The 72089-nt window shown below is 45.5% G+C and overlaps 3 protein-coding genes, 2 long non-coding RNA genes and 2 pseudogenes across 6 annotated transcripts; 2 read left to right on the forward strand and 5 right to left on the reverse strand.

The window, feature by feature from the left end:
* Positions 1-6574: 6574 nt before the first annotated feature.
* LOC136357158 (uncharacterized) lies at positions 6575-13723 on the reverse strand. 2 transcript variants are annotated; one of them, XR_010742323.1, is made up of 3 exons: positions 12849-13723; positions 10110-12778; positions 6575-6804 (listed from the first exon to the last, which is right to left on the reverse strand). It is a non-coding gene; the product is annotated as an uncharacterized lncRNA (long non-coding RNA). The 2 variants fall into 2 exon arrangements; XR_010742322.1 differs by lacking the exon at positions 6575-6804 and adding an exon at positions 9609-10021.
* Positions 6903-9529, reverse strand: LOC136357157 (uncharacterized). Its single transcript, XM_066312098.1, has 5 exons — positions 9288-9529; positions 7834-9209; positions 7581-7751; positions 7222-7501; positions 6903-7137 (listed from the first exon to the last, which is right to left on the reverse strand). Exons 2-5 carry the CDS (start codon positions 8946-8948, stop codon positions 7021-7023), a joined length of 1683 nt encoding a protein of 560 aa, XP_066168195.1. The 5' UTR covers positions 8949-9209; positions 9288-9529; the 3' UTR covers positions 6903-7020.
* Positions 13724-22512: 8789 nt separating the features above from the next.
* On the forward strand, positions 22513-46909 carry LOC9269810 (uncharacterized; annotated as a pseudogene).
* LOC4344129 (uncharacterized) lies at positions 25486-29061 on the reverse strand. Its single transcript, XM_015790157.3, has 3 exons — positions 28775-29061; positions 26547-26879; positions 25486-26368 (listed from the first exon to the last, which is right to left on the reverse strand). Exons 2-3 carry the CDS (start codon positions 26874-26876, stop codon positions 25808-25810), a joined length of 891 nt encoding a protein of 296 aa, XP_015645643.1. The 5' UTR covers positions 26877-26879; positions 28775-29061; the 3' UTR covers positions 25486-25807.
* Positions 26953-28061, reverse strand: LOC107281524 (protein ALP1-like; annotated as a pseudogene).
* Positions 29099-30596, reverse strand: LOC136357201 (uncharacterized). The gene is made up of 3 exons (XR_010742385.1): positions 30077-30596; positions 29596-29679; positions 29099-29518 (listed from the first exon to the last, which is right to left on the reverse strand). It is a non-coding gene; the product is annotated as an uncharacterized lncRNA (long non-coding RNA).
* Positions 46910-51702: 4793 nt separating the features above from the next.
* Positions 51703-58605, forward strand: LOC107277106 (uncharacterized). The gene is made up of 3 exons (XM_015790590.3): positions 51703-51968; positions 55366-57589; positions 57934-58605. The coding sequence occupies exons 1-3, from the start codon at positions 51703-51705 to the stop codon at positions 58378-58380; spliced, it is 2937 nt and encodes a 978-aa protein (XP_015646076.1). The 3' UTR covers positions 58381-58605.
* Positions 58606-72089: the final 13484 nt, after the last annotated feature.

Genomic DNA, 72089 nt, shown 5'->3' on the forward strand with positions numbered 1-72089 from the left:
TGCATGAGCGGAAGCAATCCTCCTTGCTTTTGAAGCTCGACATTGCGCAGGCATTCGATTCCACCTCCTGGCAATTCATTTTAGAGGTTCTGGAGCACAAAGGGTTCGGTAGCCGTTGGTGTGCTTGGATTGCCATGCTTTTCCTAATAGCAAGTACGCGGGTCCTGATCAATGGCATACCGGGGAACCCTATCTTGCACCGGCGAGGGGTGTGCCAAGGGGATCCAATCTCTCCCATGCTGTTCATCCTCGCTATGGACTCATTAAGCTCTCTTTTCTCTAAAGCAGAGAATGAAGGGCTGTTACAGCCGCTGCACCTGCCCTACCGAACTTCCCTCTACGCGGACGACACGGTCGTTTTCATTCGGTCGGATCCTGAGGAAATCAGCACAGCAAAGGAAATTCTACACATCTTTGGGGAAGCCACAGGGCTTGGGATGAATTTCGCTAAGTGTGCAGCTCTCCCAATTCAGTGCAACGACAACAACATTGCACTGATCCAGGACGAACTACCATGTCAGGTCGCAACATTCCCTTGCACTTATTTAGGGCTGCCCGTTTCCATCTTCCGTCTTCGCAAAGAAGACCTGTAGCCGTTTGTGGACAAGATAGCCCGTCGGTTGCCGGTATGGAAGGCAGAGCAGATGGCGCTCATTGGTCGGGTCACTATGGTAAATGCGGTATTGAGCTCTATACCGATCTATTTGCTGATGGCCATCAATGTGCCAAAGTGGGTGATAAAGGGAATCGATAAGGTCCGTCGCGGCTTCCTCTAGGCCGGGAAAGCAAGTGCTAGCGGTGGAAGTTGCCGGGTCGCTTGGGCACGTGTTTGCGCACCCAAATCGTATGGTGGATTGGGTGTCCCTGATCTTGAGCGCATGGGACTTGCGCTCTGGTGCCGCTGGGCTTGGCAACTGAGGACATCGCCAGAAAAGCCATGGCATGGACTCAATGTTCCGATCTCGCAAAAGGAGAGGAACCTACTCCAAGTCTCTTTGACATGTCGAGTCGGCAATGGAATGAACGTGCTCTTCTGGGAAGACAACTAGATCCAGGGGTCGTCGATCCGCACCCTTGCGCCGGCTGTGCATGCCGCGGTTGCAGCAAGAACCCGGAATCGCAGGACGGTTCGCAAAGCACTCCAAGGTAGAACATGGATCCGGGATATATCTGGGGCTTTCGAAATCCAAGCAATCCTAGAGTACCTCAGCTTGTGGACATCTTTGCAATCCTTGGATGCCCTCACGGAAGAGCCAGATTCAATCATCTGGAGATGGGAGTCATCAGGAGAATACTCAGCTCACTCAGCTTATCAGTCCATGTTTGTGGGGAGGGTCCAATTCCAGGACAAGCCTATCTGGGGGTCGTTAGCACCGCCCCGATGCTGCTATTTCCTGTGGTTAGTGGCACTAAACAGATGTTGGACGGCCGATCGTTTGCGGAGACAGGGTTTACCACATCCTGATCGGTGCGTCCTATGCGATCAAGATGACGAGACGATTGATCATCTCCTAGTCGCATGCCCGGAGTCACGTCAACTGTGCTGGTTCGCACTCCGAGCAATTGGTTTGTCGGACATACTGCCATTCAATGAACCCTCCTTCCTCTCATGGCTTTGTGACAAGAGAATGAAGGTTGCCAAAGCTCAGCGACGAGGATTCGACACCGTTGCAGCCTTGATAGCTTGGACTATCTGGAAGGAGTGGAACAACAGGGTCTTCAACCAACAGCAAAAGACCTGGGTCGAAGTGGCAAAGTGATGGCGGCTGAGGCCGTGCTTTGGCGCTTAGCGAACGCGGCAATGCTGGAGTTACCTCTACTGACCACGGAGTGGCGGTCGCAAAATTTTGTACGAGATTAGGCCTTACATTTTGTTGTCCATCCGGTACCCTATCCCCTTCTTTATTTTCATTTTCAAATCTCTGTAAATAAACTTTATTTCTCTTAATACAAAGATGCGCTTCTTGCGTATTCCCAAAAAGAACTAAGGAGGCTCGTGGCAGAAATCCTCAGAAACCTTGCAATTGACAGAGACACAAGGCAGGAGATTGGACAAATGAAAATGCTCATTACCAGGCTGATGAAGGCATTCCTCGATTCTCATGGATCATTTTAGTTCAGATGTTGATTGCTTGCTGCCAAAGGTCGACGGGCAAGCACTGGTAATGCTGTCATCAGAAAACCCGCATAACTGCTTCATTATGATTCTAATCCATGATGATAAATACATATATGTGGCAGCGAGTCTGTTGCATAATATGTGCCTGCACGTTCAACATGAGCTGACAGAATCAGACCTAAAGGAACTATCTCACACCTTGCGAGAGGTAAGCCCTGCTAATACATACTACAAGTGCAATATAGAGGTGTATAGTATGCCGTATCATTTGTGCATTCACTGTCTATTATTTTTTGTCATTTTTGGTAAAAAGAAGGCACATTTATTTACCAATGAATTATATAACTATAGTTTGTACAACTATATTTATCATGCTACATGACATTGCTGGTTCCACTACAGGTGTTGGAAAGAATAATGGATGCTGAAGGGGCAGAACTAGAAATCCTCAATGGCCTTTCATAGATATGCAAACTCATTCCTGAAGAATTTTCCCAAGAGCTAGAGCACGGGTAGATCAAGCGGAGATTCATTAAGAGGCTAGTGGATGCACTGAATGCAAACATGAGCCTAAGTTCTCATTGCCCTGGGATCCGGAGGGTGATACTTGAGCAATGCATATACATGATGGAGTGCAATTCTCACTATGCCAATTGTTTCAAGAGAAAATCCCTTATATACCCCTGAAAATTTTCCTAATCCCTTCTATACCCCTGAATTTTGCTTACTTCCTTGTATACCCCAAAATTTGATTTTGATCCCTTGCATACCCCTCCCGTCAGTTGACTGTTAGTTGACCGTGTATTTTCTATAAAAATGACCATTTTACCCTTGGATGAACAAAGAAATTCATGAATTACATTATTAAAAATATAAAAGCTTCTCGCATGAGACTATTATAGTTATGAGTTTGTTGTGCGATGCATTATTTATCCCAAAAAAATATTTTTAGATAATGAAATAAAAAAATACGTATTTATTTTTTTTAAAAAAGGTCATAAAAATGAGGAGCATTCATATAAAGATAGGTATACCAATGTTCACAACATTTTTTTTATGAATGCTCCTGATAAAAAATCCATTGTCCTATTAAAATTTCAAATAAAAATTTTAATTTTTACATTTATTTTATTTTCAAAATTTATGTCAAAATTTTCTGCACTAATTATTTAGTCTCATTAGTTTTATAAAATGCACATGATGTGCACTCAAACAAAATTTTCAATTATTTTTGAAGCTTATATTTAAATCTAAAACATCAAGGGCAAAAAGGACATTTGCAACCAAACGAACAGTGAAATGATGGAAAATGTAACGGTAGGGGCATGGAAGGGATCAAATTGAAATTTCAGGGGTATAGAAGGGATCGGGTAAATTTTAGGGGTATGAAAGAGATTGAGTGAGTTTTCAGGGGTACACAGGGAATTTACTCTTGTTTCAATGAATTCCGAATGATGGATGCAGTGTCGATGATCGAAGAGACACCCTCAAGGGCTGAGAAGTACAAGTTTTTCTTCGGTGACGCAGGTTTCATGGAATGTAACACACCTCTCTCTGACCTAGTGGGGAGGGCAAAAGAACTGTTGAGTCGCCAGTGGTCGCATGGCATCAACAGTGCCACCTGAAAAAAACTGAAAGATGATTTCGTATTTACAGTCAAACGACCATGCATACTTTTTAGTATATGGTAAATAAGTGATTGTGCATATGACCTTTCTAGAAAGAACATAGATTTGCCTTTGAGATGAACAAAGGCTATTGTATATGTACCTAGGTTCACCAGTCGATGCTTGTGGATTTCAATGGACTGCCGCTGCTTCGCTTCCGCCATTTCATTTACTTTATTTGACATTTTGTAATATGCATGACCATGCTTGGTCTATTTGGGGTCCCAATTGGGTAACCCTTGTATTTTTTTTTTAGTTCAACCGGCGCGCTTTATTACATACTAGGATCAGTGAAATCACGATCCACAATAGTTTGAACAATGTCAGGGACAGGGTCAGTCCACACACTTGCTTGACCCGGTTCCCAGCACACACCCATTTGAGATAGCTTATGCGCAGCCACATTACATGATCACGGAGCATAATTAAACACAACACTAGAGAAATTTAAATGGACGAGGTCCTTGATCTCCCTTACGATAGAACTGCATGGAGACAGAGCATAATCATGAGAGTGGAAGGCTCTCTCTAGGATGGATGAATCAGTTTCCACCTGGACGGAGTTAATACCATGCGAAAAGGCAGCTTGCAGGCCAGCTAAACAAGCTTCAGCTTCAGCTGCAACAGCATCGTGCACATGTTCCAGGCATCCTGCACCCGCAAGAACAGCACATCCAAGATGATCACGAACCAGGAATCCATAACCACCGGACTTGTTTGCAGCTCAGAAGGCTCCATCAAAGTTGAGCTTCAATCTTCCATCTACAGGGGGAACCCATTTATTCCGTTGCACATTCACATGGGGACGTTTATCTTTACGCATTGAGGCATAATCATAGACCAGCAATTTCACCTTATGGACCACTTCTTCCACTCTGATTACCTCCTCACCCGACTTCACCTTATTGCGTGCATACCACCAAACCCACAAAAGAAAGAAGACCTCCATTCTTCGATCATCCTCCAGCTTCAAAATGGTCTGTACCACATCTCTAGCAGAAACAAGCTGAATCAAGCTTAAACGGATATCTTCAAGGCATAAAATTCTCCAACAGAGTTTCATGGGCTTGCATTTCAGGAAACAGTGTCCACCATTCTCATCAAACCGTTTGCAGACTGGGCATAGAGTTTTAGCGTCTGGTACTCTCCTTTTAATGTTGATTTTCAGGGGGAGGCTGTTATGGGCAAGCCGCCAGATAAACAGTTTGACTTTAGGAATGCATTGCAAACTCCAGATTTTATCCCACTCGAAATTCCGCTGGTGCACCGCTCCAGAAGAGGAATCGCCCACTTGCTTCTTCGCCGATCTCTCCCTTTGATCTTCCAGGACATGATACGCAGATTTAACCGAGTACATTCCTCTCGTATCAAAATGCCAGGCAACAAAATCATCTGTGTCTGATCTCACCGGAATCGCCAGAATGTTCCTGGCATCAGACTCCCAAAAAATCTCCTCCACTAGTGGTTTATCCCAGCAACCCGTAACTGGGTCAATAAGATCAGCTACCTTGTTCAGCACAGTGCCTCTTCGTGGAGTTATCAGTCTTCGGGTAACTCCGGCAGGGATCCAAGGATCCTCCCATATATCTATGCCGCTCACATTGCCAACCCTCCAAATCATCCTAGCCTTCAGGGCAGAAAGCCCTCGGATAATACTTCGTCAAGAGTATGAGATACCAGGACCTTCCTTGACATTCAACAAATTACCGTCAGGATAATACTTAGCCGTTAGAACTCTCGCGCACAAAGAGTCTGGCTGATCCAAGAGTCTCCAGCATTGGCGGCCTAACATAGCAAGGTTAAACAAATGCAAATCCCTGTAACCTAGCCCACCTTTCTCCTTCCGGCTGCAAAGTAACTCCCAAGAAAGCCAGTGGATTTTATATTCCTGTTCTTGCTGAGCCCAAAAATACCTGCAGATCATCTTGCTGATCTCATCACAAAGAGTGCGGGTCAGATCAAAACAAGACATAGCAAAGGTTGGGATAGCTTGAGCTACAGCCTTAATTAGAATATCCTTTCCAGCCTTAGACAACAGTTTTTCTTTAGTCACAGAAAATGATGTCAGCTTGTGATATTCGACTGTGCCAACTGTGTACCACCTATTGATCCAGGGAGTGGTACTGTATTATACATGGGGTTTCCGGTATATAAAACCGGGGGCCGACAAAAGTTCCGATTATAAACAAGTTTTAGATACATGAAAACTATAAATACGACTAGTTTATTTGAAAAAAAAAATCAAAATATGAAATAAATCTAACATTTTTGGAAGGAGTACATGATATAGAAATAAATGGCCCACTACACTGGCCAAGGTCACCTGTGACGGGCCCAAACCCTCATCTTTGACGGCTTCGCGCATGGTCAGTGATCAGTGGTCACTGGTGAGTCCAGTCACCTTTGACGGGTGGCCGGCCGTCACAGGTGACACCCACCTCTGACGGGCAAGTTACTAGAAGGCCGTCAGAGGTGTTGGTCTCCGCTAGCCTTGAGCGAGTTAGGACCCGTCACAGGTGACTCATCTCTGACGGCCCTTTAAATAAAGGCCGTCAGAGGTTGAGGTCTCCGTAGTTAGAAGCTGTCACAGGTGATCTACCTGTGACGGCCCCAAAAGTAAAGGCCCGTCACAGGTAGGTCACCTCTGACGGGCCTTTATTTGCTAGTCCGTCACAGGTTATGTTACCTTTGACGGATTTTTGTTCCGACCCGTCACTGATGAGTTAATTCCAGAAAAAAAATAAATGCTAAATATTGGCTAGCCTCAGGATTTGCTAGCCATGCCCTCTGAAAAATAGAAACATCACAGATATATTCCAGTCACAGATCCATCACAGATACATCACCCCCCCAATATAACATCACAGATCCCCAACAACACATATATGCAGTTCAAATGCCACAATTTTGCACAGCAAATTCACACCCCTTGAAAGCCACAATTTCGGTCGTTGCTCATAGAACCGCATATATACTTACCAAATGGATTAAAGCCATAATGTCATCGACCTGCACAACCTGTCAATAAGGAAAAAAAAAGGAGAAAACAGATGAATAGTACAACATAAATCGTAGTTGATCAAATGTGATGACAATTTAGTAAAGTACCATAAATATTGCACATATGAAAGTAAATTACATTGCACTCTATAAAAACATAATTTTTTACATCGCCAGAAATTATAAAAACATCTTTTTTACATCACAATAAATTATCTAGCCAAGTTCATGAGTCTATTTGGCATGAAAACGTCCTTTCTTGTTCATTATTTCTGCAAGAATAAAGGCGCACAATTCGCCTCTGATAGCGGGGGGGTTGATGGGTGAGATCTTGAAGCCAGCTCTAACTTTCTGTTTAATAAATAAGAGGTTAATTAGCACGTTTTGAATAGCAATGTAGATATTGAAATGAGCTTATTCGCCATTAGCAACAACCTTAGGGTCGAAATCTTTCACCTCTCTTAGAAGTGTTGACATGTTGTGGCACACGTGGAAACCACATTGGTCTCCGATCTGTTGTGCGCATGCAAACTTGGTGTCATGATAAAATTCATTCTTGCCCTCCTTGTGCCTACCACCCTTTTCCACATATGGGCCCCAAGCCATATTTAAGGCCTTGGTGATTTCACTGAAATCATAATCTTTGGACTTATTGGAGTTAAGGTAGGTAACCCTACTCCACTTAGGTACGATGACTAGGAGAATCCAATGTCGCCTGCGCAGTGGTTATGTAGCGTTAGTACTAAGAACCTTAACTTCAAAAACAATATACACGAAGGGTATTGTCCTCTTACTCTTGGTTGTGTGCGCACATGATGTACTCCTTGTCTTGATGGGCCCATAAACACCGGTTGACATAGTCAACCACCTTAGTGAAGCTCTGTCGTAAATTAACCTCATTCACCATGGATGGATCAAGGAACCCAACCTGATTACCATGGCGACGACTCTCGATCCAACACAACCTTAAAATATTTACGTATTAGAACTAATTTAATTAGGAGATATAGTCCAGTCATATCACAAGTATAGAAGGTATGCACTTACAAGGAGTAGCATTTTAGAAGACCAGTGTCCAACTTCCGGATCCTGAAAAGGTCGAAGAGGTCATCAAAGCCTATAGTTATATAGGCAGGCGACGATAGGAACGGCTGGTGGTCGTGATGTCCAACTATGGATGACTCCCTCATTTTCCGCTTGGCATTGCTTAGCTCCATGTATTGCTTATGTAGCTCTCGGCAAGCAATACCCATCACAGCTAACACATTGTCCTCCACCAATGGCATGCCTAGCTCAAATTGGGCTGGCGCCCTCACGACCTTCCCCGATTTGCTCACCGGCATCGACGTCGCAGCCTTGCCCCTTTTTGGCTCCGGCGCCAACTCCCCGACCTTCCCCTTGCCTCGTTCACGCTTCTGGCCCTTGACAAGTGGTGGGGAGCTATCGGCCTTTCTTGTGGTCTTTATTGGAGCCAAACTTTGAGCTATATCTGCCAAGTCCATATCAGCTCCACCGGGAGAATGAGGTACTGACAATGCCGGTCCACGGGGAGCCTCAATTGATAGCTTAGACTTGGGAGGTGTAAGCTCCGTCGGTCGACTTGGACGAGGAGTCATCTTCACAACTATGTCTTCTTTGGGCCATTGTATGAACGTCTTGCGCGCATCGCCCAAAGTCATGATTTCATCATTTGGGGGCACGGGCAGCGGATAGCCTGACCAGGTGTCCTTTACTGTATCGATGGACACCTTGGCATACCCAGCTAGCAGGTCTGCGCCGTGGACCTTGTCTGTAACCGAGGGCTTGAAAGCCATGCCCTCAGCGACTTCAGGAGCGAAAGTTGGGTGGACTCTCGCTAGTAGGACACACTGTGCTGCGCCCTGCATAAGGTGAAAGTTTGAATTTAATATTGGAATGTGTAAATGTCTTTTATTAGATATGGATCGGATAACAACAATCACCTCGATGTGGTCCACTGCAGCTAGTGGTGCGATCGGGAGACCAGGGGCCGGCACCTCTGTGGATGCACAACTACTCCTATGCTGTGACGGACTCGCGTCGTGTTGTACACGAGGAGTTGGTTGCACAGCAGGTGTTGTGACTCGGGGTATATTCATGTCGGCGAGCACCTTGTTAACCCTTTCTTCCACCCTTGCATTCATGCTAGCTTCTAGTTCTTGAATGACCTCAACCTTAAGTTCGGCCTTCAAACGAGCGTCCCTCTCTTCCTTGGAGACTTTCCGTTTCCTGTATTGGGAGCTGTACTGAGGGAGTCCATACTTCCAGGGCACATCGCTACCAATTCCCCGAGTTCGGCCAGGATGTTCTTTGGTTCCGAGCGCCTTTGTGAGGATGTCATCTTCGCGCCTCTTCGGCGCGGACTCAACCTCGCTTTGTGAAGCTTGTTCAGCAACCAAGCCCAACTAGAAAAGAAGATAGTCGTTTATACGAACTTGTACTTTATACGAACGGAAATTAGTTAGGTTAAGTAGTGAACTCACCAGTTCCTGATAGACGACGGCATCACTTTTGTTCTCAAATGTGACAGAGCCGTCCGGGTTGACCTTACCCCTTGCCCGCGCCCAGTTGCGAGCTCTTTGTTCAGGGATGTCTGAAAACGGGGCAGGGACATTCGCTGCTGCAGCGGCTGCATCTTCTTGGGCCCATATTGCCTCCTTGCCGATGTACCCTGCGGTGCCCAGCCGATGCGGGTGCTCATTCCGCTGTTGCAGTACGCGATGTGCCTCGCTTGATTCCCTAAACTGTTGGGTGGTCTTGAGAGAGCAGAATTCCTCCCACACCGCTTCGGTTATTTGAGGGTATTCATCGAACGGCGTATGATTGCCGGGCGGGTTGACAAACTCGGTGAAGAGCTTCGACTTCCAATTCTTCCAAGCTTTGCCCATCTTTTGGAATGCCTTCCGCTTGAGCCTATCCTTTGCTTCGGCTGGAAATGTGAACCATTTCTCCATTGTCGTCCAAGCTCGCTCTTTCTCGGCTTCTGTGACCTTGCCGATATCTTTATGGAGGATCCCGAAGTTCTCACGTGCCGCTATCCCGCAGCAGTTAGACCATCTTCCAATGACAGTCCTGGGCGCCGTGGGCCTACCACTAGCGTCAACCTCTCTTATAACTTGCACTGTGGTCGGCCATATATTTTGTGACCGCGGATTTCTACTAGACCTACTTGCACTTGTCCCGCCCGACATCGACGTATGTTGTTCCTGCGGCAATTCTGCAGCACAAACAGAAGGCAATATTTGCTAAGGGGTGCTAGCTAAAATTTATGTGGTCATGTGGTGAAAATTTATCCTATAAATTACCATGAATTTCGGGTTGTTGGACCGCCGTTGTCGCGGGATGACCTTCGGCAACTGCCTCTGTGGCTGGGTTTGCTTCTTCCTGGATCCTCGCAGGTGTTGGGGAGGGCGGGTTTGCGCCGGGCGTTGACATGGTTTAACTTTCGCGAAAAAGATTATAAATTTCCTACCATTAGACTAAATAGCATTAGATCCAATGTAATACGGGGTATACTATGAAAGATATGGCCTCAGTTTTGCTGAGAAATATGCATCAATTACAATCATTTGCATGAAGGGATAAAAAGAGGAAATCATAACATCAAAAGAGCAAGTGCAGAAAATCTGTTCTTATGCATAAAAAAAGAACAAGTGTAGAGGTATATAACCACTGAATCAATCATGCAAATTTAAAAAACAGCAGCAGCAAGGGTACAGAATTTGCATGATTGACATAAAACAGCAGCAGGAGGAGTATATATGCCACAGGGGTAGCAACAGCAGGGGCAAATTAACTAAAACAACATGTCTAGATATACTCCTCTTATCAATCCAGAAGAAAAGAGCAAGTGCAGAAAATCTGTTCTTATGCATAAAAAAAGAGCAAGTGCACAAAATCTGTTCTTATGCATAAAAAAAGAACAAGTGTAGAGGTATATAACCACTGAATCAATCATGCAAATTTAAAAAACAGCAGCAGCAAGGGTACAGAATTTGCATGATTGACATAAAACAGCAGCAGGAGGAGTATATATGCCACAGGGGTAGCAACAGCAGGGGCAAATTAACTAAAACAACATGTCTAGATATACTCCTCTTATCAATCCAGAAGAAAAGAGCAAGTGCAGAAAATCTGTTCTTATGCATAAAAAAAGAGCAAGTGCACAAAATCTGTTCTTATGCATAAAAAAAGAACAAGTGTAGAGGTATATAACCACTGAATCAATCATGCAAATTTAAAAAACAGCAGCAGCAAGGGTACAGAATTTGCATGATTGACATAAAACAGCAGCAGGAGGAGTATATATGCCACAGGGGTAGCAACAGCAGGGGTATATAAATGAACAAGTGTAGGGGCAAAAAAATGAACAAGTGTAGATAATCTGTTCTTATTGAGCAATTCATCACTGGCCATTTAATAAGGAACACATTGGGCAGCAGCAGCAAGGGTATATAAATCATCAAAGAATGACAGAAAACAAGTGTATATAGTCTCCTCTTATCAATCCAGAAAAAAGAGCAAGTGCAGAAAATCTGTTCTTATGCATAAAAAAAGAACAAGTGTAGATAATTTGTTCTTATTGAGCAATTCATCACTGGCCATTTAACAAGGAACACATTGGGCAGCAGCAACAGGGGCAAAGATACTCCACAGGGGCAGCAACAATAGGGGTGTATTAACATAAAACATCACTGGCCATTTATCTAGTTAAAATCATGCAAAATTCAACCAATGCAGCAAAATTAATCCTAAAATCATCTAATACAAAAAGACTAATTCATCTAATACTGCATATATTTCATCCACAAATAGTCCAAATTCATCACCTCATATAGCCCATATCTCAAATATGCATATATTTCATCAAAAAAAATGAGACAGTACTACTAACTTCATGTAAACAGCAATTCATCCATTCAATTCAATCAAGTGTAGATAATAAAACAGCCCACAATCATTTATGTGGCAGCAGCAGCAAGGGTATATAAATCATGTATATAAACAACAATTCATGCAATTCACCTATTCATAGACAAAAAGGGTATATAAATCCACAAGTTTAGATAATCTGCAAAGTTCCTTAATCATCAAAGAATGACAGAAAACAAAATGCATGGAGAATTTTGGTGTCTAGGTCGGTTCCGTCCATGGACTACACTGACCAATCCACCAAAATTCCCCATGCATTTTGTATTCTGTGATGGTTTGATAACCTCGGAACAACATTAAATCTGCGGCCAATCAATCAATTCTTCCATTTGAACTAAATTTCAAACCCTAAACCTAATAAAGTTCCTTAATTATCAAAGAATGACAGAAAACAAAATGCATGAAAAATTTTGGTGACTAGGTCGGTTCCGTCCATGGACTACACTAACCAATCCACCAAAACTCCCCATGCATTTTGTATTTTCCATTTGAACTAAATTTCAAACCCTGTATATGCTTTATTTATAGGAAAAGGGAACATAACCCCTAACTAGCTAGCTAGATAAACTATTTCTAGCTAGCTACCCTACCAAGCTAGAAACACTGTTGCCAATCTATCAATCCATCCTTTTTCAGCTAAATGTAAACATTATCCCCAAAATTCAATAGTTCTAGCAAAAGGGAACAAAACAACATATAAAGCAGTACACACTCCATGAATGGTTACATGTCAAAATGGCACTTAAATCCACATTCAAGTTTTAAATAACAGTTGCAACAATCTGAACGGAATGACAAAATTCATCGTTCATCCAAAGTTCATCATTCATCCAAAGTTCATCATTCATTCATCCATTCAATTGCATCATTTATTCATCCATCCACTGCACCATTCCATTCATGGGCATCAGAGAGAGAGGGGTACCTGGAGAGGAGACGACGAGCAGAGGAGGCGGCACACGGCGACGACGAGTCCCGGCAGGCGCACGGTGCACGGCTTCTCAGCACGGCGGCGCGGCGGCGGCTTCTTGGCACGGCGGCGCTGAGGAGGAGAAGAGGGGGTTAATCGGCGACCAATAGTAAACGAGGGGAGGCGGGGGGAGTGGGCTCACCGTGGAGGTCCCGGTCGAGAGGAGGAGGCGGCGGAGAGGAGATCCCGGTGGCGGCGACGACGGTCCTGGCGTGGCGACTGAGAGGAGGTCCCGGCGGCCGTCGAGAGAGTGAGTGAGGCGGCAGCGGTGGAGAGGTCGAGGCGGCGGTGGGGAGGGCGGCGTAGAGGGCGGAGATGGCGGTAGAGAGGGCGGCGGAGATGGCGGCGGAGAGGTCGATGGAGATGGACGGCGGCGGTCGAGAGAGTGAGTGAGGCGGCGGCGGTGGAGAGGGCGGCAGAGAGGTCGAGGCGGCGGTGGGGAGGGCGGCGTAGAGGGCGGCGGCAGAGATGGTGGCGGAGAGGTCGAGGTCGAGGCGGTGGAGAGGAGGGCGTAGAGGGTGGCGGAGAGGGCGGCGGATTTGGCGGCGGCGAGGACGGCGGTGGAGAGGTCGAGGCGGCGGTGGAGAGGAGGGCGTAGAGGGCGGCAGAGAGGTCGAGAGAGGCGAGGCGGCGGTCGAGAGAGTGAGTGAGTGAGAGTGGGCGCCGGATCTGGATCGATCTAGAAGATGTCCAACCCTAGGTCAACCCTAGTCAAACTCACCTGTGACGGGCTCCAACTATGTGGCCGTCAGAGGTGGCCTCACCTGTGACGGGCGCCAACCGTGGAGCCGTCACAGGTAAGACCACCTGTGACGGGCCCAACACTCTGGGCCGTCACAGGTGAGGTCACCTGTGACGGCCCTACAGATAGAGCCCGTCACAGGTGAGTTTGCCTAGAGCAATTTTATTTTATTTTATTTCACTTAGTTCTTTTATTTTCCTTAACATATTTTCACATACACTACATATTTTTTTATACTTAATTATTTTATTTCACTAACAGTAGTAATTGCACTTCATTATTATACTACTTTAATTATATTATTTCCAATGCTTATACTTGCTTAATTATTTTATTTCACTTCTAGTGGGTGCTTCACTTAATTATTTTATTTGACTATTTCATAAGCAATATACTATTGATCATTGCGAACATATTAGAGTCATACAGATAACAGACATGTAGACATAAACTACGTACATAAATTACAAAAATAATCCTTCCTCATGGTCGACACGTGCATATTGAACTTCATCTTCTTCCTCCTCCTCTTCTAGAGGTATTTCTTGACCTATGCCGTGGACGTGCTGGTTGTAATCATCCTCGTCTGCAATATTGTCCAATCCAACAATTCTCCTTTTCCCTTCACGAACAACATGTAGTTTCTTGTTACACGGGTCAACTATGTAGAACACTTGAACAACTTGTTTGGCGAGAACGAACGGTTCATCCTTGTACGCGTTGTTAGCCAAGTTGACAGTGGTGAAACCTTCATTGTCAACTTTTACATTGCGAAGATCGACCCATCGACAACGAAACAACGGGACTTTGAACTTCAAGTAATCTAGCTCCAATATTTGCTCAACTCTACCATAGTATTGATCACGACGACCACCGTCACTAGCAGCCTCGATGCGTAAACCACTGTTCTGCACTGTGCATTTGCTGTCTTGCTTGACCGTGTGAAAGGTGTATCCATTTATGTCATATCCTTGCCAGGTGGTGCCACTCCATTCAGGACCCTGTGACAACCACTGAAGTGTTTCACTAGGCAAGTTCTGCAACCTGGCAATTCGGTTCTTCAGCCACTCGTTGAAAGAAGACATGTGCTTATTCCTGACCCAACTCTCTGATCGGCCTGGGTTCTCTTGTCGGATAACTGCAAGGTGTTCGTCAACGTACGGCACCACCTCAGTCATATGCTGTAGTACCGTGAAATGAGCTTTATCGTACACCTTCCGATCCAACCTAATAGTCTTTCTTCCAACAGTACCAACACCGTCAAGCCTCCCTTCGTGATGAGATCGTGGTAATCCAATTGAAGATGTTTCTGACATGTAGTCCACACAAAATTCGATGGCCTCTTCGGTGGTGTAACTCTCGATGATACTCCCCTCGGGGTGTGAACGGTTCCGTACATAACCCTTAAGGATCCCCAGATACCTTTCGCAAAGATACATCTGCGTCATGAATGCTGGACCACAGCACTTTGTTTGCCTCACAAGGTGCACCGGAAGATGTTCCATTATGTCAAAGAAAGTTGGAGGAAAGTACATCTCAAGATGACATAGGGTTCTCACAAGTTCTGCCTGTAGTTCATCTAGTCCCTCGGGATCAATGATCTTCTGGCCGATTGCATGGAAGAAGGAACACAACCGCTGGATCGTGTGTCGCACCTTAGGAGGCAAAATATTCCTTATTGCAACGGGCAACAGCTGTGTGATAAGAACGTGGCAATCATGCGACTTCATTCCAACCAACTTAAGATCTTGCAGTGAAACGAGCCTACTGATTCTTGATGAGTAACCAGATGGAACCTTTATACCACTCAAACATGTTAGCAAATCAATCTTCTCTTCTTTCGAGAGAGTGTAGCAGGCTGGAGGAAGGTAAACCCTGCCGGATTCCGTGGTTATGGGATGTAGCTCCGACCGAACACCCATATCTTCCAGATCTCGTCGGGCGTTGAGACCATCCTTTGTAGCACCTGGGTTAAGCAGTAATCCCATTAAACTCTCGCATACATTCTTCTCGACATGCATCAAATCTATGCAGTGGCGAACTTCAAGATCCTTCCAGTATGGTAGTCTCCAGAATATTGACTTCTTTTTTCACATGCTCCTCTCTTTTGTCTTTTGTTTTTCCACATGCTCCTCTGTTTTTTCCTTCGATGTGCTCTTCTCTTTTCGCTTTCCAACTTTCCTCTTTTTTCCAAACTCGTTGGTTATTCCCATCACTAAGTTGTGCACCTCTGTCCCTGTTAGCTCTGTCGGGGGTCCGGCTGTATCTCTGTGTCCATTGAAATTCTTTCTCATATTCCTATACGGGTGATACCTTGGGAGAAATCTCCTGTGACCCATGTAGACCGTCTTGTGTGAATGCTTCAACCATTTGCTTCTTGTTTCCTCCATACACTCCGAACACGCCCATTTCCCTTTCACAGTTTGGCCAGAAAGGTTGCCAAGGGCCGGATAATCGTTGATGGTACAAAACAGCATCGCATGGAGGTTGAAATACTCTTGTGCATATGCGTCCCATGTTCGTGTGCCCTCATTCCATAGCCTTTCGAAGTCATCGATTATCGGTTCAAGGAACACATCGATATCGTTGCCAGGTTGTCTCGGTCCTTGAATGAGCATGGCAAGCATAATGTACTTTCTTTTGAAACACAACCAGGGAGGAAGGTTATAGTTAACAAGCAGAACTGGCCATGTACTGTGACGACTGCTCAAATCACCAAAAGGATTAATGCCGTCCGTACACATTGCGAAACGCATGTTTCTTGGGTCATTTGAGAATTCCTGGTAAATCCTATCGATTGTCCTCCACTGCACTGAATCTGCTGGGTGCCTCAGCATAGTATCGACTTTCCGTTCTTCGGCATGCCAGCGCACAAGCTTAGCTTGTTCCTTGTTCGCAAACATTCTCTTCATGCGCTCCGCAATTGGGAGATACCACACCACCTTTGCTGGGCCTCCCCTCTTTGACTTACTTCCTTCACCTTCACTCTTTGCTCGTTTGTATCTTGATCCCCCACAGATAGGGCAGACATCCAAGTCAGCGTATTCCTTGTAATACAAAATGCAGTCGTTCGGACATGCATGAATTCTTCTGACCTCCAGGCCCAACGGACATAATACTTGCTTCGCTTCATATGTCGTCTGAGGTAAATTGTTCCCCTCTGGCAACAGATCCTTTAACAGCTCAAGGAGTTCTGTAAAACTCTTGTCCGACCAGCCATTACTAGCCTTAAGCTTCATCATTTCCAACATGCATGACAACTTGCTGTGCTTCGACTTGCATCCATCATACAACGGCATCTGGCAATCTTCCACCAACTTACTAAACTTCTCATAATCTCTGTCGTTGTCCTTTGCGTCTTCAATGTCATGCAACATTGTAGATAGACATTGAGTGTCCAAATCTATGGTCTCTCCACCTAAAGGAGAAGGTACGAACATGCCTTCTCGAGCTGCGGCGGTGTTCTCTACATCCTGATCCAACACTTCTTCAGCTGCGACATCAGGCGCCTCTTGCTCTCCATGCTTGGTCCAGCAGGTATATTTCTTCATGAATCCATTCATTATCAAATGAGCATGCACTTCATCCTTGTCTTCGATCATCTGTTCATTCTTACAGTCCCTACATGGGCACAACATGTGCATGCTCATCCTACTTTTTCTGTCACTATCCGCAAATGTGACAAATTCAGTGACCCCCTCTCTATACTCGGTAGACGAACGATGCGCATAGTACATCCATCTACGATCCATCTGAAATCAACAACATACGAAGAAAAATAAATGATGATCGATATGTTGAGAATGAATGGAGAATAATGTGTTTTTTACCTTGAATTTTAGTAAAAAATCGCCCCCCTTGCCCTCCCAACCGATTTGTGAACAGTACAATGGTCGGGATGGAAAGCAGTTGGCAGTTTGGGGGTATTTATAGACCCAACACACCTCAAACGGGTTAGATAAAAAAAGCCCGTCAAAGGTATTGCTCATACCTTTGACGGGCTTCTATTCAACGGCCCGTCACTGGTATCCGCTCACCTGTGACGGGCCAGAAATGAAAGCCGTCACAGGTGGCGGCCCATCACATCTGACGGCTTCTAATGTATCGGCCCGTCACAGGTGAGGGGATACCAGTGACGGGTTGGAAGAAAAACTCGTCACTGGTATACCTCTGACGGGTTTTCCTTTCGGCCCGTCACAGGTGAGGGGATACCTGTGACGGGCCGCGGCCAGATGCCTCACCGGTGACGGCATCCCGTATAACCCGTCAAAGGTAATGGTCAATACTGACCAATTCATTTGCCCGTCACAGGTATCCCGTCAGAGGTGTGAGGATCCCATGGGAAGCTGACGCCAAGTAGGCAAGTACCCACTACGTACACACATCTTCCAATTGGGGTTTACGGAATGAGATAATCCAAAAAATAACATTGACAAGTATCCAAATCTAAGAAATGCCATCAACAAGTGTGGGTTCTAAGAAATGACATCGTACAAACGATTTTGTCTCAAAAATGCCATCGTCGTTAGGGTTCCGTCTATTCCGCGCCATTAAGTGCTATAGGATGAACAGTGTATTTAATGACACGGGATGGACGGAACCCTAACGGCGATGGTATTTTTGGGATAAAGTCGTTTATACGATGGTATTTTTTGGAACTCACTCTTGTCGATGACACTTCTTGGATTTGGACGCTTGTCAATTGCATTTCTTGGATTATCTCTTAGGGAATACGACCGATGTGATGACTAGTAGCTGGAAATTATTCGCATTTGTGTGTATTATATAGGTGTATATGTATATATCCGCTTCGTGGAGTCAGTCTTGCTGTTTCGATGCGGTAGAAATGCAAATTCTTCCTCCGTTCTTAAAAATAAAACAACCTAGTACCGGATATGACGCATCCTAGTACTATGAATCTGGACATACATATGTCCAGATTTATCGTAGTAGAATATGTCGCATCCAATATTAGATTCGCTTTTTATGGGATAAAGGGAGTAGACTTGAGTTTCTTGCTGGCCGCTTCATACTAGCTGGAGTAGACTGTATTAGAGCAAAAGTCATTGTTTAATCAATGTATTGTTAGTTAAACTATTACTCCCTCTGTCTTAATATGTAGCAATCTAGGATGGGTAATCCCATCCTAGGACTACGAATCTGGATATACCTTATGTCCAGATTCATAGTCGTAGTATGGAACCCATCCTAGGTTGCTACGTACTGGGACGGAGGGAGTAGTAGTATTTTCTTCCTTGTTCCGTACGCTCTCCTGACACAAGTGGCAGCGCATGGCAGTCAATTGGTTGAATTGCTCATGCCTGCTAGCGCTTAAGAGCAATGCTAATAGTATAGCTCGTTGCTGACTAATAGCCCATTACTAAAGTCAGCTACTATGTTGGCTGAAAACATCTCATAATCAAATAATTAATTATAACATGCACATATTAGTGTGTATGATCAAGAGTGAAGTGTATCCTTGTAGCCATTTGTACCAGGACTATATCAGAGACCGTATCAACCAAATTCTCTGTAGCACAAAAATTACAAGGCACTATCTATCTATTATATTATTAAAACAGTTTTGAAACGAGTCACCACGTTTGCTACGAAGGCTAGAAATTTCCACATTAATCGAAGAAAAAGATAAAATCTACACCGTTAGATCGTGATAGTCCTGAATTATAACGGTTAAGATTTAGTAAGGCTACAAATAAGTTTTGGGAACTAACTTAAATGCAATAGATAGGAAACTAAAAAGCTACATAGCACTCGGCCGATCAATGTTTGGCTCTGTCTAAGGAAACATAAATTAATTAGGAGTAGGATTCTGACGTAATCGGATTAGGACTCGGGCATACATATTTGAATGCATATGGCGCTAGGGCCTGTAATCTGTGACTAGAGTCATGCAAATTCACCATGACAATTGACAAATATATAATAAAACATAATTTGTTAAGCGTTTAAAGGTGATCTAAAGCAATATAAACTGAACTAATAAATGGCAGAGCATATATACATATATATATACGCGGATACGCCCATGCATTGCTAAGAGAATAGGAACAACTGAACAATACATACATATAGCACATACCATATGTTGTATGCACAAGCCTATAGAAGTAAAGGCCATAGTCATATGGCTGCACTGGCTTACGATTAATTAGGTAGTCTAAATGCAAAACGCCAGCGGCTAAAGGCATGCGCGTAATTCAAAATATACTTAATTAATTTCATAAAAGATGAGTCATCACGGGAAAAATAATTTTATGTCATAAGACCTTCACCTTCATGGCAGCTTCTGTTGGATAGTATAGGGATGAGAGAAATACTGCGTAACGTGGATTGATTGTATTGAGCCTCAGGGGAGGGCGATATATATAGAAGTACATAGGAAGGAGATAAGGAAGGATTACAGATATAGAAGGAGTCCTCACAAATCAATTCTATCCTAAAACATCTCTAACTACCATATTTCATCAGTCAGAAGTGCAATTTGATATATGTGTGCACTTTTGGGTAGAAGAAAAAAATAATTGTAATTCAAAAAAAGAATATTAAAAGAACGGTCTATCTAGAAAACGACACAAGATTAATTAAAATTCAAAAATAATAAAATAAATTTCAACATTAGAAAAAAGTAATAGTTTAAGTAGGATAAAAGCTAAAATTCATAATTAAAAATAAGAAATGTTGCAAGAAGAGACCATCTTAAAAGAAACATGAGATCGATTAATTAAAATTTCGAGTAAAAAATAAAATAAATTTAGAAATTATAAAATAAAATTGAGAGTTTAAGTAGGAATATAATTTCTAAATAACTGAACATTTAGAATGAAAATTCTCATATTAATATAAGAAAAAGAAGAGTTATGGTTCAAGTAGAAATACAATTTAGAAATAACTTAATCAGATAAAAATATATTTCGAAAGAATAGTCTATCTAGAACACCACAGAAGATTACTTAAAATTCCAAATCAAAAGTAAAGTAAATGTCGAAATCAGCAAAATAAAAATGAGAGTTCAAGTAGAAATATAATTTAGAAAAAATTACTGAAATTCTAAATAAAAATGAGGAATATTAAAAAAAAGAGACCATATAAAACATAGCTCGGGACTAATTAAAATTCAAAATAGCAAATAAAATAAATTATATAAAATTATTAAGAAGCCAAGCCAAGAAGGACAAAGGAGTAGAGAAATGATGGCTAGCGAAACTTAAAAACTATACAAAAGAGAAAACCAACAATGATCAGGTTTAATTTTTAAAATCCCAATGATAATAAAAAGGAGTAACAATGTTCTGACCGTAAAGGAGTAAGGTGGCGGCTATTGAACAGGCATTTAAAAAATATAAAATAGAACCCCAATGACAATTAGCTTTGATTTTTAAAATCTCAATAGCAATAAACAGGAGGGATGGCAGGTCAGGTAGTAAAGGAGTGGGGTGGCGACAGTTGATGGGGCATCTAGAAACTTAAAAAAGGAACCCCAACAATGATCAATTTCAATGTTTCAAATCCTAACGACAATAAAAAAAGAGTGGCAACGGATGGGTCGTAAAGGAGCAGTGTGGCGACGTTTTACGGAATTTCTAATAGCTATAAAAGAAAACCTGGCAAGCTATAAAAAATAAGGAATATTAAAAGAATAGTCCATATAGAACATAACTTGAGATTAACTAAAATTCAAAATAAAAAATAAAATAAATTTCAAAATTAGAAAAAGAAAAATAAGAGTTCAACTAGGAATACAATTTATAAATAACTAAAATTTGGATTAAAAATAAAGACTATTGGAAGGGACCACCTAGAACACATCACGAGATTAAGTAAAATTCAGAATAAAAAATAAAATAAATTTCAAAAATAGAAAAAAAATATAAGAGTTCAAATATGAATACAATTTACAAATAAAAAATATTGGAATGAAAAATATGGATTTTTCAAAGAAAAAGTTTATCTAGAACACAACGATAACAAATGACAATAAATAGAAGAGAGGCAACAGTACCGTAAATAATTGCCTAAAGAATTAGGGTGGTGGCATTTGATAGGACATATAAAAACTATAAACAAAGCCCAAATAAAATTGTAATAGCGATTAAAAGGTGGGACGACGGGCATGCCATTAAGCATGATGGTCACAGCGGTTGATGGGACTTCTAAAAAGTAAAATGTAAACCCCAATATTAATCATGTTCAATTTTGAAAATCCCAATGAAAATAAAAAGGGGAGGCAGTTGGCGGGCCGTAGAGGAGTATAGTGGCGAAGCCGCTGATGATTTCACGAAACTTATAAAAAGTAAAAAGTGAACCGCAACGATAATTATGTTTGATTTTTAAAATCCCAAAGACAATAAAGAGAGTAGGCAGCAGACAAGCCGTAGAGGAGTACAGTGGTAGCGTTTGACGGGACTTCTAACAATTATAAAAACAAAACCCAACATGACAATGAATTCTAAAAACTACAAGTTTGATTTTTTAAAGGCTCAAGGAGGATGAATAAAAACCATGGCAGATCGAGCAACAAAGGAATAAGGGGTAGTGATCAGTGTGATATTTTAAAACTATAGAAAAAAAACATAGATATTAAAGCTCAGTCTTTCAAAGTCCTAAGCCAACGAGATAGCTATTTAACAAATTTTAAGTAAAATCATACATAGATAAAAGATATTTTGTATGGGTGCTAGCCGCGCAATTGCACGGGCCACCTAGCCAGTTACTACATAACTCAAATACCACTGATCTAAAAAAAAACAACCCAAATACCACTGATCCTAAAAAAACTAGGTACTAAAACTTGTGGGCACATGTATCACAGTTTTTGAAACACAAATAATATTTATTATTATCGCGACGGTGGAGAAGCAAATCCAGCTGATGACGGTGGAGAAGCAAATCAAGCTGACGGTGGTGTGACGAACCAAGCCACCCACCGTTCAAAAAAAAAAACATACCTCCGCCGACGGGGTAGGAACTATTTTTTTTGAAACACACGGGGTAGGAACTAGGAACACCAGGAACTGTGGCACAATCTGTCTTCCTCCGGCGGGACATGGCTTTTGGTGGTGGGGAACTAGGGTTTTCAGTACAATTTTGTAGCGTGCGGGACTGCGGGCAGGAGAGATTAAGCAAGGTGGATGAGGGGAAGGCAGATAGTGAGGGTGGCAACCATCAATCTACCGGATTTTTGGGACCGGTAAAATAGGATTATTTTTCACGCTCGTGGAAAGCGGAGTGGAGGGAGATGGCGCACGGGAAAGAGGGCAGAAATCGCGCGCGGGAGGGGCAGGCGGAGATCCAGCGGGCGCGGTTGGGGTGGAGAGGGAAGAGATTGATCTTGCTCGGTGGGGAAGGGGATCCGTTGTGGTGTGCGGGGCCACCCACAAATGACGTTTTTAATCGCCGAGTTGGGCTGCAGTCGAGCGATAGCGCATTGCGAGGAGAGCAATCGCCCGGCGATAAATTTGTCGTCCGCTTTCTTCTCGCTCGTCAATTCTCTCCACTCCATATACAATAGGCTGATGTGGTATAATTTTAGAGCCTGTTTAATCAATGTAGAGTAAGAGCTCACTACTTACTATTAGTTAATGTTAAAACTAACATGTATAATAAGTTAGCTACTCCAGGTTATGTTTATTTTTTTCATTCTCTCTCTTTCTCTCACCATGAATTTAATGCATATTTTTTATGCTTGTGTATAGTTAGCTTTTGTATGAGAGTTAACACTTTTCACTTTTATTTATCTCTCTTTCACATAAGTATATATAAGTATATAGCTTATTTATTATAGTTCACTACTCCGTATTATGCATTTATGCTTGCTGTTACTGTACCTGCTCTTATATTGTAACGCGCGCCAAGGTCTCCGGCCCGTTGAAGCGAGCGGCCGGTATACGGCAGTATGGGGGACATCACCGGCGGTGAGTATCGAGTCCAAGATAGCAGGCAACTCCGGCGGGCAAGGTAAGTTAGCTGCTCCAGAAAAATGGCTGAATTGCTTCGTTCGCGTGGTGGCGCTGGTGGAGAGGACGGGCAACGCCATCGGCACGCTGGCCTTCACATGGGCTACCGTCGTTCTCCTCGGCGGCTACCCCTCGGTGCTCCGACCCGATGAAGATTTCCTTTATGCAACCACCATAATCTTCGTAGAAGCTGCAAGGTACGCAACACTAAGTTCGTCTGATCTCTCTATACAACACAACACAAATACAGAACATGCGTAGAATCAAACTTTACTCGTGCTTCTTTTTTCTGGACTTAAATTTAAAAATATACCGTTCATATTTTTTTTCTTAGAAATAGTCTTGATATAAATTTTTTGGCACAAATATACCACCGGTATCGCTAAACCGCTGCGCGAAACTGACGTGGACTGACGACATGGGCAGTCTCGCACGAAGAAGACGCGAGACCGCGCAGTGTCGCGCGGCAGAGGCGCGAGACCGAGCGGTCTCGCATGGTGAGTGTGCGAGAACGTTTTGAAAATTGAATGATTAATGATTAATTAATAATAATTAGTGATTAATTATCCTGATTTAATTAATCACTAATTAAGATAATTAATCACTAATTAATCAGTGACTAGTTAGGTGCCCGTGTGTTGCAACGGAAAAAATATAACTCTTTAAAAAAATTTACGATTCATCATTGACAAACACTCAAGTCTATAATTTGACCTTGTCAAAAGTGAGTTCTAAGAGGGGAGAGAAGATTTCCCACCAGATGGCATACACTAATTTGTTCTCCCAGGAAAGAAATTTAACATATGGATTTGATATGGAGCTATTTCTAAACTCAGATATATATATATATATGAAGATGAATAGAAGGACCATGCATTGCAGATTTTCAGGGGATAGAAATGGAGATAGAAGAGTATGGTATTTTCACCAGAGTTCGGTGATATCTTTGGGGCTCTGGCTTTATCATCTTATTGTGTATATTTTCATATAGTTAGGAGTCAAAGTTCAAGATTTCAGTTTATACTTCACTTCTTTCCGCCTTTTATTTTTCCATCTGATGATGGTTTCGGCACAAAAAGCCAGAACCCACACATGGAGTATGAAATTAATTTTCTTGAACAAGCACACACTTCCCCTTGTGTTTTCCAATTGCCTCGAGTGCAAGTTTGTGAATTTTGACTTTCTTAAAATCATTATGCATATCTAAAATTTGTCATGGTAAAAAAATAATTGAATGGTAGTGGCCCAACATACTATTATTCTTAGGTCATCCATTGTTGATGGTTCATTCAAATGGTTTTATATTAGCATAGAAACGATGCCTGACTTCAAAAACCCTCCTGAACTACCATGTTATTAAACACCATCTCCATAATCCATGCTAAACTGAATTACAACAACATTCTGAAATTAATTTACCAAGAGATAAAGGTAAAAAGCGTAGTGGATATTCTGAAATATCTGAACTTGAGATTCTAAACAGACTATATTGAAGACTTCACGTAACCTCTCAACTGCAAGTCGTAGAAAGATTCATAGAATTACAAAAATAAATCTGTTACTGGCCTTTCAAAATGATTAAGGATGTGTTTGGATGGTGGTCAATGGTGGATGGGATTGGGCCATCCAGTTTTTTAGGGATATGGCCATCCAGTTTTTTGTTTGGTTGGGTAGATAGGATGAGCCAAGTTTTTGTTTGGTTGGATGGACAAAAAGTGGATATGGTGAGCCAATTTTTTGTTTGGTAGGATGGATGAGTGTTATCATCACCTTTCGGATGGAAATGGTTAGAATACCTCCTACCTGGTATACTTGGGAAAATTGGATAGTTGCATGTACAAATAATCAAATGCATAACGTATTTGTTGTCTACCTTGAGAACAGAAAATTAAAATTAAACAAGATGCTCATGAGCATTCATGTTACTTGTCTACATATTTGTACATGGATCATGAGCCCAAGACAATTTTTTTCAGAAATTTTTAACATGCATCTGTGTTACCAGTTACCACACATAACAGGAGAGGAGCACACACATACAACACGCCATATGCTCCCAGAAATGAAATATGAAAAAATATATCAATTAACCATCATCCAATGGAACCACCACATCTGAATTTTACCATCAACCATACAGCCATAAAAGTGACTGGTTTAGGGACAAAAGTAGGCTAACACAAGCCTATTACCATCTACCAAATACCATCACACTTAATACTCATAGTTTAATGTCTGAGTATGCAAAAGAAGGTTGAATGCATGCCTACTACCATCTAACAGCTACCATCACACTCAATACTCATAGTTCATTGTCTGAGTATGCAAAAGAAGGTTGAACACAGGGCAACTACCAACAGCATCACACAACCATCACAGCACAGTTCACCCATTAAAAGTGGTGGCAATATATCTTGCAACCCAAGTGACCTTGTGAGCAAATTCAAGGGTAACAAACACCCTTGCAGTTGGAGGATTGTCAACTAGATGTGCATGATAATGAGCAAGATATGTATCTTCAAACCCTGGAATGCTATGCACACTCTCATACAGGTTATCGGGCAGCTCTTTGTTAGATTTTGCAGCCTCTTTTCCAGCTTCAACTATTGCTCCAGCAAGCTTGTCACCAACAGATTTAAATGCACCTATCAGCCCTTCCTCTTCAATTGCAGCAGCAGTCTTTGTTTTCTTGGGTTTGGGTGCTGAAGATGATGCACCATTCTCCTCATTAAGGGCATGAACTCTACTAGCTGATCCAGTTGCTGCAGCACTTCCAATACCAATTTCTTCTTCTTCATCATCATCAATGGCAATAGATTCATTGGCTAGAGGATCACCTGACCCTTTTGCATATTTCCCTGTAGCCAAACTATTGCCAAATATCACAAGCATCTTGCCATAATTGTGAATAGATTTGTTCAGATATTCAGCATCAGCCTTGTGATCCTACAACATGGTTTAATAATAAAATTAGTTTCAGCAACTAATACAAATTTCAGCAACCAATACAAGTTTCAGCAACCATTATAAATTTCAGCAACCACTATAAGGTTCAGCAACCACTACAAATTTCAGCAACCACTATAGGTAACAATAAAATGGTGTAAGTGTGGTTGTGGCATACCTTGATGTGGTCTGCGTAATGTTTATGATCAAGTAATATGATAAAATTCTCATCATCCCAAAGAGCAGCACTCAACTTCCTTAGATCAGCTATCTTAGAATATTTTCTTTTCCAAGTCCTAATGTGATTATTAATCTGATCTGAAGTCAAATTAATATTGAAGTGATCATTCAAAGCTTTAGCACAAGCCTTCAAGTGGACTTGCTTAAACCCCGAGGAAGTTTTGTTCCCACTAGCAACAATACCCTCGAGGTATTCAAGCATGTAGGTAGACATTGAAGATGTCCATGTAACATGTCCACCCTTATCACTTTGTCCACTTCCCTCCATTGCCTAGCATGTATAAAGAAATTGATTTCAGCAAACATATAAATTTCAGCAAGCATAAAAATTTCAGCAACCACTATAAATTTCAGCAAGCATATAAATTTCAGCAACCACTACAAATTTCAGCAACCAATACAAATTTCAGAAAACATATAAATTTCAGCTTGCATATAAATTTCAGCAACCACTAAAAATATCAGCAAGCATTCAAATTCCAGCAAACAATAAATTTCAGCAAGCAAATACATGTCAGCAAATACATAAGTCTTAAAAAGGAGGACATAAGTCCTAGAGTTCCATATAAATACATAGACTACAAATCTAAAATTTTCAATTTCCATGGTGAGCTTGACGATCTTCCCACATTTGGTCTGCGGTATCCTGCCTGAACTGAACCATGTATGCATGCTCACTAGCTTGCCCACTTCTTGATGTTGCATAATTGTAGTTGGCTATCCATTCTTCCTCTGATATGATAAAATCATCACCACCATCTTCTATAATCCAATTCTGAATAATACAACAAGCTACCACAATATCCACTTGAGTTGGATAGGGAAAAAATGGAGTGGCATCATCTAAAATTTTCCACCTCCTCTTGAGAGACCCAAATGCACGCTCAGCGGTCACCCGAAGAGATGAGTGCCTCAAATTAAATAGCTCCTTCTCATTCTGTACAGGATTAGTCCCCCACTCATTCTAGTGATACCTCACACCACGAAAAGGGGGTAAAAATCCAGGTTTTGCTCCATATCCCGCATCAACTAGGTAGAATTTTCCTAACATATAAGGGCAAGTTGGTGAAATGTGTTGTCAATAATTTTTCTATGCACAAGTTAGACTTACATTACCTTGTGGGACACGAAGGCCATTTGTACGCTCTATAGCATCACGTAAAACTACAGCATCATGTGCTGTCCCCTCCCAACCAGCCAACACATACGTGAACTTAAGGTCAAAATCTATAGCTTCCATTACATTTTGAGTAGCATGATCCTTCCTACCACGAAAGGAAGGCTCCATATCTTTGGTAACAGAGACTCGTACATGTGTGCCATCAATAGCTCCAATACAATCCTATTTGGTGAACACAAAAAGGTAAAAAATTTAAATGGGCATAATTTTACGTCTACAAATAATGGTGTACAACTAATTGTGGATCATACCTTAAAATAAGGATCCCACCTTGGGTTCCCTAATATTTTTGATGGAGTCGTTATTGAGGGTGGCCTTATTAATTCCTTTCTCAGCTCACCAACAGCATGAAGGACTAGGTTGAAATATCGGCTAACAGTTTCACCGGACCTATAAAAATTAGTGGCAACTACCCTATTTCTAACATTGTGCCCAATTGTATGTAAAAACATAGCCACTTGCTCTTCAACAGGCATATGTGTAGCATCCACAAGCAAGCAACGATCCCTAAAAAGTTTACAAAAACAAAAAAAAGGTGCTCTTTTAAGCCTTAGCATGTTCACACAGATGGTATCGTTTTTCCAAATCTTGTCATTGAGATAATCAAATCTTTTCCTATCTCTTTCATCTATTGGCCCATAGGTAATCCCTTCTCTCCTTGGAACCCTTTTCCTTTTCTTATTTCTAGACTCGATAACCATAGCCATCATTGACAACAACATATATGATGCAGCCGTATAAATCAGAAACCGTGTTCTGCTGTCCATCTACAATGCCAAAGTTTGACCAAATCAGGTCTACCACATTCATGCACACATGTATTGAGTCATAAAACATATAGCACTCAGATCTGAAAAAAATATCTCAAAATAGCAACTATAGCACTCTATAATCATTCATGCCCATGCTTAGAAACTACTATAGCACTCAGATCTGAACAAATCAATCACCAAAAAAACAGAACTATGATCAGATTTGTAGTATACCTTGAAACGAGGAGGAATGCAAAGAGAGGGATGTTGTTTCTACTCGCCGCCGCAGCTGCCGCGTGGAGTCACCGTCGTGCCGCCTGCAGTCGCCGCCGCCCAGCCTGGAGTCGCCGCCGCCCCGCCTGGAGTCGCCGCCGCGCCGCCTATAGACTTCGCCCGCGCCGCCTGTAGACTTCGCCCGCGCCACCGGTTCCCTCCGCCCGCGCCGCCGACACCCACCGCCCGCACCGCCAAAGGGCGAGCGCCCACGCCGCCGACACACCCACCGCCTGTGCCGCCAACACCTGCCGCCCCCCCCCCCCCCCGCCCCCCGCCGCCCCGCCTGCCGCTCGTCCCCGGCACGGCCACCCGCTCCGTCGAACCACGCCGCCTGATGCGCCGCCGAATCACGCCGCCTGATGCGCCGCCGAATGAGGGAGGAGAGCTAGGGTTTGCCACTGTGAACCGGTGAGAAGAGAGGAGAAAAAAGGGAGATAAGGATGGGAGGAGGTGAGGGCACGCGACCTCTTCACATGCGCGAGTCGCGCGCGGTCCTGGGCCGCCCCGTCCGGCCGAATCGGCCGGATGCACAGAGCCGGCATCTGGAGGGAATATTCCCTAGGTGGTGGCCATATCCCAGTACCGCCCATCATCCAAACACCTCCAAAATTTGGGCGGCCATATCCTATCCCAGCCTATCCCTCCATCCAAACACATCCTAAGTGTTGTCTCTGCTAGTTTACTGGCTGAAGAGAGTACCAACTAACACAAGAACAGATCTAAGCATGGCACAAAACTTCTTCACTTTCAATCAGAAGTTCAGAGAAAGGCAGTCTCACCGTATCATGTCAGAGAAAACTTCAGCAGATTCCCAAGTGCATGTCCCTGAACTTCCGCTTGATTCTTCCTGGACCTACGCTTTCCTGGGATTGAAAAATGGCATGGACATCTCATGATCAATAATATACACAATTTAAATCAGAATCATGTACATCTCATAGTCAACAATATTCATCACAATCTAAATCAGAATAGTTTGCGCTCTCATCGATCAAAGGTTGCCACTTTAATTGCCTTATAATAATTTAACAATGTTGTTTTCTTCTACATAGCAAATCAATAAATCAAAACGATGGAACATGAGGCTCAATTCTTGTAAATCCCTATCATCTCATACTGATATTCTTGTTTAACTTCATTAGAATGATAGATTACATATTTACAGTGATTAAGCATAGCATTATAGAATAAAAGCAATAGGACAAGAGTGCAAGACCATGACTAATTCAGACATTCAGTGACTATAAACTATCGATTCACCGGTTGCTTAGTTGTTCTTCTAGCTGCTGTTGCTCGCCGCCTAATCTGCTAGCTGCTCGGCTGTCAGCGTCGGCAGTCTCGTTGCCCAGTCGCCTGGTACCTTGCGCCCTTGCCTGCTCTGCCTCCATATGCTGCTCGCCGGCTCGCCACCGCGGCGCCCGGCTGCTGTTCCATGACTGCGCCCGCCTCCGCTTATTCGCTATCGCCGGCTCGCCGAAGCACCTCGTTGCTGGCTTGCTGCTTCACCCAACCGCCCAGCCACCCAGCCGCGAGTCCCCAACCCTAATCTATAGAGAGAGATGCGTGCGTGAGGTCGCGGCCGCACCAGGATCGCACGACGATGACGCCCTGGATGGATGAGTGGGGGCAACGTCTTTCGGCGAGGCACCGCAGTGGCGATGGGGAGGAGAGCACGGAGGAGGCGCGTTGGATGCCGGGAGTGGCGGAGGGAGCGGCGGAGAGAGGGATCGAGCCATCGAGGGCGAGAGATCGCGGTGGTTGTGAGGAACGAGGAGAGGTCGACGACTCGGGGGGTGGGGAGGGGATGCATGTGTCTGCGCCTACAGCACCCATTCTGAAGCGTTGGATATCTGGATCCAATGGGTACGATTGCGCGTGTCTGTCACCACTACAAAATTTTAAAGTAGTAGAGATTAGCGGCAAGGATCGGTATCGCTACTTGAGTTTGCGAGACCACTCGCTCTCACGAACTGCGGTCTCGTGTTTTTATTGTGCAAGATCGTAATATCAACGGTATATCTGTGCAAATAAAATTACAACCCGAATATTTATGAGAGAAAAAAATAAACGGTATATTTTTAATTTTTTTCCTTTTTTTCTGTATGCTTGTAGTTGTAGCTAGCAACCCTCTTGGTAGTACAGATGGTTTACAAAACCAAACGGGTTTTTTTAGAAAACCGGGAGCTCCATTAGTTGGTCTAATAAGCCAATGCAAAAGTTAAAATTTAAAGTTTTAAACTTGATTTTGAAGTTGATTTTAAGATATTTTTAACTAATTTTCTTAGCTTTGGATTTTGAATTGCTTCGAAAAGTATATAAAAGTTTTACCAATAAATTAATTTTTATTCCCTAATAAGCTAAAAATATGGGCAACCGATGAGGCTCGGGACTTCCTGGGTCGGCTAGCTCTGAACCACAATCCGCTTGGTTTTCCAGTTAAGTTCAAAAGGAAATTCAAACTGGATAATTGTTGATAAAGTTTCCTTTATCCTTGTTTGATGAAAACAAAACAACGAACACACAGAAAATAGGGAAACCCTGTATTTTATTAATCATGATTCATTAACATGAATGTTTACAAATATATGAGGGCTCCCGCAGGAGTTCGCCTTTTGCCTTCGTGAGGAATGCTTAATAGAAAGGTATGCTGACTGGAAATTGCGTGTAGTCCGCTGATTCCCGGTGCATAGCAATGAGGCTACCGGTTAATTACATCCATAGGATGAGCCTATGGAATACCTCCGATTAAGCTGCGCTTTGTGATCACTGTCTTCAAAATTAATTGCTCGCCGAAGGTTGAGGTTGGTGCAGATTTAACGGTGAATATAGTGAATGTGGAACGGGTGGCTTTGTTTCGCCAAAACCCGGTCACACTACACTACCCTCACATCGGTGTGCGGAGGGAATTTGGTGAAGCGGGTGACTTTTTCCTCGTCGGTGCCCAGTCATGTATCCTGGCCTTTATCAAACATAGATTTTACGGTTGCTTTTGCCTCATCGGTGCCCAGCAATGGTGTATCTAGCTCCCGTCCGTTTTAGACGTGTTAATAGTATAGTGACCTGGCCTTGTCGGCGCTCGGCCATGGTTTTGTCTAGCCTTATCCATCAGACAAATGAAATGAGTGAATGGCTATAGCTTTGTTAGCTTTGGCCAATATGTCGTCCGGCTTCATCGGTCTCGGACGTAGCACAAATATTGATAAATTGGCCATTTCATCTCATCGACACTCGGCCACGATGTCGACGTTTATTTTAAATCTGCACACCTCGCCCTCATGGCTAGCGTTGTTTTATTTAGCGAATAATGCTTGTCTTCAGGAATTGTGAGAAATTGCTCCCGTCCATCCGGTAGAATTTGGAGAGAGAAGGAATTGCTCCCATACATGACATGCACGAGGCAATATGTGACTCATCCGGCATGAATATAAATATGTATAAATCATGGTTAGTCTGATGCCAATAAGACTCAAACTCATCCCAAGTTTATATAAATAAATATCCACATCCAATATTTGATATTGATAATTTAGACGGTCCAACCCTCACGAGGGTCAGGCTCGCCTTGTATTTATTTGCAGCCTATATTAATGGCTTGACAAAGATGGCGTGTACATGTGTATGCGTCACTGGGGATACTTATATATCCATGGCTACAAGTTCACAACACATCCACGATATATTCATCACTACTCCACTTTACTGTTTTACCGTCCGGGCTGCGCAACTGCACAACGCTACGGTGTATATTTCCTCCCTCTAGGAGATAATGCCGGGCTATGCATAATATCTGCACAGCACTACGGTGTTGTTGTGTTATCTTGGATAAGCGGCTTGACGGAGAACGAGATCAGCTTGTTTCTGAAGACTCGCCGATAGAGATGCCATCAGTGCCGGCGATTACAGGTTGCTGATCCGCGATCACGCACCCTGTGCCATGCGCATGCATCTTCTTTCTGATCTCTCTGCGAATATATGTGGGTGCGGGTGTGTACCTCTAGGGCATATTGCTGCTTAATGGCGCAGCGCTTGCGCCGTGTGTTCCCTCTTCTTCCTCCGTCGCGGGGACGGAGTCGGTGCCTTTTATAGGCAGAGGCGGCGGCAACGATCTGCCTGATCTGTTCCGAATTTCCAGCATAAGCCAACAATATCACACGTTAATTCTCCTGACAAGCCGACGCACAGATGAGCTAATCCATCCACGAGATAAAAACCAAACACACGTACTGGAGTCTGGAGATAATCATGCGATTAACATGGCTGATGACGGTGGGCCCCATGTGTTTAATCGCCACTGCCAATTTCCAAATTAGAGATAATGACCGTGCATGCTCACGTAGCAAAGCAAGTAACGATAGCACTTGCTTATTTCTTTTCTTTTAATAGCTCCAATCTTTTGAATCGTACATCGGATTTAAAATCCATTTGAACCATTACTTTCTATTCAAATTATACAACAAAACGAGTCCAATATCGAATATATTCGGACATCGTGATATTTGAAATCTCTAGGCCCACATGACATAGAGACACGCCTCGTGTATATTGGGTTGCAAATAATATTTTCATACAAAATTAAACGCCCAATAAATTTTTTTATCTTCTATGAATTTTTAGCACAAAAATTCATCAAACAATCCTTAAAAATAATACCATGGTGGCAGTGAGAAAACAATCTATATAGTAAAAATATAGAAATTGTTCTACCAGGTGGATAACAAATTTTCTTTAAGGACTTCAAAATGTTGAAGTGATTGTTCCTCTATAATTCTTAAACATACCTTCAAATTTTTAACCGATATAAGAGTCTAGCGTCAGGGGATTACTACTTCTCATGTGAATGGGGCAATGAACTCCTCGCTTGTACTGCCTTCTAATTGTACATGATATAACATATCCTTAAAAATATGAATTTAGACAATATATGAATTTAGACAATAAAAAAGGATGCGTCACATTATATTAAATTAACTTATTATGAGACAGAAGGAGTATAGTTGTGACGGAGCTCGTGGCTCCTCACCGGGAGACCGCGCAGGCCCCCCTTTGCCAGTTCGGCCGGGGGCTTAGGGTGAAATCTCAAGCTCTCTCTCTCTCTGTATGTGGAAAGATCGTCTGCCAGCAAGAAACACGAGACACCGGCGATCTATACAGGTTCGGGCCGCTGAGAAGCGTAATACCCTACTCCTGTGTTTTGGTGGATCTGTGTATGAATGAGCTACAAGTGTGAGCTGACTTCTCCCCCGTTCTAAGCTCTCGATCTGGAAAAGAATCAACCAACCCCTTCTCTCTGGGCAAGGTCCTCCTTTTATACTTCAAGGGGATACCACATGCACCCTTCTCTTTCCAAACTGGACTGTTCTTTTTCTCTTGAATGGGCGGAGATCAGCACGGTTGCTGTCCGAATGACGCTCCGATGGGACAGCCCACACCTACCTCCACTTCCGCCGGGGGTGAGCGCGTCGTGGGAACATGGCTGTGCGCTGACGATATGATCAGTGTCAGACTGGTCACAAATCGGTCATTCTTGTCCACCGCGTGTAATCTTGGCAACGTGCATGTTTGCCCTTCTTCACACAACATCTTGCCTGTAATGGTTAGGATGAAGCCTGGCATATATCGACCGGGGCTAACGTGTCATCTCTAAGAGATAACACGCTTAACTCCGGCTTGAGACGAGTGCATAGAGGCTTTCGTCTTGACGGGATGGGGCAAGGCGTGCGTCAGACCGCCAGTCGCCACCTAACCCGTGATCTGACCGGTCTGTGACTGATCACAGACCGGATAAAGGAACGCGCTGTACTGCGCTGCATGCAGCGTGACGCGCTTGACCAGACTGCAATAAATGCTGTTAGGTGAGCACAGCTGTGCTCACTTATCCCATATATGTGGCGCAGATTTCCTTAAGGGGTCGGGGTGCCTCGGCCCTCGGGGCCGGGGCAAGCGCAACCCGACCCCCCCCCTCGGGGGAAATCAGGAGGAGGGCGGACACCTCATCCTCGGGCCCGACGTCCCCGAAGGTGCCAGGCCACGTGGGCGATTGCGTCTGCCTCAAGCCTCTGGTCATGATACTCCCGGTCCCATATCACCGACAGTAGCCCCCGGCGTTGTGCCAGAGCAATTTCCCTTCCCAAGGGAAGCGGTCTGGCGTAACGCCACCCCTAAAGCCTGGTGACAGGTGGGACCGGTCTCCATAGTTGGGCAAAATCCCCAACGGTCCCAATCCATGCACATTGGTATTGGTAACTTTGGTTGTCCATAATGGGCGGTCTATTCAAGACTGCCACATCACTTGAGCAGCGCGCGCTGGATTCTTCCATCGGGGAGGCCGAGGCCCTCCGCTTGGCGGGCGAGATGGGGCCCGACATGCTTTGGGACTCGGTCTCCCGCATGGATCGCGCCGGTCGGCAAGCGGGCCTTTGGAAAGGCCAGACGAGGACGCGCCCTAGCAATCTGGAAGGCCTCGCTCCGCACCTCAACAGGATGGCCTGGGTTCTCGAACGACTCCCCGAGGAGCTTGAGAAGACCATTAAGTCATCCTCGAGGGACCTCGCCCGGGGGGCGGTCGAACTCGTGCTGGCGAGTTACCAGGCCCGGGACCCCAACTTCTCTCCATGGATGGCGCTGGAGGAGTTCCCTCCCGGGACCGAGGACGACGCGCGCGCGCGGGTCGGGGATGCTGCCGACCACATCGTCAACAGCTTCGAGGGCTCGGCCCCTCGGCTCGCGTTCGCCCCCAGCTCCGACGAGGAGGGCGACGCCAGCGGCGAGGACGACGGTGGCGACGAGGCCAGCGACCCGGGTGCATTTGAATGAGCCCCCAGGCCCCCGCCAATCTTTACTTTTTTTTTTTTTTCTTTCTTCTAAGGCCTTCATGCCTCTTTTGTGTATAGATCAACTTAATCTGCAATCAAAAATGATGAAAAATTTTCTATGTTAACTTTATTTTGCTATGCATGTGAGTTGAGGATGATCTGTGCCGTGGTCCTTTTGCGCCTTAGCTTGAAATAAGGGCTCGTGCCCAAGTCCCGGTCCTCGAATGGCTCGGGTCGGGGCTAGTGCCTGGGGAGATCCGCATGTCGAGACTGGCCAGGCCGGGAACGTGGTGACCGAGGGGTATGGGTGACCCGATTGTGGGTTTTTGCCGGTTCCCCCCCGGAGTTCACCACGCCCCGGGGCACGGCTCGGTTCTGGGCCCCGTTTGGCGATTTTAGCTGACCGAACCGAGCCCCCGAGGGCAAGGTTGAGCACGAGTGACCTTATTTCAAGTTAAGATTCTTCAGAAGGAAAAACGGCACAGACACAACCTTTAGGAAATTGAAACTTCTTTTATTGAAATGCTGAAATAAAGGAAAAAGGAATATAAGGAATATATGTGCATGTGTGGTAGCCCCCGGCCAACCCTGCACACCCGAGGGGGGTGCGGGGTTGGCCCCGAGCCAAAACCTGACACCCGACCCCCCCCCCCCCTTCAGGGGTAGAAGCGACGAAGGTGTTCGATGTTCCACGGGTTTGGCAGCTCCGTGCCGTCGCCCGTGGCCAGCCGTACCGAGCCCGGCCGGGGGACACCGATCACTCGATACGGACCCTCCCACATTGGTGAGAGCTTGCTCAATCCAGCACGCGTTTGGACGCGGCGTAGGACGAGGTCGTCGACGCAGAGTGATCGGGCCCGGACGTGGCGCTGATGGTAGCGCCGCAGGCTCTGCTGGTAGCGCGCAGCTCAGAGGGCCGCGCGCCGCCTTCGCTCTTCTAAGTAGTCGAGGTCATCTCTGCGAAGCTGATCTTGGTCAGCCTCGCAGTACATGGTGGCCCGAGGAGACCTCAGGGTGAGCTCGGATGGGAGAACCGCTTCTGCGCCGTAGACGAGGAAGAAAGGCGTTTCCCCGGTCGCTCGGCTTGGAGTGGTTCGGTTTGCCCAGAGCACCGCTGGCAACTCCTCGATCCATGAATCGCCGTGCTTCTTGAGAATATTGAAGGTCTTGGTTTTAAGGCCTTTGAGGATTTCTGCATTGGCGCGCTCCACTTGGCCATTGCTTCTGGGGTGGGCAGGTGAGGCGAAGCAGAGCTTGATGCCCATGTCTTCGCAGTAGTCGCCGAAGAGTTCACTAGTGAATTGGGTGCCATTATCCGTAATAATACGGTTAGGCACTCCAAAACGGGCCGTGATGCCCTTAATGAATTTAAGAGCAGAGTGCTTATCGATCTTGACAACCGGATAAGCCTCGGGCCACTTAGTGAACTTGTCGATCGCAACATACAGATACTCAAACCCGCCCGGGGCCCGTTTGAACGGTCCCAGGATATCAAGCCCCCAGACAGCAAATGGCCATGATAGTGGTATGATCTGCAGGGCCTGGGCCGGCTGATGGATTTGCTTGGCGTGGAACTGACACGCTCTGCATCGCCGGACCAGATCGACTGCATCATTGAGAGCTGTCGGCCAATAAAATCCTTGACGAAAGGCCTTGCCAACCAGGGTGCGCGAGGCGGAATGGGCTCCGCACTCGCCCTCATGGATGTCAGCAAGAAGCTCAACGCCTTGTTCCTGAGGAATGCACTTCAGGAGGATTCCGTTAGCCGCGCGCCGATAGAGGGTCCCTTCTACCAGCACATAGCGTTTGGAAACGCGCTGGACGCGTTCACTCCCTTCGCGGTCCTCAGGTAGAGTCTTATCTGTGAGGTATGTTTGGATCTCAGAGATCCAAGCGATCAATCTAAGGGAGCTTGGAGCACTCCCTTCGGGTCCCGAGGCCTGGACTCCGACGGGCCTCGGGTGCCGGTCTGGCGCATCCGTCTCCCCTAAGGGGTCGGGTCGCGCTGACGGCTGGGTAAGCCTTTCTTCAAAGGCGCCTGGTGGGGTCTGGGCTCGCGAGGACGCGAGCCGTGAGAGTTCGTCGGCTATCATGTTATCCCGTCTGGGCACATGCCGAAGCTCTATTCCATCGAAATGGCGCTCCATACGCCGCACTTGGCGTACATAGGCGTCCATCTGTGGGTCAGAGCACCGGTACTCCTTACAGACCTGGTTAACGACTAGCTGGGAGTCGCCTAACACCAAGAGGCGGCGGATCCCCAGTCCAGCTGCCACTCTGAGTCCGGCAAGGAGTCCCTCGTACTCTGCCATATTATTAGTCGCTCGAAAGTCGAGACGGACCAAGTATTTGAGGACGTCTCCAGTCGGGGAGGTCAACGTGACCCCTGCTCCGGCACCCTGGAGGGACAGAGAACCATCAAACTGCATCACCCAGTGGGTGGTGTGAGGCAGCTGAGAGGGGTTCGTGCTGGCCTCGGGGATTGAGACGGTCTCTGGAGCCGGGGTCCACTCTGCCACAAAATCGGCGAGGGCCTGGCTCTTGATAGCGTGGCGTGGTTCAAAGTGCAGATCGAACTCAGAAAGCTCAATTGCCCATTTTACCACTCGTCCTGTACCCTCTCGATTATGCAAGATTTGCCCGAGGGGGTAAGACGTAACCACAGTGACCCGATGCGCCTGGAAATAATGGCGCAGTTTCCTCGAGGCCATCAGAATAGCATAAAGCATCTTCTGGGCCTGAGGGTATCGGGTCTTGGCGTCCCGGAGGGCCTCACTAACAAAGTAAACAGGCCGCTGCACCTTTCGGCGGGGCCGATCTTCTTCGCTAGGGGCCGTATCCCCGAGGTGCTCTTCGTCCAAGTGGCCTCTCGGGGCACACTCGTCTCCTGCGCTGATGACCTTGGGGTCCGAAGATGACAGGTGCGGCCTTCCCACAGTGGCCTCGGGGCCGTCCTGGGAGTCGGGGGCTCCTGGCATCGTTAGATACGCGGGCAAAGGGCCAGCTCCGGTCGTCAGGGGCCTCAGGCCTCCGTTCGGCTCGGGGGCCTCTTCTCCCTGCTCTCTCCCGGGTCGAATCAGCACAGGGTTAGCCTCGGGGTCAAAGGGTGGTAGATGCGGCCTTCCCGCAGTGGCCTCGGGGCCCTCCTGAGGGTCGGGGGCACCCAGCACCGTCTGACAAGCGGGCAGAGGGCCGTCTCCGGTCGTCAGGGGCCTTAGGCCACCGTTTGACTCGGGGGCCTCTCCTCCCTGCTTGCTCCCGGGCCAAGTTAGCACAGAATGGGGGTGCACGAAATGAGGATTGTCTTCATCGCGCTCCACAACCAATGCTGCACTAACTACTTGGGGGGTCGCTGCTAAGTAAAGTAGCAGGGGCTCATTTGGCTCTGGGGCGACTAGAACCGGGGGAGAGCTGAGATATGCCTTCAACTGGGCAAGGGCATTTTCAGCTTCCTCCGTCCAAGTAAACGGCCCCGAGCGCTTGAGGAGCTTAAACAAGGGTAGCGCCTTCTCTCCCAGCCTTGATATGAAACGACTTAGGGCGGCCATGCAACCGGTGACGCATTGCACATCCCTAAGTTTGCTGGGGGGGCGCATCCGCTCGATAGCTCGAATCTTCTCGGGGTTGGCCTCAATGCCTCGGGCAGAGACCAAGAACCCGAGAAGCTTGCCCGCAGGTACACCAAACACACACTTATCGGGGTTCAGCTTTATGCGGGCGGAGCGGAGGTTCTCAAAAGTTTCCGCTAGATCTGAAAGTAAAGTTTCTTGGTTGCGCGTTTTTACAACCAAGTCATCGACATACGCCTCAACATTACGTCCTATTTGGCTACCCAAAGAAATTCGAGTAGTACGCTGAAAAGTGGGACCTGCATTCTTTAACCCGAAGGGCATTGATGTATAACAATAGGTTCCTACGGGGGTAATGAACGCAGTTTTTTCCTCATCCTCCCTAGCCATGCGAATCTGATGATAACCAGAGTATGCATCTAGAAAACACAAAAGGTCGCACCCCGCAGTGGAGTCGACAATCTGATCTATGCGAGGCAGGGGGTAAGGGTCCTTAGGACATGCCTTGTTAAGGTCGGTGTAGTCGATGCACATCCGAAACTTGCCGTTCGCCTTGGGAACAACCACCGGGTTCGCCAGCCACTCCGGATGGATGACTTCACGGATGAATCCGGCCTCCAGAAGTCTTGCCACCTCCTCGCGGATGAAGGCTTGACGTTCCGGGGCCTGCCGCCGCACTTTCTGCCGGACCGGCCTTGCGCCCGGCCGCACGGCGAGACGGTGCTCAATCACCTCCCTGGGGACCCCGGGCATGTCCGCTGGTCTCCAGGCGAAGACATCAGCGTTTGCCCGCAGGAAGGAGACGAGCGCGTCTTCCTATTTGCCATCCAGGAGACCACCGATCCGTGTGGTCTTGGATGGGCCGTCGCCCAAGGCAACCTCCTTGACCGGGACCTCGTCGCATGTGGCAATCCGCTGCCTCGGGGCGGTGGGGGCAGAGGGGCCAAGCCTCTCGTCACCACCCTCGGGCTTGGACGCAGCAGCGAGGCGGTCGGCGCGCTGCTCCATGCAAGCGAGCGCGACTTTAAGGTCGCCATGGACAGAGATGGGGCCACCGGGGCCCGGCATCTTCATCTGGAGGTAGGCGTAGTGGACCGCCGCCATGAACTTCACCAACGCGGGCCTCCCTAGGACCGCGTTGTAGGGCAGACTGAGGTCCGCCACATCGAAGCTCACCCGCTCCGTGCGGAAGTTGGCGGGTCCACCGAAGGTGACCGGCAGGTCGATGTGACCTAATGGCCACGTGTGCCCCGGCGTCACACCGATAATCGGCTGGGACGGTCGGAGCACCATCCCCGGGGCCTTGATGGCATCAAAAGCCGCGGGGGAAAGGATGTTGAGGGCCGCTCCTCCATCGATGAGGACACGTCCCAACTTCACGTTGCAGATGGTGGGGGAAACCACCATCGCAACCTGCCCTCCCCGGGCAATGCACGGTGGGTGGTCGGTCTGGTCGAAAGTGAGAGCAACCTCCGACCACCGCGCCCGACGCATCGCCTCATGAGTAGGGGCCATGGCCAGAAGCTCTCGCTTCATAGCCTTGAAGCTCCGGCGAGAGACGTGAGCACACGCTCCTCCATCGACGGTGGCAATGGTGGCCCCAGGTTCTTGGAAACCTAGGTCATCATCACCATCATCGATGTCAACAGCGGGGGCCTTCTGCTTGGCCTCACTTCGCCGTTTGCCGGAAGGAACCGCCGGGGACTTGCCCTCACGGCGTTCCTGCCTCCTATCCTCCTCCCACTTCCTCGTTCGCTCAGCCAGGTTTTTGACTGCACGACAGTCCGCGAGATCGTGGAGGGAGGTGTTGTGGACGGAGCACCACCTGCCGGCGGGGCGCTCCCTGCTGGGAGTACCAGCCTCTTTCTTTTTGTCGCTCGCAGGCCTCCCCTTTCGGGTGGCCCGCGGAGCGCCCTCGACGGCGAGGACATGACCCTCGTCGCCGGAACGGTCCGACCTCTTCTTCCTCCTCCTGTCACGCCGCCCTGTCTGAGCGGCGGATCCGGGGGCGGCCGAAACTGCCACTCCGGAACCGGAGGAGTTCCATGTCCACGCTTCCTCTTTACGAGCCACTCGGTCCGCGAGCTGAAAAAGCTCCGCGGTAGTCTGGGGCTCTTTGGAAGCGATCTTTTCGAGCATGCGGTTGTGCCGCACGCCCCCCCTGAACGCGTAGATCACCGCGTGTGCAGGGATGCATGGTATAGTATTGCGGACTTGGCAAAACCGCTGAATGTACGAGCGAAGCGACTCATCATCGCCTCGCTGTACTGCATGCAAATCCGCTTCTTCGCCTGGGCGCGGATATGTGCCTTGGAAGTTCATGGTGAACTGTTGGCACAAATCTTCCCAGGAGTGGACCGACGCGGGTGGCAGGTTCATTAGCCAACCCCGCGCCTGTCCTTTTAGGGCCATGGGAAAGAAGTTCGCCATGACCCTGTCGTCACCCCCAGCGGCCTCGATCCCGGTCGTATAGACCTGGAGAAACTCGGTGGGGTTGACGCTCCCATCGTACTTCTCGGTGATGGTGGGCCGGAACCTTGGGGGCCAACGGACATTCCGAAGACTCGCCACAAAGGCTCTACAGCCAACACCACCGGCCGGGGGCACGGAGGGCTGATCTTCACGTCCGTGTCGAGGTGACACTCTGGACGAGGAGGCGCCCTCCGTTGCACGGGGAGTACGCCGGCTATTACGCCGGCGCCCGATGTTGAGGCGGGCATCCGGCTCCCCATGCTGATCCTCCCGAGTCGACGGTGTCGACGAGGGAGTGGCAGCCGAATGACGTGCAGCCGCCGCCGCTCGCCGCGCCCTCCGCCTTGATGACACGGAGCCGGTGGTGGCGGCGCCGGAGGTCTTGGTGGTGGCGGACCGTCCACCAGCACCCAGGCGTTGCTGCGCCGTCATGACCAAGTTGGCCACGTCTTCCAGCCATCGTTGGGCTGGAGACTCCGGGTCATGGACGACAGGCGGGTGTCGTAGGAGCGCGCCAGCAGCCTGAAGCGCACCCTGAGGTGTGCTGCCGTCGCCGTAGACGAGGAGGCGACGCTCCCCATCTCGCCGTTCTCCTGCATCACCTGCGACTGGTGATGCCACGGATTTGTCGACCCTCTCAAGCGCCTCCCCCTGCTTAGGGCTTTGGCGCGGAGGAGGTGGGGGAGTACGAGCTCGACGGCGTGGATTCGGCTCCCCGTCGTCGCCGCTCACACTCGGAGAGAGGTCGTGCGCTTTTCCTTGCTCGGCCATTAGGCTGAACAAGAAAAACTTGGCGCACACGGAAGAGTCTGAGAGCTCAGAAAACACACGCTGAGCCCCCTACCTGGCGCGCCAGATGACGGAGCTCGTGGCTCCTCACCGGGAGACCGCGCAGGCCCCCCTTTGCCAGTTCGGCCGGGGGCTTAGGGTGAAATCTCAAGCTCTCTCTCTCTCTGTATGTGGAAAGATCGTCTGCCAGCAAGAAACACGAGACACCGGCGATCTATACAGGTTCGGGCCGCTGAGAAGCGTAATACCCTACTCCTGTGTTTTGGTGGATCTGTGTATGAATGAGCTACAAGTGTGAGCTGACTTCTCCCCCGTTCTAAGCTCTCGATCTGGAAAAGAATCAACCAACCCCTTCTCTCTGGGCAAGGTCCTCCTTTTATACTTCAAGGGGATACCACATGCACCCTTCTCTTTCCAAACTGGACTGTTCTTTTTCTCTTGAATGGGCGGAGATCAGCACGGTTGCTGTCCGAATGACGCTCCGATGGGACAGCCCACACCTACCTCCACTTCCGCCGGGGGTGAGCGCGTCGTGGGAACATGGCTGTGCGCTGACGATATGATCAGTGTCAGACTGGTCACAAATCGGTCATTCTTGTCCACCGCGTGTAATCTTGGCAACGTGCATGTTTGCCCTTCTTCACACAACATCTTGCCTGTAATGGTTAGGATGAAGCCTGGCATATATCGACCGGGGCTAACGTGTCATCTCTAAGAGATAACACGCTTAACTCCGGCTTGAGACGAGTGCATAGAGGCTTTCGTCTTGACGGGATGGGGCAAGGCGTGCGTCAGACCGCCAGTCGCCACCTAACCCGTGATCTGACCGGTCTGTGACTGATCACAGACCGGATAAAGGAACGCGCTGTACTGCGCTGCATGCAGCGTGACGCGCTTGACCAGACTGCAATAAATGCTGTTAGGTGAGCACAGCTGTGCTCACTTATCCCATATATGTGGCGCAGATTTCCTTAAGGGGTCGGGGTGCCTCGGCCCTCGGGGCCGGGGCAAGCGCAACCCGACCCCCCCCCTCGGGGGAAATCAGGAGGAGGGCGGACACCTCATCCTCGGGCCCGACGTCCCCGAAGGTGCCAGGCCACGTGGGCGATTGCGTCTGCCTCAAGCCTCTGGTCATGATACTCCCGGTCCCATATCACCGACAAGTTGTATCGCGTCAGGATGCGGTGGCCTCACTCCCTGTTTATATGGCCGCGTACGGTAGTCTTCCTACGTAGTAGTAGTGGAATCACATAATTGCGCTTATGTTTATTTGCAATCAAAAAAAAAATTTATGAGCACAACTTTTATATACATATCCTTAGTGATTCAAAAGCAAATGTTGTAAAACAACGATAAAAAAACTAAAAAAACAACTTCAAAATTAAGTTTTAAAATTTAATTTTTTTTCTTATAAGCATAAGGATAAGCGAAAAGATGGGGCTGTAGCCATAGTATTTGTATCGGAATCCTGATAGTACTCTCGTGCTGATTGGCTTAGGATTAGATCATCAATTTTTTTGTGTGTTAATCGCACTAGCATATATCACACAGGATGTTCAGCCGCAACAACAGACTCGATTACCAGTTGTTCTTCCGCACGAGAGGTGCTTTCAACCCTTCTGCTGGCTGGAATGAATTGATCGTGGTTGCATGCGTATCCAATGCTCTGCTCTGCACGGCTCTCTGGGGCAATATTATGGCATCAGATGACCCGTTTTGGTATGTTATGGTGATATTACTACTAGCTATTCTCCAGTTTTTACGTTCAGCAGCTTCAAAACTGCTCACGTGCAATCCAATGCGACGTGCTATATCATTATTGAGCCCCATGGTTGCAATCCTACTGCTAGGTCCCTTTGTACTAGGACTCTATATTGATTCCAAATCGTTCATTCCCAAGAAGACAATGGCTAAATGGATGATAGCGTACGTAGTGCTGCTTGTATTGATGCTCCTGCTGACGATCAGCAGGCTCCAGTTCCCAAGTATAATCAAACTACTAAATGGTACTCTTGGCAGCAAACAAGAATTTTGGTGTCAATTTACTCTGAAGTTGTGCATAATTGCTTCGATCATAATGCCTGTGCTTATTGTGCCTGATACAAGCGATCGATATGTTATCATCATACTGGAAGCTCTTGCTTTAGTGTTAGTATTATTTGGCAACTTACAGATTCCAACAGCGACTGTCCGTGTCGCGCTTGCACTGTTGCGCCTTCTACCACACAACTACTACAGTGACGACGAGCCTATTGACGAGAAGAACTTCGGAGATAAGACAAATCTAGTTGCATCTCTGAACATCTTCTATGGGATGGTGCTTGGCCAAGGGATTCTCTACATTACAGCCTGTATCTTTGAGGTCTTCTCATTTATCCCTCGGAGATCGCTAATCCGCCATGGTGGATTTGAAGGTCAGTGGGGGGTGGCATCTATCAATTTGTACTACGCACACGCCTTCGAGAAATACATGGAAGGAGGTGTGCTTGCTCCAAAGAAGATCAGCCTCGTCACCTTTGCAATGGATTCCCTGAACTCAGACTCACCCAAGATGCAGCTCTACAGTGTCCAGATGCTACACATTTTTCTGCAAAGGGAACCGATCAGGGAACGGGTCATAGCAAAGCTCACCACCTCTACCAAGAACATGGCAAGATTAATCAACATGTTGGGATGGACAAGTCCAAGTCATAAAGTAGTCAGATTATATGCTGCGAAGGCCACTGTTGAGCTTGCGAAGAGCCTCCGAGTTGTCACCGTTCCTGGGACAATGCAGCTTGTATCTTCACTTCTAGACATTGATGGCAAACAGAAAAGGGGAAACCCGCTTTTGGATGTAGATGGTGACCACGAGGGAAAGCTAGATCCAACTTACAGTACATCAGAAAGCCAAGAGGAAAGGCATGATGCAATTAGGGATACAGCAGCTGAAGAATGCCAAGTACACGAGCCGCTTCAGGACACTGATAACCTACTTGAGACACATATCCGAACTAACCACATCAACGAACGGAACTCCTCCATACTCAGAAGCTGACAGCGGATTTCAGAGTATTGGTCAATCCCCAAGGAGCAGCCATTGACAGACCATGACCTTCTTCCTGCACTGGGCATGTCGATTCTTGACGATCTTGCTAGTTGTGATCAAAATAACTGTGTAGAAATTGATAGAGTAACTGACCTCATTCCAAAGATCATAGGATTCACAAACTTCAGGATTGTCATAAAAAACAATGGGGCACAACAAATGGTCCTAGCAAAGTCATCACTGAAGGTGCTGCAAAGGCTGACGAGCATTGGAGGGGAAATCGGCGTAGCATTGCGGATTTGCGGTACAAGATATCGAAACATCCCTTCTTGTTAAGAAATCTCGGAGTGATCTTAGGAGACAACAGCAGTGATCAAGAATTAAGTAAGCTTGTGGCAGGAATCCTCAGAAACCTTGCTATTGATCGTGACACAAGGCAGGAGATTGGGCACATGCAGGTGCTTATAACCAGGTTGATGAAGACATTCCTCAATTTAGATAGAACCTCCAGCACAAATGTTGATTGCTTGCTACCAAAGGTTGCCGAGCAAGCACTGGCAATGCTGGCAATGGATAATGTGCATAACTGCTTAGTTATGTTGAATGAACCAGAGTGCACTAATAAACTGAAAAATATGATCCCTAATCCATGATGAGAAGTATACATATGCGGCGGCTAGCCTGCTGTGTAGCATGTGCCAGCACGCCCAAGCCAAGCTCACAGAATCAGACTTGAAGGAACTATGCCACACCTTGCGAGAGGTAAACCCTGCTCCTTCATGCTACAGATGCAATGAATATTTGTTGTGTATAATGTGCTTTGTTGTTTGCATATGTTCTTTTATGCCAGCTGATGAAATTCCACTTACACTTTATTAAATGGGAGCATTTATTTACTAGTGAACTAGAGTTTTTTTTTTTGGCTGAATCATGCTGTTACAACTCATGCTGCATTGTGTTGTTGTTTCCATTACAGGTGTTGGAAAGAATAATGAATGTAGAAGGGGCAGAACTAGAGATCCTCATTGGCCTATGTTCACATATATGCAAAGTCATTCCTAAAGAATTTGTCCAAGAGCTGGAGGGTGGACAGATTAAGAAAAGATTTATGAAGAGACTAGTTGACACACTGAATGCAAATATGAACCCAGGTGGTCATTGTTCTGGAATCAGGAGGGTGATAATTGAGCAATCCATATACATGATGGAGTGCAATTCTCACTATGCCAATTGCTTCAATGAATTACAGATGATGGAAGCACTATCGATGGTAGAAGAGATGCCCTCAAGGGCTGAGAACTATAGGATTTTCTTGGGTGACGTGGGTTTCATGGAATACAGTACACCTCTCATTGCTCTTGTGGACAGAGCAAAAGAACTGATGGGTCAACAGTGTTTGCAAGGAGTTAGTAGTGCCAACTGAAAAAAAAATGTAGGAGATGATTTCGCATTTATAATTGTAATGGGTTATTAAATTGTACAATATTACATAATCATGCATAAGCTGATATGCACAGAGACTTGTAGCAGAATCCATAGACTAGAGCTATACCACAAGAGTGAGTTCATGAGTAGAAACAGCCTAAAAACAGGTGGAATTCTTGTGTGGAACAATCATTACTGGCACAATGGTTGCAACTACTGGAATGGAATCCCTTATTGGCCTTAGTTTACGAAATTGTAAAGTCATTCCAAAAGACTTTGCCTGAGTACTAGAGCATGGTCGGATTAAGGAATGATTTGTAAAAAGGCTTGTCAATGCACTTAATGCACATATGAGTCCCAGTGCTCACAGTCCCAACATCAGGAGGGTGATTGTTCAGCATTCTGTAGGATCGAATACCTAGAACTAAGCCAACCAGAGGGGGGTGAATGGTTGATATACTCAAAAACCAAAACTTTTTGCGGAATAAAAAGTTACCCTCGTAATCGATGTAGATCGGTCTGACCGAAGTTGATCTGCCGGTCTGACCGCGCCTGTGCCGTCGGTCTGACCGGTGTAAATCGCTAGGTCCAACCGCTCCTGAGTCGCTTCTGCCTTCTGTCACCGTCACCGATCTGACCGGTGAGTACCCGCCGGTCTGACCGCCGCCAAGCCGCCGGTCTGACCGCCGGTGTTTCGCCGGTTAGACCGTCGAACCCGAGCAAACACAAATCGAAGATCTATTGAAGTAGATGACAACTTTATTACATCTCTCTGTATTTACAAAGTGCAACAACAACACTCCTCACAAAAATCTCGACTAAACTCGAAACCCTAACTAAACTATCAACTCAATGCTCTAAAAGCGATACCGGGAGGCCACGCCTTCCCTCTCTATTTATACATGACGTAGGCAGCCTAAAGCCACGAACCCAACTCATACAGGAAGTCCTAATCCACCTAGGAAACCTTCCCGTACAAGAAACAAACTTACAAACTCCAATTGTACCAATTTTGGACTCCATCCAAAATATAACTCCGTATCCCATACGCACACAATATCTCCATCGTATGCCATATGGAATCTTCACCAACCACATGCATTAATCTTTATCCTAAGTATCCCGCATGATATCTTGACCGTCCGGACGTCACCTTATCTCCAAGTTGACTCTCAATCCATCACCGGCAATACTCTCCCGAGGCGTAAAGATTACCTACACATGAATCAAACAAAAAAACCATATCCGAGCACAAGCTATCTCCAACTTGACTCATTGTTAGCACACAACAGTATTACATACGCATAGTATCCATCTAGAAGTCATAAACATGAAATATCCACGAAAATCCAATGAAACAACCCGAAACCGAAACCGATACAGAATCGGCCGGTCAGACCGCGGGCTGGCCGGTCTGACAGCTCGAAGACCTCCGGTCTGACCGGCAGTACAAGCCCGGTCTGACCGGACCCAAATCAAGCAGTCCCTGTTCACCGTCTGAAAAATCCAATCATTTCTAAAACCACTTCGCCAATAATCTTCAAATATCAAAACCAATAATCACATATGCCAATTGTTCATCACCACAGAAGAATCAAACACACTTTGATTTTACATATTCCATATACTTGATGGAGTTCAATTCTTGCCATGTTGCCCATGCAAGCGATTTCCACAAACGCTGGATGATGGAAAGCTATCAATGGTAGAAAACCCATCCTCAAAAACTGAAAACTACATGTTGTTCTCAGCTTCTCAGGTGACACAGGACTCATGGAGCACAGCGTACTACTTTCCACTCTCGTGGCCAGGGCAAAATAGCCGATGGGCCATGAATGGTACTAGCATCAGCCGTGTCAACTGACTATGTCTGTATGTCATATGTAGGTTGTACTAATATTTGTAGTAAACAAGCTTAATTTCCTCACGAAAATCATATCTATGATGCAGTTGAACTACTACAAATGCACACAGTTCGAAGATTCCTAACCATGTAGACAAGTAGAACGGAGACACCAACGACATTGAAGACCAAGGAGTATTAAAACGCACCTTCCTGTAATCCCCAAAAAACGCACCTTCCTCTTCCGTGTTTTGGCAGTTGAATTGCCCAGGCATTCAACTTGACAGCCAATGAAGGTGAAGCATCATTGTAGATGTCAGCATTGCATCCCCTGGTGATAGATCGTATCAGGGTCGATTCAGTTCAGGCATTTCAACAAACAACAGCCGTGCAGCCCCGGCGGGTGGATCTCCAGCGCGCGCAGCACATAGCTAGAAAACAAAGGTCCAGAGGAGAGATGGAGGAAGAAACTGCGGAGGAGGGAGGCGAGGAGCGGGGTACCTTTCACTCTCGGGCTCCTGCCATGGATGGGAGCGGGCTCGCACTCGCCGGCCGGCGTCAAGGCGCGAGCTGCTCGTCGCCATGCCCGAGCTGCCCGCTGCGAAGGCCCCTGCTGATCGTGGCCCACCTCATTCTCGGGCATGGTAGAAGCCCATTTTCTCCTTAAAAAAAGCCCAACTTATTATGGAAAAACTGAAGCCCAATTTGTGCTTGTAATCCAATCCGGCCCATGAGTCCCCCCAAGGGCGCAGAACTCGGAAGCGTCACCTTCAGGGTTCATTCTGTGTTGTTTTAGAGGGTTGGGAACCTTTTCCCACCAACACTCCAACACGCTGGGAGAAACCAATGACTGATCATGTCAACGTAAATTGCGATGCAGCATTTAATCCTGTTTCTGGTAATGGCGGCTGGGGCTGTGTTCTTCGTGATGCGGATAGTGATGTGGTGGCTGCTTTCCGGGGGAGAGTTAATAATCTATGCATCCTCTCCATGGTGAGCTCATTGCATGCTTACAGGGAGTCCAGGCAGCAGTTGAAATGGGAATCGGCCGGGTGATTATTGAGACAGACGCGGCTGCTGTGATTCAAGCGGTCTACACGAACGAGTTCGAGCTGAGCGACGTGTCTTTCCTGGTGGCGGAGCTTCAAACCTTACTGCGCTTGAATTTTATTTATTGGTGTGTTAATCATGTTCCTCGGTCATGTAACAGAGTAGCTCATGAGTTGGCAGCTTTGGGTAGTGTCTGTGATCCGGAGGAGGCCCCTGTTCTGGCTCCTATTCCGGCACAAATCATGTATCTGGTTGCTGATGATTCAGCTGTCTCAGTAATGGAAATTCTGATTTCCCCTAAAAAAAAACACACTCCAACACGTAAAACAGACCAACGTAGTAGCAAGTGATTAATTAAGTATTGGCTGTGAAGTGAGCGTAGTTTAACTGGAATCAGTCCATCGGGTTCAAATCCTAAATTTGACATGGGTCCTCGCACATTTACGGCTAATTATTCTTTCAGTGATAAGCGACTACCCGTCGACAGCGAGGCGTCCGTGGTGGCTTTGTCAATCTAAAAATATGCTGGTAGATGACGTACCCGTCGACAATGAGGTGCTTGTGGTGACTTCGTTAATCTCAAAATATAAAATATGTTGGTAGGTGATGTACCCGTCAACAACGAGATGCCCATGGTGACTTCGTCAATTTAAAAATATGTCGGCCCAGTCTTTCGGAGGTGCTCATAGTATTAGGGTATGTGTATGCATTTATAGGGGTGAGCGGCTGTATTTGTACTGTTTCTAAAAAAGTTAAGTATTAGCTAAAAACCACTTACAAATAAATCAATATGAGCTTTTAAAGCAACTTTTCTGTAGAATATTTTTTTAGCAAAAAAACGTTCGTTTAATAGTTTACTAAGCGTGCGTGTGAAAAAGAGAAAGTAGAAGTTGGAAAGAGGGAATAAAGAACACATCCTTATGCCTGCTATCCTCTGCTACAGTACTGCATATATCATATTAGGGATATTGTGTGCCTTTATCCTTCACAAGGATGGAGCTGCATGCCTAGCGAGGAAGTGTGGATTGGCTGCGGTTGGCCTTGTTAACCAAGTAGGGAAAGTGCAAGCAGTCGCGCTGTCATTTAATTGGTGCTAAAAAAAAGGCAACATTTAGCTGAATCAAAATCAGGTATACCCTCAGGCCTCAGCCCTCACCTCTAGTGATAAAAGAGTTATGTGCATCATTGGACAGATCCAAATATCCAATGCCTGCCCTTCTTACCTCCTTTTTGCTTTCAGCATAGGTTACCTTCCTACTCCCTCCGTCCCAAATTATATGACGCCCTCTTTTTAAAGAAAATCAAACTCGATAACTTTTGACTAATAATCGTACTAACCTATATGCTAAGTATTATGCATGTTATATCACTAAAATCATCTTTTAAAGTACTTTTATGTGAAGCTAATTTCATATTTGTTAGGAACATAACATAAAATAAATTAATGGTCAAATTATTTCATTAAAGATCGTGTAAGAAAAATATAGACCTTATAATTTGTGATGGAGGGAGTAGAATACTGCCATGCATCGATGCAAACATCACGCAAGATATCCAAACTCCGGCGTGATCAGGATCTTAATATTCCACGAGCTCCCACAACTTTTGCAAAGTTTGCAATGCACTTTGGGATAAATTAATTGATCCTAATTAATGGCTGAAGGCGTGAACGGCATGGTCGCCAAACAACAAAAAACAAGCGTGAAACCTCCTACACTTTTGCGCTTAATGACTGACAGCAGACAGGCAGCTGAAACCTTAAATTTTTAATTGGACGCCCAGTCCAAATGAACATGTATTAATTTCTGACAAGCTCACATGGTTTCCGTCATATATAGATTGTCCCTAGATGCCCCCTTTGAGTTGGGTCAGGTCAGGTCAGGTGTGGTGTGGGATCAATGGCGGACATCGCCGGCGGAGAACACCGCGTCCAAATGCCGCCGGCGCAAGGCGGTGACCGACGAGGGCGGCGGGTAGCCGCGCCGGAGAAGTGGGTGAACTGCTTCGTTCGCGTGGTGGCGCTGATGGAGAGGACGGGCAACGCCCTCGGCTCTCTGGTCTTCACCTGGGCTACCGTCGTCCTGCTAGGCGGCTACCTGACGATGCTCCGCTCCTACGACGATTTCTATTACGCGACGGTCATAGTCTTCATAGAAGCTACAAGGTATGCACCGATACATATGCATGCTCTCTTCATAGTCCATAGACAACCCAGTACGTCTCATTAATTAATACCCCCTCCGTCCAAAAAAAAAAACTGAAGCTTTCAGATTTCTGACCCAAATTAGTGAGCAGTGCAAATGACCAAGTTACCCCATCTATTATATAATTAAAGGAATAGAAAAAGGAGCCTCCACGTTCGCTCTCATGGCCTAGAAATTCTCACATTAATCGGAGAAAAAGAAAAAACAGAGTCCATATAGAAATACAATTTACAAATAGCTGAAATTCGGAATTAAAAAATAAGGAATATTAGAAGAGGGGACTAGAGTCCATATAGAAATACAATTAGGAAATAACTGAAATTCGGAATTAAAAATAAGGAATATTAGAAGTAGACTATAGAGTCCATATAGAAATACAATTAGGAAAAAATAGAAATTCGGAATTAAATATATAATTTAAGGAATAGAAAAAGGAGCCTCCACGTTCGCTCTCATGGCCTAGAAATTCTCACATTAATCAGAGAAAAAGAAAAAGCAGAGTCCATATAGAAATACAATTTACAAATAGCTGAAATTCGGAATTAAAAAATAAGGAATATTAGAAGAGGGGACTAGAGTCCATATAGAAATACAATTTACAAATAGCTGAAATTCGGAATTAAAAAATAAGGAATATTAGAAGAGGAGACTAGAGTCCATATAGAAATACAATTAGAAAATACCTGAAATTCGGAATTAAAAATAAGAAATATTAGAAGTAGAGTATAGACTCCATATAGAAATACAATTAGGAAATAACTGAAATTCGGAATTAAAAATAAGGAATATTAGAAGTAGACTATATAGTCCATATAGAAATACAATTAGGAAAAAATAGAAATTCAGAATTAAATATATAATTTAAGGAATAGAAAAAGGAGCCTCCACGTTCGCTCTCATGGCCTAGAAATTCTCACATTAATCGGAGAAAAAGAAAATACAGAGTCCATATAGAAATACAATTTAAAAATAGCTGAAATTCGGAATTAAAAATAAGAAATATTAGAAGAGGAGACTAGAGTCCATATAGAAATACAATTTAGAAAGAAATTTGGAATTAAATATATAATTAAAGGAATAGAAAAAGGAACCTCCAAGTTCGCTCTCATGGCATAGAAATTCTCACATTAATCGGAGAAAAAGAAAAGACAGAGTCCATATAGAAATACAATTTAAAAATAGCTGAAATTCGGAATTAAAAAATAAGGAATATTAGAAGAGGAGACTAGAGTCCATATAGAAATACAATTTAGAAATAGTTGAAATTCAGAATTAAAAAAAGGAATATTAGAAGAGGAGACTAGAGTCTGTCTATATAGAAATACAATTAGGAAATAACTGAAATTCGGAATGAAAAAAAGGAATATTAGAAGAGGAGACTAGAGTCCATATAGAAATACAATTAGGAAATAACTGAAATTCAGAATTAAAAAAAAAAAGAAATATTAGAAGTAGAGTATAGAGTTCATATAGAAATACAATTAGGAAATAACTGAAATTCGGAATTAAAAATAAGGAATATTAGAAGTAGAGTATAGAGTACATATAGAAATACAATTAGGAAATAATATAAATTCGGAATTAAAAATAAGGAATATTAGAAGTAAAGTATAGAGTATATATAGAAATACAATTTAGAAAAAAAAAATAGAAATTCGGAATTAAAAAAATAAGGAATATTAGAAGTAGAGTATAGAGTCCATATAGGAATTTAAAACTAACTAAAATTTGGAATAAACATAATAAAATTAAAAGTAGAGTTTAGAGTCTGTATAAAAATACAATTTACAAATAACTAAAATTCAAAATTAAGAAAAACATTGGAAGAAGAATTTAAGGTCAATATAGGAATACAAATATTGGAATATAATTTAGAAGCAACTGAAATTCGAAATTAAAAATTAAAGAATATTGAAAGATGAGTTTAGAGTCCACATAGAAATACAATTAGAAATAATAAAAATTCATAAATAAAAATAAATAATATTGGAAGAAGAGCATAGACTCTATATAAAAATACAATTTACAGAAAATTCAGAATTAAAAAAAGAAATATTAAAAGACGAGTCTAGAGTCCATATAGGAATATATATAATTTACAAATAACTAAAATTTGATATTAAAAATAATTAATAACTAACACGTATATAAAATATAATATAAATATTACACATTAGTAGTTTTGTAAAGTTATTGCAAAATTTAAAATTATGTTGTCATTTTAATATATTTGAATAATATAATGAGAAAACATATATGCTATTATATGAGAGAAAATATAATGATGCTAGCCGCGCAATCTGCGCGGGCCACTATGCTTGTTTATTTGATTCAGTTATCATTTGAATAAGCGGTGATCGTGGGGGCCGACGGAGATTGGGGATCGGCTTAGTGGGAGGGGGGCGAGCGACAAAGGAGTTGACGGGGTGGGGGTGACTGAATCAACGCGAGAGGATAAGATCACAGTAGAGAAAAAAAACTTCATATGTTCTGGTTTCACGGAATAGACTGGTCCCACCACTTCTATGTAAATCGCTAAAACGACATACTCCCTCCATCCCATAAAAAACCAACCTAATACTAGGATATGTAATACTAGGATGTCTGAATGTCGAGACATCCTAGTACTATGAATCTGGATACTAGAATGTGTTACATCCAGTTCTAGATTCATTTTTTTTTAGGACAGAGTGAGTATTTTTTAAGACAACACTGGGGCGGTGAAACATCCACTTCTTTGAGACAGAGGAAGTATATAAGGTGTACCATAGGAAAACTCTAATTCGATCTATCTCCTTTGGATATTGAGACTGACTGGTGCACCTGCACTCTTTAGTCGCGCACTCGCGCCCATATATAATTAAGCTCGTCTCGCCTGTATTGGTTCCGGTTATTGTGGGCTTTGTCGGATGAGGCTTCCCTATTCCTACGTTGTGTTCCCTGCCAGATGTCCTGCTCTATTGTGTTGGGAGGGGATTTGAGGGTCTTTAGCGGAGATTCTGCTGGACTTTCTATTTTAGCTTCAACCCCTACTAGCATCATTTAGGGCATGTGTTTAGCGTCTCTGCTGGAGATACTCTCTTACCACCTCCATGGTGGCCATGGATACGGAGCCTGTCCAGGAAGTTCCCATCAAGGACATATGCGCTAGGAAGCTACAAAGAATCACACGAGCTAGTGATCACAAATGTGTAGACATTGTTGAGCAACAGGCGATCTCGCCGGAGAAGTCGCTTTGGGGAAGTTCAATTTTGCTTTTAAAATCTAGCACCGCCCGATTTGCGCGGGACAATCCCATAGTTATTTTCAATTTGAATTACTAGTTTTATTAATTGCATTACCTTATACATAATACAGGATGTTCAGCCGCAGCAATAGGCTCGATTACCAATTGTTCTTCCGCACGAGAGGTGCCTTCAGACCTGCTGCTGGCTGGAATGGATTGATCATGGTCGCATGTATTTCCAATGCTATGCTCTGCACGGTTCTCCGGAACTACATTCCTTACTTCATGAACCCGTTATGGTTTCTTGGGGTGATGTTACTCCTAGCAATTGTCCAGTTTGTATGTTCAGCGGCATCAAGACTACACACAAGCTATCCGATACGCCGTGCGATATCGTTATGGAGCCCCATGGTTGCAATCCTATTGCTGGGTCCCTTTATACTACGACTCTATGTTAATTCTCAGACGAACAAACTCTTTACCGATGCCTCAATGCCCAAATGGACGATAGCGTATGTAGTGCTGCTTGTAGTTGTGCTCCTCGTGACAATCAGCAGGTTCCGGTTCCTGAGTATAATCAAGCTACTAAATGGTACTCTAGGCAGAAAACGTGAGTTTTGGTGCCAGATTATTCTGAAACTGTGCATGATTGCCTCAATCATTATGCCTTTGCTTATGGTTGATAAATACAATCGAGATGCGCTCATCATGTTGGAAGCATTTGCTCTGGTACTATTAGTGTCATGCGGCAACCTGCAGATCCCAGCAGCGACAATCCGTGTCTTGCTCCCGCTGTTCCGCTTTCTCACACAGTACTACCACTGGGCTGATTGGCTAATTGACAAGAAAAAAGATGGAGAGGATGAAACCCTCGTGCCATCTCTAAGTATCTTCTACGGGATGGTGCTTGGCCAAGGGATACTCTACATTGCAGCTTGTATCTTGGAGTTCTTTTCCTTCATCCCTCGGAGATCTCTCATCCGCCAGAGTGGATTTGGAGGTCAGTGGGGCATTGCATCTGTCAATTTGTACTACGCATACGCCTTCGAGAAATACATGGAAGGAGGTGTGCTTGTTCCAAAGAAGATCAGCCTCATCACCTTTGCAATGGATTCCCTCAACTCAGACTCACCCAAGATGCAGCTCTCTAGTGTCCAGATGCTGCACGTTTTTCTTCAAAGGGAACCAACCAGGGAACGGATCATATCAGAACTCACCACCTCTACCAACACAATGGCCAGATTAATCAGCATGTTGGGCTGGTCAAGTCCAAACCATACAGTAGTCAGATTATATGCAGCGAAGGCCACTGCAGAGCTTGCAAAGAGCCTCCGGGTCATCACTGTTCCTGGGACAGTGCAGCTTGTATCTTCACTTCTAGACATTCATGGCAAACCGAAAAAGGGAAACCCACTTCTGGATGTAGATGGTGAACAGGAGGGAAAGCAAGCCCCAATTCACAATACATCAGAAAGCCAAGAGGATAGGCATGATGCAGCTGATGACCAATGTCAAATTCAAGAGCGACATGGGGACACTGATAACTTGCTGGAGACACAAACCCGATCAACCCATATCAATGAACGTATATCCTTCGTAATCAGAACCTGGCAGCGGATTTCAGAGTACTGGTCAATCCCCAAGGAGAAACCGTTGACAGACCACGATCTTCTTCCTGCACTGGGGATGTCGATTGTTAACAACCTTGCTAGTGGTGATGAAAATAACTGTGTGGAAATTCATAGAGAAACTAACCTCATCTGGAAGATCATAGGATTCACAAGCTTCAGAGGTGACACAACAACTAGCGAGGCACAACAATGGGTCCTGGTGAAGTCATCAGTGAAGGTGTTGCAGAGGCTGACAAGCATTGGAGGGGAAATTGGCATAGCACTCAGGTATAAGATATCAAAACATCCCTTCCTATTAAGAAACCTCGCAGATATCTTGGGAAACACTAGCAGCCATCATGAATTAAGTAAACTTGTTGCTGGAATCCTTAGAAATCTTGCCATTGATGGTGACACAAGGCAGGAGATAGGGCAAATGCAGGTGCTCATAACCAGGCTGATGAAGGCATTCATCAAATCAGATGGAACCTCTAGCACAAATGTTGATTGCTTTCTACCAAAGGTAGCTGGGCAAGCACTGGCAATGTTGGCAATGGATAATGTGCATAACTGCTTAGTTATGATGAAGGAACCAGAGCTCATTAATAAGTTAAAAAATATGATCTTGATCCCTGATGAGAAGTACATATATGTGGCAGCAAGTTTGTTGCGTAGTATGTGCCAGCACGCCCAAGCCAAGCTCACAGAATCAGACCTGAAAGAGTTATCTCACACTTTGCAAGAGGTGAGCCTTGCTACTTCATGCAATAGATTATAGATGCAGTCAATATTTCTGGTGGATAATATTCTTTGTTGTTTGCATATTGTCTTTATGCTGTCTGATGAAATTTCACCAACCCTTATTTATTAAATGGGGCATTTATTTACTAGTATTATCTGAAAAAAATATTTAATACTCCCTCTGTCCCAAAATATCGTGGTGTCTAGTACTAGGTTGCTATATTTTGGGATGGAGGGAGTAGTAAACTGGAGTGTAATGTACTGTGCTTTGCTGAATTATCGTAGTGCTAGGTGCCTAGGTGGTGTCTCATTTAGTACTCATGCTACATTATATTATTTCCACTACAGGTGTTGGAAAGAATAATGAATGTAGAAGGGGCAGAACTAGAGATCCTCATTGGCCTAAGTTCACAAATATGCAAAGTTATTCCTGAAGAATTTGCCCAAAAACTGGAGGGTGGACAAATTAAGCGAAGGTTTGTGAAGAGGCTAGTTGATGCACTCAATGCAAATATCAACCCAGGTGCTCATTGTCCTGGGATCAGGAGGGTGATACTTGAGCAATCCATATACATGATGGAGTGCAATTCCCTCTATGCTAGTTGTTTCAATGAATTCCGGATGATGGAAGCACTGTCAATGGTAGAAGAGATGCCCTCAAGGACTGAGAACTACTGGATTTTCTTGGGCGGCGCAGGTTTCATGGAATACAACACACCTCTCTTTGCTCTTGTGGATAGAGCAAAAGAAATGTTGGGTGTCCAGTGCTTGCAAGACATCAGCAGTTCCAACTGAAAAATAATGTAGATAATTTCGCAATTGCAACTGTAGTGAGTTAATGAATTGTTCATTGTAATCCAGATGCCACAAATTTATCATTGATGCTGTGGTGATGCAAAAAGAACAAACAGAAAATGCTGGTGTTGGAGTCAGAAGACCATGCTTATTACTAACACACGGTAAAACAAGTGAATGTGCATATGATCTTATTAGATGAGTAAAAGTTATTGTGATTGTACCACATTAGTCCTGCATTGTAATCTATTTAGCTTCTGACGATTTATCCAATTATGATCTCTTGGTGTCATCTCAAATCAACATTATTGATGCTTGAGATGACTGCAATCCCTATGCCAGGTTCTAGCATGTCCCAGCTTTGGCACCGTTTATATTCGTAAAACCTGTGATTTATTTTGACACCTACAAACTGGGTTTTTCGCCATAGCGATTAGCCTCATTCAAACACAACTACACCCTTTTCAACGACACTCTTGAGAATCTCTCCCTGCTCGAACTTACACTCTCAGACAGACTCTTCACCTGGTCCAACAAGCGACTTAATCCCACACTTACCCGTATCGACAGAGTCTTCTTCAACTTAGCCTGGAATGATCTGCTCCCCAATTGCTCCCTCACTTCCCAAACAAGAACAACCTCTGATCACGTCCCGCTCCTTCTTTCCATCCAAACCAAAATCCCTAAAAGCAAGATCTTCAGATTTGACAACTCGGCCCTGCTGAATCCTGACTTTCTTCCCTACGTTCTATCGCGCTGGTCCCTCCCAGATCCACATACCGAAGCGGCGGGCGATCTCAATCTGAATCTCAAAAGGGTAAGGCAGAGAGCAAAAATCTGGAAACATGATCACAGATTCATCCAGGCTTGCAGAAACGATTGTAACTTTGTAATTGATTACATTGACTTCCTTGAGGAATTCGGCACCTGCTCCTCAGCTCTGATGGAATTACGCTCTCTTTTACAACTTAAACTTTCTGATCTCAATCAGCAAGAATCGATTTTCTGGAAAGAAAGAGCAAAAGTCAAGTGGATCAAATTCATGGGAACAAACTCTAAATTCTTCCATGCTCATGCCTCTGTAAAGATGAGAAAGAATGCAATCAGAGGGCTGCTGGTGGACAACAACTTTGTATACGATCACTCAACCAAAGCTCAGATTCTGTACAACTTATTTTCTGACTCTTTGGGAGCCAGTAAAGCAACTCATTGGAACTTTGATCTTCTGGAGTTATATTCAGGCCACCCCCAGATTAATTCAGATAATATCTCTGGGCTCTTCGAGTTGGAAGAAATAAAGCTGGCTGTGATGCAAATGGACAAGGACAGTGCCCCAGGTCCGGATGGAATAGGCCCTAGTTTCTATCAGGCTGCCTGGAATCTTATTTTCCCTCAGGTCCTCAACCTGATGCATAATTTCTACTACAACAACCTTGACCTGGACAAGATCAACAGGGCATACATTGTGCTCATCCAAAAAGCAAGGAAAGGCACCTGCACCTTGCAACTTCAGGCCGATTGCCCTGCAGAACTGCTCGCTTAAAATAATCTCAAAGGTGCTCAGTTTCAGACTGCAGAAAGAATTAAGCTCCATTATCCAGCTAGACCAGACAGGTTTTCTCAAGGGGAGGCATATTTCTGAAACCTTCATTCATGCAACAGAATTAGTCCAGTGCTGTCATAAGAGAAAAGCCCCTGCGGTGATCCTAAAATTAGACTTCGCCAAAGCTTTTGACTCAGTCCAGTGGGACAGTTTACACAAAATTCTATACTGCAGAGGATTCAATGATTCTTGGAACACTTGTATCAAAATGCTCCTCGCTTCTGCCAGATCCTCTATCATCCTAAATGGTGTGCCGGGTAATTGGATCTCCTGCAAACAAGGACTTCGCCAGGGGGATCCTCTATCCCCTTATCTGTTTATCATTGTAGCTGATGTGCTCCAAACTCTCATCCGGAAAAGCCAGCTACGACATCCTCTCAACCCGCAGATGACTCCCTCCACACTTCAATATGCGGACGACACATTAATAATCTGCAAAGCCTCCTCCCAGGATGTCGCCCTTATCAAGCGGATTCTTGATGATTTTTCTTCTGCAACTGGACTGGAGATAAACTACTCCAAGAGTACCATGGTGTGCATTCATGTCCCCCCTGAAGATCAAGTCCAGCTTGCCAATGTGCTGGGATGCAGACTTGAAAACTTCCCGCAGACATATCTGGGACTTCTGCTGTCCACAACCAAGCTAAACTTCGATGCCTTTGCTCCTGTGATCTCAAGAGTGGACAGGTTCCTTGCAAGCTGGCAGGCCTCCTTACTGAACTACGCAGACAGGATCATCCTCATTAATGCAATTCTATCATCTCTCCCTACCTACGCAATGGCGGCTATGGAGCTCCCGAAAGGAGTATTTGCGGCGATTGACAAAAGAAGAAGAGCCTTCCTTTGGACTGGTGATGATTCGTGCTCTGGTTCAAAATGTTTGGTATCCTGGGATGAAGTCTGCACTGACAAAAAATTCGGTGGCCTAGGAATTAAGGACCTTGCTAAACAAAACTCCTGTTTACTGTTGAAAACCTGCACAAGCTTCACGTCTCTTCTACTCCTTGGACCATCTGGCTGTGGAATGAAATTCCTCAAGACAAGTTGCTCCCTGATTCAAATTGGGACCCCACGTCCGTAGCCTAACCAAACTCCTGCCTCTATATCAAGTTAACACAAAATGCTGCGTTGGATCTGGAGACAAAACTTCTTTCTGGTTCGACACTTGGATCTCCGACATTCCTCTTGCTTCTAAAATGCCGGCGCTGTTCTCCCACTGCCTGAAGCCTTCTGTGTCAGTAAAAGAAATGCTCAGTTCATATGATCACCTGTGGCAGCCTAGGCTCACAGCAGCTGCTTCACAAGATTTGGCTCATCTCTCTACGCTGCTTCAAAACTTCCAGCTGAGCGCAGAACAAGACAGCAGATCACTTACCTTCCAAACAAATCAAAATACATTCTCCTGCTCAAAGCTTTATGGAATCCTAAACTCAAGACCAACCTGCTGTTCGAATTGGAAATTCGTTTGGAAAAACAAGGCCCCTCCCCGGGTTCAGTTCTTTGCTTGGTTACTCGCGAAAGACAGACTGCCAATGAGGGTGAATCTCAAAAAGAAAAACATCACTCCCTCCGATGTCTGCGAGATTTGCAAGATTGCTCCAGAGACTGCGGAGCACCTTTTCCTTCACTGCTCGGTGGCAAAGGCCTTTTGGGACCTAACTCATGCAAACCCCAACATTCCCTCTATGAAGGCTCTCAACCTCATCCAGCCGCCCAGCTGCATTCCATCGGAGCAGTACAAATGCTTCTACCTTCTTTGCTTCTGGAGAATCTGGAAACACAGAAATGAGGTAGTCTTTCAGAATTTGCTTCCATGCACCACAAGACTGCTTAAAGCATGCAAAGAAGAATCGTCTACGTGGAGTTTCCGCCTCAACGACTCCGCCAGAAGCTCCACCGATGCTTGGAGGAACATCTTCACTTCGGCTTTGCTCCCTTCTCTTTCTGCGGCTTCTTAGTGGCCGCTAGATCCCTGTCCATCCTTGTGTTCTCTCGTTGTTGTAACTCTGTTCAGTGTTTCGATGTACCTTGCAACACAAAGTCAGTACTCAGTAGGCAGGAGCAGTCCAGCCTTTCCAAGTATGGCTGAGATATACAGGCTCTACTATGGCAATGCACATTTTATGGAGTATAATATTTCTCTCTTCTTCTGTGGCCAGAGCAAAGAGTTCCCTTTTGGGTGATTCATGGACGAAGGAGTATTAAAACGTACTTTTCTCTATTTTCACAAAAATAATATTGTTGATGCCCAGAAATTCAACTTGACAGCCATGGAGGTGGAGGCGTGGAGCACTGTGCACGTAAACATTGCATTCCCTGTTGATAGCAACAGCGTGGTGCATTCAGGCATTTAACCGAACAGCTGAGGAGCAACCCTGGAAGGTGGCGACCGCAGCCCGTGCCCAGAAAAAGAGATGGAGGAAGCAACTGCGGAGGAGTCAAGAAGGAGCGGGGTACCTTCCATTGCCAATTTTCCAGCCATGGATGGAAGACTCGCCGCCAGCCGTCGAGGCACGAGCTGCTCGTCGCTGGTGCGCGCCGTGCGTACCCTGCCCGAGCTGGCGCCTGGCTGCCCCTCTGTGGGAGATCGACCAAAGGGGAAGGGAACCCAGGGCTAGCGGGCCAGGCTACTGGCCCATATAACAGCCCACTTATGCTGTGCTCGTAATGCTGCGGAATAAGTTCACCTGTTATCCCGCAACTTTACGTCGAGTTTGCATGACATCCCTAGTCACAATACCGGAAATCTTCACCCCTAAACTATGCAAAATCGTGCAATTTTAGGTCCCATAATAGTATAAACTAGTTGATACCCCGCGTGTTGCTGCGGGGTAGTTATATTATGAATTTGTAAGATATAATTCTGGAACTTTTGACTATTGGTATAGTATTATTACATAGAAGGGAACATATAGCTGTAAATTTATCATAATTGCATGATTAACAAGCTTGAACATTCTATTTGTACATTGGATTGCTATATGAATAGAAATGACATGATTCCAATTAAGATACCCCCATTTCGAAGAATAATGAATGGTAAGCAAACAGGACACTATTTTTATTATGTGCTAAATTGGCTTAAGATATCATTCAGATATTTTAAACAACTAATAAAATTTGTGAGAAAACAAAGAGAAAATACGGATAACGTTGCATGCATATGTTGGTATAGGATCTTAAAAAAACAACTATTGGGTGCATGAATCTAGTAATTTCAAGAAACATATTCATGTTACGGGCATGATGGCCAACCCGACCACTGAAGACAATCCAGCAAAGCGGAGTCAGCGTCTACGCAGGCCCAATGTTCGCCTTGCTGGACCGGAATGGGCCTGAGGCCTTGTAACCGAACGTGCGGCTATATAAGCACGCGAGAGAGAGAAGAGGCATCGAACAACTCAGAACAAAACTCAATTTCCTCCCAACTACAGATTCTTCTCTCCCAAGCTGCTCTGTTCTTCCCTTTCCAATCTGATTTCTCTCTTCCCAATCCCCAAATTCCAAAGCCTAGCCCGTCCATAACAATAGGTATCAGAGCCACCAATCCTGGTTTATTTGGAGAAACCACGCTACCACTCTAGAGAGCAACTCAAAACTCAGGAAATGGAGCAGCAGCTGACCGAGCTTGTGGCGACGGTGACGGCGATTCAGAAGCAGAACTCGGCGATCCAGGCGTCCATGGGTTCGCTGGAGGAGATCAAGCCGTTCGTGGTGAAACTGTTGGGCTGGAAGCCGGCGGTGGACCAAGCAGTGGCGGATTTGCGGACGGAGATGGGGGACCTGCGTCTCCAAGTGGAGAAGTTGGCGCGGACCCCTGCGGCCACCGTCAAGCTGGCGGATCTGCCTCCTCTACTACCCACACCGTCCGAACCACGGATCTCGACACCTAAGGAGGAGCCATCCGCTCTTCTAGAGGGGGAGTCGTCTCATGGCCCGAATGGCCACCGCGTCGCAACTACAGCACGGGGGAAGGCAATTGGAGAGGAGTCCTGAAAGGGTTAACTAGGCCTAGAGGGGGGTGAATAGGCTAATTTAAAACTTTATGCGGAAGCTAAAACTGAAATAAGGTCGGAAAGTCTGATCCACAGTCAGACTATCCGAAAATATCAGATAGTCTGATGTTGGATTAGACTGTCTGATCCACTAATGAAGCACAACGAGTAGATCTATCACAAAAACAAGAGTATAGCGCAAACAGCGACTAGATCTATAGCGGCACAATCGAGTAAAGCAAAAGAGAGGATGTAAGGAGATCACCAACGATGAAGTTCACGGAGTTGTTCCCGGAGTTCAAATCCTTGAGGGGATTCTACTCTCCGTTGAGGAGCTCACTAAGAGCCGGGTCTTTGCTAACCCTTTTCTCAAGAGGTTGCACTAAGCACTCTTCCTTCCACTAAGTGGTATCTCTTTCCTTGCGGAGGCGAGATCCGGCCTTCACAAACTTCTTCCGGCCAACCACACGTAGATCGGTGGCTCGGGAGTGACACCTAACCGTCTAGGAGTCCTCAATCTCCAAGAGTAACAAACACCACACAACCCTTGGTCAAACTCTAGTGCTCAAGATCGAGTGAAACACACACGAGGCCCTCAAACACCAAATCCACAACCACCAAGATTCACCACACCAAGAACAAGGAGGGATTTGAGAGAGGGAGAAAGAGCACAAAGATCCAAAGCACCTTGGCACCAAGCTCAACCCAAAAGAGAATGAGAGTGAATGAGATGGGTAACCCTAGAAAAGGGTTAGGTGGGGGGTATTTATAGATCCCCCAAAAAGTGGCCGTTGGGGGAGAATCTTTTCATCCCACCTCGGAAAGTCCGAGGTGACATCGGATAGTCCAATGTTTTTGACCCCCAAGCAAGCTAGACAGAGAACGAAATTCTGGAGAATTTCGGACAATCCGATCGATCGGATAGTCCGATGTCATATCGGATATTCCGTTATTTTTGAATCAAGAATTTTATCCTCTCACAGAGACTAAAGTTCCATTGAATTTCGGAGTCTCTGGGTCATCGGATACTCCGATCACATCGGATAGTCTGATTTGAAAATCACTCAATAGGAATAAAAACCAATTCAAAACAGAGAGTGAAGTTCTGAGAAATTTCAGATAGTCCGATGTATCGGATAGTCCGACCTTATATCGGATAGTCCGATATTTTTTAGCCAACACTCAGACCAAAGACAGAGAGCAAAGTTATGTGAAATTTCGGATAGTCTGAGCATCGGATAGTCTAATCAAGATCGGATAGTCCGACAGGAATAAAACAAGAACACTTAAAACAAAGGATCTTGAGCACTAATGTTGTACCAATTATATGCATGTGGTATCCCTCTTAATAGTACGGCATCCTAACATTCAAGAACACAAGATATACATGGATTAGAAGATAATTACCACAAAAGATACCCCAATGCTTTTAAACTCAAGTTCCACTCCTTTTTATCCTTGCATACATCTCAACAAAAGAATTAGTTATCATCTAATTGTGTTGTCATTAACACCAAAATAAATGAGTGGTCCTAGATGCACTTTCAAGTCCTCTCCAATGTCTCTCCCGACCAAGGGTACGTGTTCTTCCCCATTCCCGCATCGCACTCCATGGGACACGGGTGAGGTTGGCGGTAGAGGGCGTGGGATTTGGTACTCATGGGGTAATGCTAGAGTCGATTGTCCCCAATTTGATGGTGAGAACCCAAAGGCTTGGAAGATGAAATGCGAAACCTATTTTCGGGTTAGTGGAACAAGTCCGGAAGTGTGGGTGGGAGTAGCTGCCTTACAATTTTTTTGGTGGAGCTTTGACTTGGTTATAGACTACCAACGCTCACATCGAGCTAATGAGTAGGGAAGAGTTTGCGGAGCAGTGTGTGTTAAATTTGGTAGGGAAGAGTTTCAGGGGGTGGTTAGACAGTTTAACAAACTTAAACAAATGGGTTCAGTATCTAGCTACGCTGAGAAATTCAACGAACTGATGCACCAACTTTATGCCCATCATTCGTCCTGGAACTCTGAATTTTTTGTCACTCAGTTTTTGGATGGGTTGAAACCTGAAATTCAAGCTGCAGTTTTATTGCATCGTCCTTCCGACATGGATACTGCTGTGGATCTTGCGTGTTTACAGGAGGAAGTGCTGGAGACTACTCGCAAGGACACACGGCAAGTTGATTTCTCTGTCTCTCATCAGAGCAATCAACAGTTCTCTGGTGCGGGAGGACAGGCTGATAAGCGGGCCCTTCCAATGGAGGATCGCGTGGCCACCCTTCGTGCTTACCGCAAGGCTAAGGGGCTCTGTCACACCTGTGGGGAAAAGTGGAGTCGTGAACATAAATGCGGACCAACTGTCCAGTTGCATGTTGTGGAGGAGCTGCTGAATCTGTTGGATGAGGAGGAACGACAACAGACAGCTACAGTGCCGGAGATAACTAAACCCACTGAATCTGAGGTCACAGGGGAGGCTTGTCAGATTTATAAGGAAGCACTGCTGGGAACAGAAACCTCGGGGACTTTGCGGTTGCAAGGTTTGATTCAGCATCACCATATCTTGATGTTGGTTGATTCGGGAAGCACGCACAGTTTCGTTGCTGCTGAGTTGGCTAACAGATTAGGGGGCAAACAACGTTCTGTTCCTGTTATCAAGGTTCGCATAGCGGATGGGGGACTTTTGCAGTGCAACAGAGAATTGGTTGACTGTCTTTGGTTGGTTCAGGGTGAATCTTTTGTGACCAATCTTGGTAGTTACCTCTTGGTAGTTACCAAAAAGACCGAATTTCTGGGTTTCCATGTCCAACGTTTGACTGTCCGTCTTATATGAAATTTTTTTATGATTAGTATTTTTACTGTTGTTTGATGATAAAACATGAACAATACTTTATGCGTGACTTATCTTTTTAAATTTTTTTATATTTTTTTTTAAATAAGACGAACGGTCAAACGTTGGACACGAAAACCCAAGAATTGAGTTATTTTGGGACGGAAGGAGTAGTATTTGTCAGGAGCTTGTGTCACACGCGCATACCCACGTGAAGCGTTGGAGTTCGTTATTTTCTTTCGTGCAGGTGCGACATGGCTGCTGAAGAAAAAGGTGATGATAGCGCTGTTGACCCAAAGAATATTATCGCTGTTGGACTGGATGACCTGACCGAGGAGGACCGGCAGGAATTAGAGCGTGAATTAAAGCACGAGCTTGAGGAAGAAAAGATGGAACGGACGAAAAAGAAACTTGCCTGTTTTCAGAAAACCAGAAGCGGCGCCTTTAAAAAGGTAAGATCTGAGGTAAATAAACCTATCTGTTCTGATGATCTTGCTAGTTTAATAGATGTTTCTGTAGCTAATAAATTTGGTGCAGACCTAACACACATGGCGCATACTATTACTGAATCGTTGAGCGATAAGATAGCTAGCTTTAAGGAGCAGTTTAATAAAGATATTGAGAACTCTTTGCCTCGTCAGGTGAGATCTGTACTATTGCAAATTAATGACGAGCATAGGGAAAAACAGCCGATGTCCCATGATAATGTTAATTCAGCGTCACTGCCGAGTTCAGCTAGTGCATCGGCTGGCGCTTTGCCTGCTTCTTTATTGCCACATGATAATTCAGCTGGCCGAAATATTAACGGTGTTTCGGCCGGTGGTTCTACACCTAGTGTTACTAATTTCATTGTTCCAGTTGTAAGTTCACAAAGTTGTAACACTAGTACTCCGAGTGCTGGATATTTTAATTATAATTTTCCACAACCATACTATGAAACAACCTCATATAGCACTCCACTCTTAGCACCCTCAAGTACCGTGGGGTATGCTAGTACAGCTCCACAGCACATGCCGCAAGTGGTGTCCACGTCGCCTAGTTTGCCACATCACTCATATGTAGCACCTACGTCTCAAAATAATCGTGCACAACCTAATGAGAGTTTTAAAGAGCAGCTTGCCAATATGCTTAGGGAATTTGGGTTTGAACCTAGGGGTAGAGCACGTGCATATCAGAAACCGTACCCTGAGCATTTTGATTTAACTCCGTACCCTAGAGGCTTTAGAATTCCTGATTTTGTGAAGTTCACGGGGGAGGATAGTAGGTCTACTTTTGAGCATATAGGACAGTTTTTGGCACAGTGCAGCGAAATAGGACAGTCTGATGTTCATAAAGTGAGATTATTTCCTTTGTCCTTATCTGGGAATGCATTCACATGGTTTACTTCGCTAGCTCCTAATTCTGTTTTTACATGGGCTCAATTAGAACAGAAATTTCATGAGTATTTTTAGAGCGGCGAAACTGAACTCAGGCTTTCAGACTTGGCTTTAGTTAAACAAAAGCACAATGAGTCTGTATCAGAATATATTAGGAGATTTAGAGATGTGAAAAACAGATGTTTTAGTTTAACTATAGCCGAAAAGGACTTGGCTGATCTTGCTTTTTCTGGCTTGCTCATTCATCTTAGAGATAGATTAGAGAATCAAGAATTTTCAGATATTAACCAGGTTTTGCAGAAAGCTTTAGTGCAGGAGAGCCGCGCTAAGGATGCTAGGCAGTATAGTCGATTTAAAGATAATAAGAGCAGAGAAAATGCAAAGCCTGCGGTTAATGTGGTAGGAAATAGTGAGGATGGTGATTCGGCTACTGATGATGATGTCGATGTATGTGTGGCCGAGTGGGTGAAATCACCTAAGTCTAAACCTTTTATTTGTCCTGCTTTGAAACCTACACCTGCTAAGAAAACGAAAATTAGATATACTTTTGATGTTAGTAAGTGTGATAAGATTTTTGATATGCTGTTGCAAGGTAAACAGATTAGGTTGAGAGAGGGGCATGTAATTCCATCACCTGAGGAGTTGGGAAGAAAAGCTTATTGTAAGTGGCACAATGCTTATTCTCATGCTACTAATGATTGTAATGTGTTTTGTCGGCAGGTACAATCGGCGATCGATGATGGCCGATTGAATTTCAAGGAAGGAGGAAAGATGAAGCTTGATAGTGATCCGTTCCCAGTTAATGTGATTGACTTTGGGAACAAGAAGGTGCAGATTCGGTCTCATCAGACCGAATCTACTGAGGGGAAGAATGTCATTGTTGATGATAGTATTCCTCGAAGGATGATAAAACCAAAGAATCCAGAAGTGGGAGTGTGGAAAGTCAACGAAAAAGGAAAAGACGTACTCCAGAGCCGAAGCCAGCATTTCAGCGGATGTTGGATAGATATGCTTCTGAAAAAAAGGGTGATGTGTTTTCTTGACTCGGAGGTGTTAAACGGCCAAGGTCTCCGCCTAGGTGTGATTTTGATGATTATGCATGTAATTGGCAAAGGGGTCCACCTGTTCCGCAACCGGGGTTTCTAATGGAGCCAATGTATTGAGGTTATCCACCTGGTGCATACCCGCAGTTCCCACCGTGGCACTTTGATCCATGGATACCGTATCCACCGATGGCACCTTATCAGCCTGAATGGCATGCGCCAGTTCAGCGGGCTTCGTTTTGGCGCGAGGAAAGGCCAACTGATGCCATCGTGGTATGGGGTGGTGGTGAGAAACCATTTTACAGAAGTTCTAGACCGCGACAGGAGAAGGAAATCAGTTCACCGAAAAGAAGTAAAGTATGGATGCCAGTTAAACATAGAGATCATTGTGTAGAGTCAACTGCGGGTGAAGGTGTTTCCAGTGGCGTTGTCTTGAGCCGTTCTGTTGCAGAAGTGGGTGGCATAGAGGCTGCCTATGGTGTGAAAATTGGTGATGTTGTGCTTGAAAAATCGAAGCAGGCAGCTGTTGTGCAGGATGTGAAGGCATGTGAAAAGCTTCGTGTCGCAAACGGGGTGCAGCAAAGAATGCAGCAGGTGGGACCCGCGGTTGCTGCCGGTGACGCGCTAGCGCTACCCCTAGCTGAGCGGTCTCGTTTGTTTCGCCGTCAACCATCGACGTTCACCCCATGGCTGATACTGCTTATCAGCTTGATCCTGTCACCGTCGCCGGCGCTAACAGCGCCTTCACCGATGACGCACTCAAGCTTGGAGCTGTCGCCGGTGTGGTCATCAACAATCCGCGTTCATCCTCACGGCTGCTACCAATGGCGAACTTGATCCTGGCCATCGTTGCCGGCACCAACCGGTTCTCCGCCGACGACACACTCAAGGTTGGAGCTACCGCCGGTGTCGTCATCAATCGTCGGTGTTTATCCTCGCGGCTGCCACCGATGGTGAACCCGATCCTGGTCATCGTCGCTAGCGCCGATTGTTTTCTCTGCAGATGACAAGCTCGGCCCTGTCGTCGTCACCGACGCCGAGCTTGCATCCGCCACCGACGTCGCCTTTATGAGGCTGCCACCGAAGACGTACTCGAGCTTGGCGCCGCCGCCGATCGACATCCGCCACACGCTGTCGATATCATCTTCACAAGGCTATGATAAATAATGGGCTCGAGCTTGGCGCCTCCATCACCAGACTCATCTGCGCACCGGCTAATAGCATCATGGCTATCGCCACCGACGTACTCATGTTTGGCGCGCGTCACCATTGGCATCATCCTTGCACCTGCTGGTGTCCTCATGGCTGCAACCGCCGACATGGTACTGTCACGAACATCATCTATACACACCCCGACATCATCTTGCCGGATACGTCATCTTCGTGGCTGTCGCCGATGCCGTGCTTGAGCTCGACAGCCACTGGCACCATCCATTCACTCCGGGACTCCATCTTCGGGGTTGTCGCCGAGGACACACTCGAGCTTGGTGCCGCCTGGTCATACCCCAACATCCCCGACATCATCTTTGTGAGTGCCACCGAAGACGTGGTCAAGCTTGGCACCACTGCTGGCCTCATCCATACGCCATACGCCGCCCAACCATCGCCTTCAACAGGCTGCCGTTGGTGACATGCTTGGGCTTGGCGAGCCGTCGGCCTCAACATGCTTCCGCCAATGACGTAACCGAGCTCAATGCCGCTACCGGTGTCCCGTGGTTGCCTCTGCTGACATGCTGGAGCTTGAACTAAGGAGAGGCGCCCAACGGCGTGATTCCATGACCAATTCATACCCGCTACGATTGGAGTCATTCCCAACATAATTGGGTTCGACTCCTTATCACACGACGCATATAAACACAGGGCCACCGGCACCTGGAGTGTTATCCATCGCTCTCAGGTTTCGCTACACCCTAATATTCCCTAAAACCACTTGATACTAAGTGTGTACTGCAGTGATCAGAAGGCTCACTCATGTACCATGACGATGGTCGGCCGGTTCCGTGGAGACTAGAGAAGCGATGCTACCCCAACCGCCAGTGACCACAAGCTTGGCATCTCCACCGGTGTCTCTGTTGCTCCTATCAATATGCATACACATACTGATGACTTCTTTGTGACCACCGTCGATGTCATTCGCGCCTTCGTTGATGACCTCTGCACGGCCGCCACCAACATACTCGAGTTCGGCGCCAACACCATCACATGATTGCTGAACGTGATGTATATGTTTCATCTTGCCTCCTACATACAGGAGTGCGTACATGAATATACATATACATATACATATGCATGTGGTTAATATTTGCATATCCTTTTGGGATCTTGTTCTGGTGCTTGTCACGCTCACAAAGGGCTATATAAACATATATGAACTTTAACCGTCCACTGCTCATGCCGGTTATCATTCCATCCACGTCAATTTCTTCCCAAGTTACAATCAAGGCGCTATGGCGGTCAAGTTGAGCACAAATCCCTGTATGTCTACAATCAACTAACCATGTTCACCACACGCCGTTCAAGACTGACAAGGCTAGACGACAGGGCGGGCGGAGTCTATATGAAGACGACGTCACCAACACCGGTGCACGGACCGACGAGGCCGTGGACCGTTGCCGGCGCCCACACACATCTACACCACCATCACCGTCATGCATGGGAGAACGTGAAGCGAAGATCGATGACGACGACCAGCGTAGCTTAATCGGAGGTTTCTCAAGAGTTTAACTCGTGAGAGTAATTAACCGGGTGTTTTCCGAGACCCTGGGAACCAGGAGAACATAATCGCCAAGACAGATCCACCTTGCCTATAGGCCATGGAGCGCATTTGATCAAGGATTTTGTATTTTTGTAATTCATCAAGAATTATAATAAATA

Source organism: Oryza sativa, chromosome 7 (assembly GCF_034140825.1).
Source record: "Oryza sativa Japonica Group chromosome 7, ASM3414082v1".
Lineage (NCBI taxonomy): Eukaryota > Viridiplantae > Streptophyta > Magnoliopsida > Poales > Poaceae > Oryza > Oryza sativa.

Excerpts from the sequence above, each read along its gene's own strand:
- LOC107277106 (XM_015790590.3), top strand. The coding sequence starts at position 51,703 with ATGGCGGACATCGCCGGCGGAGAACACCGCGTCCAAATGCCGCCGGCG. Across the intron at positions 51,969-55,365 it reads GTCTTCATAGAAGCTACAAG|GATGTTCAGCCGCAGCAATA; the intron begins GTATGCACCGAT and ends TACATAATACAG. Across the intron at positions 57,590-57,933 it reads TATCTCACACTTTGCAAGAG|GTGTTGGAAAGAATAATGAA; the intron begins GTGAGCCTTGCT and ends TTTCCACTACAG.
- LOC136357157 (XM_066312098.1), bottom strand. The coding sequence starts at position 8,948 with ATGAATGCAAGGGTGGAAGAAAGGGTTAACAAGGTGCTCGCCGACATG. Across the intron at positions 7,752-7,833 it reads CTTCTAAAATGCTACTCCTT|GTTGTGTTGGATCGAGAGTC; the intron begins GTAAGTGCATAC and ends AAATATTTTAAG. Across the intron at positions 7,138-7,221 it reads TGAAAGATTTCGACCCTAAG|AAAGTTAGAGCTGGCTTCAA; the intron begins GTTGTTGCTAAT and ends TTTATTAAACAG.
- LOC4344129 (XM_015790157.3), bottom strand. The coding sequence starts at position 26,876 with ATGGAGGGAAGTGGACAAAGTGATAAGGGTGGACATGTTACATGGACA. Across the intron at positions 26,369-26,546 it reads ATTACGCAGACCACATCAAG|GATCACAAGGCTGATGCTGA; the intron begins GTATGCCACAAC and ends ACCATGTTGTAG.